At 36.3% G+C, this 72,089-nt stretch overlaps 1 protein-coding gene across 3 annotated transcripts; it reads left to right on the forward strand.

Moving 5' to 3' along the window:
• The first annotated feature begins 27,514 nt into the window (after positions 1-27,514).
• On the forward strand, positions 27,515-56,532 carry LOC114316938 (receptor-like protein EIX1). 3 transcript variants are annotated; one of them, XM_082882273.1, is made up of 2 exons: positions 27,515-28,250; positions 56,367-56,532. In XM_082882273.1, exons 1-2 carry the CDS (start codon positions 27,627-27,629, stop codon positions 56,445-56,447), a joined length of 705 nt encoding a protein of 234 aa, XP_082738399.1. In that variant the 5' UTR covers positions 27,515-27,626; the 3' UTR covers positions 56,448-56,532. The 3 variants fall into 3 exon arrangements, 2 of the variants coding, with proteins under 2 accessions (XP_082738399.1, XP_028119443.2); XR_014337472.1 differs by lacking the exon at positions 56,367-56,532 and adding an exon at positions 30,072-30,787 and having other exon boundaries at positions 27,543-28,250; XM_028263642.2 differs by lacking the exon at positions 56,367-56,532 and adding an exon at positions 30,111-30,787 and having other exon boundaries at positions 27,543-28,250.
• The last annotated feature ends 15,557 nt before the right edge of the window (positions 56,533-72,089 follow it).

Genomic DNA, 72,089 nt, shown 5'->3' on the forward strand with positions numbered 1-72,089 from the left:
GGTTAGTAGAGGCTGATCTTCAGATCGGGCGAGAGGGGGTGCTCATAGCTGACCTTCCCCAATCGTACCCTAGCTCCCGAGCCGAGGCAACTCTGGTGATGACGGACATGTGGCCTTCGGCACCGAGTCAAGGTTTCCTAAATTTCCCCATTTTAAAATATTTAGGTGGCGACTCTGTATCTGGCAAAGCAGTCCATGTTTGGCACTTCTTTTCAAAAAAATCTGTTTTTCTCAAAACGATTTGCCAGATTTGGACTCTTTGGTTCAAGATTAAGAACCGAAACCAAATCGAGTCCGAACTGTAGAGAGGGCCCACGCGGGTGCGTCTACACATTCACACTGCAACATGAAAACATGAAACAAAATTGAAAGAAAAAAAAAATCGAGTATTCTGATTGTTTAATTGTAACAAAAAAATGATTTTTCAAACAAGCATAGTAACAAATAATATACAAAAAATCATCAAACAATATATAAAAAAATATTAAATAGTTCATATATATTGACGTGCTTTTTTAGAAAAATCTATATATAATCAATGCTGGTATAAAGTAGGTGAATAAACTACACAATACCGGTGGCTACACAAATCGACAAAGAGACTACGGTTTATGTGTAACAATGGCAAAAAAATGATTATTCATCGTCAGTTTACCATCATCTCTATTGCGAGTTCATCATCATCTCTATTATCGGTCTACAACTAATCTTCTCTTCCAAATGTTCTTCCATGGTAGGACCTTAATGCAAAATAATAGTGAAGGAAGATCCTTAATTAAGTGAATCCCTCACTCTGAGGTAAAAAAAAATAAAAAAATAAAAAAATACTAAGAATAGTAATATTCCATGTTCTATATACAATGTTTCATATATACCACAAATAAAATATATTTAATAATTGATATTCTCCCTCCTAAATATATGGTATAATAAATATTATAATAAAAGTATATAAAAGTAAAACAGTCTACATAATAATTCTAATATCAAAAGAGGCCCTATTAGAATATAAGTCTCAATATATGAGATTTGATGGAACATTAGAAATTTTATGGACTTATTGGGCTAAGTCTACTAAGGGGTTGTTTAGCATGTGCTAAAGTAGCACATCTTTTTTATCTTTTTATTTTATTTGGGTCACATTATCTCTCTACCATATTATACATCTTTTTGTAAAAAATCAAAAAATATACTTATTTAAATTATTCCAAATTTTTCGATATGGGATTTATAAATAAATCCCCCTTTTTATTGTAATCCCATCAATAGAGGTTGGGGCTTAGTGGGTGTAACTTGAGGATTGGGATTGTACTCCTTCGAGATCTCAGATTCAACTCTCACTATATGCTAGGGGTGAACATTTGTCAGGTTGGGTTGGGCTAATATTACAGAATAAAAGACTTTGTGTTTATCTAAGTTTGGCTCAGCCCTAACATCGAGTGTTTACATTTACCCAAGCCTAACCCAAAAAATAATTATAAATTTCAAGTCCATCCATCGGGCTATATGTTTAAAAAAATATTAAAATATTTCACAATTAAATTCAATCACATATTATATTTTTTAAATAAATATACTAATATCATTATAAATTGAAAGATTTTGTGTATAAATTGAAAGATTTCTTAAATAAATTCAAGAGAAAATCACACTGGTGATCCTTATATTTTACCCCTTGTCTCATTTTGATCCTTACACTTTTTATTAACTCGATTTTGACCTTGAATTTTATATTTCAAGTTAATTTGGTCCAATTGAGAGCATCGTTAGTGTTTTTTAAGAAAAATTATCACTAAATTGGTTGAGGTTAACTCACTAAGTTTGGTAAGTTTATAATTTTGCCCTTAAAAATATGGCACATGACATTTATGTGCATATTTTTCATAAAAAAAAAAAACTCAAAATCGAATCAATTGAAATTATATGGATTAAAATGACACAAGGATCAAAATACAGAGATTACTGTCATAATTTGCCCTAAATTCAATCAAATATTTATAACAAATGTGAGTTTCAATAAAATCAATAAAGAAAAAGTCTACATCTAATATATTATGATTAATTAATTAATTTAATAGCAAGCCGAGCTGGACTGGGTTAAAAATAGAAATCCCAAGCCCATCCCATTGATATATCAAGCTGAAAATATTGGCCCAACCTAGCCCTATTAGCTAAAACAATCTGCTCAAACCCTACAAATTTGGGTCCGGTGGATCGGGCGGGCCGGCAGGCCGACGCCTATCCCTACTATGTGATATCAACTTCTTAGGACTACGTCGGCAGGATTAGTCGAGATGTTCGTAAGCTAGTCTGGACACTCGATCATCTAAAAAAAAAAAATCTATGCAAAATAATACGGTGGTGAATTCATATATTTCTTAATGGGTGAGATAATTGAACTATATCTTATACTTATATTTTTGTTCACGAAAATTTATTTAATTTTGAATAATTAAAATATTTTTATTAAAAAATTTAAAATAAATAAATCATTTATGAAATTCTTGGCTTACATTTCAATGCGAATGGTAAAATTGAAATAAAATATGCTATTTTGGAGAATTAAACTTTTGGGGAATAATATATAAAAAAAAAAAAAAATTTGATGTTTGATAAAGATGAAAATTAAAGACTAAAAATTAAGTATTAAGAACTAAATTATGAATTTTTCAAGTTAAAAAGTTGTTTAATGAAAATTAAAGTACTAAACAAAAAATAATTTGATTTATACGTATAAGATTAAATTTAAAATTTTTATTTTTAAATGGTATATTTCAATTTTATATTGTGATGGTGGTGGTGGTGTTGGTAGTAGCGTTGATAGTAGTAATAGTAGGGGTTGCAATACTGGTGGTAGTAAAATAATGATGGTACTTATGGCAACAACAACAATGGTGATAAAAGTGGTGACAGTAGTGGTGGTGACGGCATGATGGCGGTGGTGGTATGTAGTGGTGGTGGTGGCAAAATGATGATAGTGGTGGTGATGATAGCGATGGTGGTGGTGGTAGTGGTGACGGTGGCATGTGGTTGTAGTAGTGGTGTTGGTTGTAGTGGTGGTGCTGGTGGTGAGTTTATAATAGTATATATCTATATATATGTTTAGTAGTTAAAAATTCAGTCAGAATTAAGTAAGTTTCATATGACTTAAAATTTTCATAAATTTTAACTTACATTTTAAGAGGTGCTTAAATTTTTAAGTGATCTCAATTATGGTTATCAAACGGCTTAATTGATTATCACTTAATACATTTAGTTTTAAGCATTTAATCATGTTAATTGTCCATATTGAAACTTAATAGATTTCAATAGTAATTTTCAAAACAAAATAAGAATTACTGATAATTTTTCCTTCAATTTTTGCCATACATTTTATTCACTTCACATTTTTATGTTATGTTTCTATGTCAATTATGTCACTCTTTGTTTTATTTATTTAAATAAATAAATAAATAACATACACACAATCATGTAGCGAGGGACTTTGATAATTTTCCTATTATTTTCGCGTTATCTTAATTCTATACTTATAAATAGATGTGTTGGAAAATTTGAATTACAATTTACTCCAATGGTTGTGTCTCTTTAGATGAAATGGTGTGTCTTTTTGAAGGGTCACAACCTTTCCAAAGAGTTATGGAGGAATCTATATATTCTATCCCCCTCACTTCATTTTGAGATAGAAAAAATTGTAATTTTCTTCTTCACTTCTCATTTATTCTTCATATTTTTTTAGTCTAATTTTTCTATAAAGAGAGTACATGCACAACGAAATTCGCTAGGCTTGCAATAGTAGTGCTGCTAGTGTAAAATATTGATCGTTGTATCATGGGAGATAGACGTCCATTAAATCCTAAGCACCGATAGGAGGACGAATCTGTCTTAAGGAAAGAGTGTCACACACTTGACTCGATTAGGTTTTATCTTTTTATGTACTGTAAGTTTTGTTACATTATTTTCTCAATTTATTTCAGTTTTGGTTTTGTCAAAAACCATTTACATAATTTTAAATTATATTTTTCAGATAGTTTAGTACTATTTTTCTAACAAGATGAAGAGGCGCCTCTTTTGTGGAAGAGAATTGTATTGTTTTCTAATCATACTAAAAACTATAGTAGCCATGGATGTAACCTTATTCTAGACTAAATTACATAAATCTTTGTGTTCATGTGTGTTTTTTATTTGTTTAATTTGTTTAATTTTTTTTATTTATTATTTCATGTCTAACTGATCTTTATTAGAAAGAATCAATTCCTAATAAAACGATATGTCAAAGATATGATTTTTGCACAACTTGATGCACAATGAGGGGTGCATCCACAAAATTCCCTATGTATAATTTTTATAGAATTAAGAGAAAATTATTTGCTCTTTAATAATTTTAAATTTTGTTTACTGTTCGCATGCCCGTTGACCTGGAGGGGCACAATGGTCCATACATTAGTTCTCTTTCATCATTTCTTTCTTCTTTTTTTCTTTTTTTTTTTTCAATTGCCCACTGTCATCATTTTTTTCTTCTCGCATCTGATGATGTTGAGACAAGTTAACATATTGTCGAAAAATTCTATGATGATTTTGGAGTAAATTGACATGGTGCCATTACTTAATTTTTATTAGTTGAAGTTATAGGATCCATCACTTTTCGTTAGGATTATAGAAACTACTTAGTAAGTGTTAAGTGATAAATGATATAAAACAATACTCTAAAATTATTAAATAATCACTCACATATATCATCATTCATTATTGACATAAATGTGATTTGATTAAATGTCTATTGATATTCAATTAACGTAATCTTTTGTAGGGATATAAAGTACTGGGCCAGGCTTCTCTCTAGTCCGTGATCGGACTGGAGCATGCAGTTGGGCCGTGGAGGCCCACCGTTTAATATATAGAACTCGTCGAGTACTTTATCCTAGTAAAAAAAATATGTTGATCGGATATCGATAGGTACTTGATCAGATCAGATTTCTATCAATAGTAAATATAATTTTCAAATAAATTGTTGACAAAAATCTATTTGATCAAATATCTATTGATATCCCATCAACAATCTTTTACAAGGATAAAGTACTCGACGATTTCTACACATTGAGCGGTTCGGATTATCAAAACATGACTCGTAGTGGGCCCCACGGGCCCAACAGCATCGTCTAGGGCTCCTTAAAGTACTCAATGAGCTCCATATATTGAACAATTCGAATCATCGATGTGAGTTCCGTGGTGGACCCACGGAGACCCAACAACACCCTCTAGTCCAATATGGACTGGAGAGAAGCTTTTCCCATTTATTTTATGGAAAGGAAAATTGTTTTAAAAATGTTCTTTGATTTTTTTTATTATTATTAATTTTATTTTATTTTGGAGAACGAATTTGTTGTTTTTCAATTATTTCATTTCATTTTTTCATCATTTTAGAATTGGGTTAGTCTTTTCTCAAGTTCAAATATAAATTTGAAAGAATCTGAAGCACTCATGGAGTCTATCACGGGTTCCATTTTGATTACCATACTATTTATTTTGTAGAACCGTTATTGTATATCATTATAGAAAAAATTAGACCAATCCGATGTTCGTAACATTTTCATTTTATCATATTTGTATCTAAAAAAATAAACGACAAATATATTTATGAAAATAGACAATTCATTTTTTAGAGACAAACAAGATAAAATGAAAAATATTACGATTATCAAAATGACCTAATTTTTTTCACGGATGATCTACATGGAGAATCTTACAAAATGAACAGTTCGGATTATCAAAACGGGATATGTGGGGGGCACCATTGACCCCTCAAATTCTCTTAAGTTCAAATTTAAATTTAAGAGAAATCTAACAACTCTTTCGAATTTTCCTTCAATTGATTTTTAAAGAGGAAAGAAGGCAAAAAGACACAAAAGTCTATGTTCCAAAAAAACTCAACAAGAAAGAGAAAATGTTTGAGATCCCAAAAAATTCTTATATTTTGAATCATATAGTATGATGTTCACTTTTAATTTGTTACACATCTAATTATATAAGGCTTAAGCAAGAGGAAAAAAGCTAAGAAAGATAACTACATCATTATAAGTGAATGTATGAATTTAAGATTATGGATCTCTAACATTTCACAGAAGAAAGTATCCAAATTATTAGATCAATAATGTATAATCACCAAAAGAAAATGCACTTTTGGCGACTAAATTTTTAGTCGCCAAAAGTAAGGTTTTTAGTCGCCGAAATTCTTTCCCGACTAAAAATTTTGGTCGCTAGCTTTGTTGCAGTTAGATTGTCGGCGAAGGTATTGGCGACTAAAAAAAATTTAGTCACCAAAAGTCCTACAAAATGGCGACTAATGTTTTAGTAGGCAAAAGTAAAAAGTATTAGTGACAAAATAGGTTTAGTCACTGATGAGGCAAATTGGCGACATATATATATATTAGTCGCCCAAAGGATACTATTTTAATTTAACTCACATCTTCAGCTACTAAATCTTTTGTCGCGAAAACTTCAAATATCTACGGCAACCAAATTGTTAGTCGCCAATAGTGTTTTTTAGCTATTAAATGTTTAGTCGCGGAAAGGTCGATTCTTGTTTAGCTACTACACAGGTTAGTCTCCCAAAGTCTTTTTTTTTTTTTTTGCTACAAAATGTTTTGTCGCCTATGATATAATTATTATGTTTTGGTGACCAAAAGTGTTTTTCTTTTTAGCTTCCAAATAATTAGTCGCCAAAACTGTTTTCAATTCGTTTTGGCTACTAAATATTTAGTTACCAAAAGATTTATTTCTTTTTGGCTACCAATTGTTTTGTCGCCAAAAGCATCATTTTATGTTTTTGTTTTGTTTTTTTCATTTTAAATTTTTTTTTCACAACCTGTATGTATCCACCGCAACCTGTAATAGGTATACAAACAAATCAATATATATATACATATATATATATATATATATATTATCACCTATTCCATAATGCATATTTCACTTACAACCATCAAACAAAAAAGAACACCTTTTAATGTAAACTTATATACAAATCAACTGTATATATTCCAATTACAAATAATAATGTCATACATAACAAATACATTACCAAAACAATGTCCTCTATACATAAAATATTTTTACTATACTATGCATTGTAATGACCATTTGGCATGGTACAAATTACCATGGTAATATGTACCACGACAAAAAGTAATCTATATATACCACCAGAGCAATTAATACAAGTTCCAAAAGTATTATGTACCCCGCCAAAAATTATATGTACGATTCATCCAAATTCCACACAAAAAGTAGAGGACGACAAAAAACTTCCCAAATGTTCAAAACTGTGAATTATCCTCCATACAAAAAAATGGAAAATCCACATGTCAATGCCAAAAGCCATCTACACAACAAAAATTACACCCATTAGTTCCATTGTAAACAAAAAGTTACAGCCATATACAAAACACAAATTGCAAGGATGTCAATTGTAATTGAAATTGTATTTAAATATAGTTTGAATTAGGAAGTAATGATTAAAAATTTTTAACTGCTGAAACTAGGACACATAAAATGAATTTTCAAAAATGGGGAATTGGAAACGTAAAATGAGATAGAGAGAGCATTATAAAATTTTAATTATCACTTTACAACACTTCTCATTTCAGCTTTCTCAATCATATGTGCACACTCCTTTCACACTCCAACCCCAACATGGTGCTCACTTGGTCTTACAGAAAATCTAGGATCTAAATCCCCACAATCACAATATGTGAAAATGTTGAAAGGTATGTACTGTGTACAATATTGTACTAGAATAAAACTTAATATACTTCTAAGCACTTGGAAACTCAATGCAAAGGTATGTATTGTGTAACATTTACGTTGGCTTATAGAACAAAATCTACTTAAATGCTTTGGTATTGTCAAAGTCTTGGCAATCATGATCGAATGAGACTTCATTTCATACCAAAGCTCATATGATGTTCACAATCAACATTAGTTCGATTCTGGACATGAGTCATTTACACCCCTAAACATCCAATGCGGCAGGTGCCATAAGTATGATTTCTAATTTGGCAACAACTACAACCACTAACCACTAACCATCTACGAAGAAAAATGGTGTTCTTTAAATTCAACTCTAATATGGTGAGGTCCACATTTAAAATGAATATGAATCACATATTATTTTTTCTTTTCTTTTTTTGAATTCTTGATTTATGACATTATTGTAACATTTAATAAGCTTCTAAGCTTTTGGAATTCAATGCAAAGCTATATGTATAACATTTATATTGAATGGACTTACATAGAATAGAACATATAGACAGAAGTTTAGTTAAATGCATTGGTACGGTTTCTCACAATCAAATGATACTCAGTGAATAGATATATTATTTGAGTGTTTGCATTCACACCTCAGAAAAGTAATCTGACCAAAGCATATAGTTTAGCTATACCATTTAAATACTCATTTACTCCTTAAATTAATAAGTACTTAACACACAAAATTGGGTGCTACTTTTATCATTTTTTGTCAGTTAATCCACAATTTTAGTTATTCCATTGCTAAACTTTGGAAAGTCTCAAATAGGTTACAATTCAGATGGGTTCAAATGAGTTGAGAGTTTATTTAAATTTAGTTTAAAGTGTAAAGAAATTTCCCAAGTCAGGCATGAGCCCCAAGTCAAGTTTAGTCTAAAGTGTAAACATATATATACTTTATTCATAAAACTACATATATAGACATGCTTATAAAACATATATATTTATAAGCTTTATGGCGTTTTTCACGCCAACTCCCAACGTACGGGTGCTAATTACGTCCCGTCTGACCCTACAGGTTGTATTTGACATCAGGAAGCTACCCGTGGCATCCATAGAGTGCTTCGGGGGCTACTTTGAATTTTCGGCCCCAAAAGGCCTTTTTCGGCTAAGTTTATGGCGTTTTTCACGCCAACTCCCAACGTACACGCGCTAATTATGTCCCGTCTGTCCCCACAAGTCCTACTTGACACGAGGAAGCTACCCATGCCATCCATAGAGTGGTTCGGGGGCTGATTTGAATTTTCGGCCCTCAAAGGCCTTTTTCAGCTAAGTTTATGGCTTTTTTTCACACCAACTCCCAACATACGCGTGCTAATTATGTCTCGTCTGACCCAACAGGTCCGTTTTGACATGAGGAAGCTACCCGTGGCATCCATATAGTGGTTCGGGGGCTAATTTGAATTTTCGGCCCTCAAAGGCCTTTTTCGACTAAGTTTGTAGCGTTTTTCACGCCAACTCCCAACGTACACGTGCTATTTTCGTCGCGTCAGACCCCACAGGTCTTATTTGACACAAGGAAGCTACCCGTGCCATCCATACAGTGGTTCAGGGGCTGATTTGAATTTTCGGCCCTCAAAGGCCTTTTTCGACTAAGTTTATGGCGTTTTTCACACCAACTCCCAACGTATGCGTGCTAGTTTTGTCCCATCTGTCCCCATAGGTCCTATTTGACGCAAAGAAGCTACCCGTGCCATTTATACAGTGCTTCGGAGACTGCTTTGAATTTTTGGCCCTCAAAGGCCTTTTTCGGCTACATTTATGGCATTTTTTACACCAACTCCCAACCTACGCGTGCTAGTTACGTCCCGTCTACCCCCACAAGTCCTATTTGACATGAGGAAGCTACCTGTGGCATCCATAGAGTGGTTCGGGGGCTACTTTCAATTTTCGGCCCCTAAAAGGTCTTTTTCGGCTAAGTTTATGGCTTTTTCACTCCAACTCCCAACGTACGCATACTATTTTTGTCCCGTCTATCCCTAGAAGTCCTATTTGACACAAGGAAGCTACCCGTGCCATCCATACAATGGTTCGGGGGCTGATTTGAATTTTCGGCCCTCAAAGGCCTTTTTCAGCTAAGTTTATGGTGTTTTTCACGCCAACTCCCAACGTACACGTGCTAATTACGTCCCGTCTGACCCTACAGGTCGTATTTAACATGAGGAAGCTACCTGTGGCATCCATAGAGTGCTTCGGGGGCTGCTTTGAATTTTCGGCCCCAAAAGGCCTTTTTCGGCTAAGTTTATGGCGTTTTTCACGCCAACTCCCCACGTACACGTGCTAATTACGTCCCGTCTATCCCCACAAGTCATACTTCACACGAGGAAGCTACCCATGCCATCCATAGAGTGGTTTGGGGGCTGATTTGAATTTTAGGCCCTCAAAGGCCTTTTTCGGCTAAATTTATGGCGTTTTTCATGCCAACTCCCAACGTACGCGTGCTAATTACGTCCCATCTAACCCCACAGGTCGTATTTGACATGAGGAAGCTACCTGTGGCATCCATAGACTGCTTTGGGGGCTGCTTTGAATTTTCGGCCCCAAAAGGCTTTTTTCGGCTAAGTTTATGGCATTTTTCACGCCAACTCCCTACGTACACATGCTAATTACGTCCCGTCTGTCCCCACAAGTCTTACTTGACACAAGGAAGCTACCCGTGCCATCCATAGAGTGGTTTGGGGGCTAATTTGAATTTTCGACCCTCAAAGGCCTTTTTCAGCTAAATTTATGGCATTTTTCACGCCAACTCCCAACGTACGCGTGCTAATTACGTCCTGTCTGACCCCACAGGTCGTATTTGACATGAGGAAGCTACCCGTGGCATCCATAGAGTGCTTTGGGGGCTGCTTTGAATTTTCAGCCCCGAAAGGCCTTTTTCGACTAAGTTTATGGCGTTTTTCACGCCAACTCCCCATGTACACGTGCTAATTACGTCCCATCTATCCCCACAAGTTCTACTTGACACAAGGAAACTACCCGTGCCATCCATAGAGTGGTTTGGGGGCTGATTTGAATTTTCGGCCCTCAAAGGCCTTTTTCGACTAAGTTTATGGTGTTTTTCACGCCAACTCCCAACGTACGCGTGCTAATTACGTTCCATCTGACCCCACAAGTCATATTTGACATGAGGAAGCTACCTATGGCATCCATAGAGTGCTTCGTGGGCTGCTTTCAATTTCCGGCCCCGAAAGGCTTTTTTCGGCTAAGTTTATGGCGTTTTTCACGCCAACTCCAACGTACAAGTGCTAATTACGTCCTTTCTATCCCCACAGGTCCTCCTTGACACGAGGAAGCTACTCGTGCCATCCATAGAGTGGTTCAGGGGCTGATTTGAATTTTTGGCCCTCAAAGGCCTTTGTCGGCTAAGTTTATGGCGTTTTTCATGCCAACTCCCAACGTATGCATGATAATTACGTCCCATCTGACCCCACAGGTCCTATTTGACATTAGGAAGCTACCCGTGGCATCCATAGAGTGCTTCGGGGGCTACTTTCAATTTTCGACCCTGAAAGGCCTTTTTTCGACTAAAGTTATGGCGTTTTTCATGCCAACTCCCAACGTACGCGTGCTAATTACGTCCCATCTGACCCCACAGGTCATATTTGACATGAGGAAGCTACCTGTGCCATCCAAAGACTGCTTTGGGGGCTGCTTTGAATTTTCAGCCCCAAAAGGCCATTTTCGGCTAAGTTTATGGCGTTTTTCACGCCAACTCTCCACGTACACATGCTAATTACGTCTCGTCTGTCCCCACAAGTCCTACTTGACACAAGGAAGCTACTCGTGCCATTCATAGAGTGTTTTGGGGGCTGATTTGAATTTTCGGCCCTCAAAGGCCTTTTTCGGCTAAATTTATGGCGTTTTTCACGCCAACTCCCAATGTACGTCTGCTAATTACATCCTGTTTGACCCAATAGGTTGTATTTGACATAAGGAAGCTACCTGTGGCATCCATAGAGTGCTTCAGGGGCTGCTTTGAATTTTCAGTCCCGAAAGGCCTTTTTCAGCTAAGTTTATGGCGTTTTTCACGCCAACTCCCCGTGTACACGTGCTAATTACGTCCCATCTGTCCCCACAAGTCCTACGTGACACGAGGAAGCTACCTGTGCCATCCATAGAGTGGTTTGGGGGCTGATTTGAATTTTCGGCCCTCAAAGGCCTTTTTCGACTAAGTTTATGGTGTTTTTTACGCCAACTCCCAACGTACGCGTGCTAATTACATCCCGTCTGACCCCACAGGTCATATTTGACATAAGGAAGCTACCTGTGGCATCCATAGAGTGCTTCGGGGGCTTCTTTCAATTTCTGGCCCCGAAAGGCTTTTTTTGGCTAAGTTTATGGCGTTTTTCACGCCAACTCCCAACGTACAAGTGTTAATTACGTCCTTTCTGTCCCCACAGGTCCTCCTTGACACGAGGAAGCTACCCGTGCCATCCATAGAGTGGTTCAGGGGCTGATTTGAATTTTTGGCCCTCAAAGGCCTTTGTCGGCTAAGTTTATGGCGTTTTTCATGCCAACTCCCAACGTACGCATGATAATTACGTCCCATCTGACCCCACAGGTCCTATTTAACATTAGGAAGCTACCCATGGCATCCATAGCGTGCTTCGGGGGCTGCTTTCAATTTTCGGCCCCGAAAGGCCTTTTTCGGCTAAATTTATGGCGTTTTCACGCTAACTCCCAATGTACGCATGCTATTATCGTGTCTGTCCCCACAGTTACCTATGCCATCCATATAGTGGTTCGGAGGCTGCTTTGAATTTTTGGCCCTCAAAGGCCTTTTTCGGCTAAGTTTATAGCATTTTTTACGCCAACTCCCAACCTACGCGTGCTAATTATGTCCCGTCTGTCCCCACATGTCCTATTTGACATGAGAAAGCTACCTGTGGCATCCATAGAGTTGTTCGGGGGCTGTTTTTAATTTTTGACCCTCAATGGCCTTTTTCAGCTAAGTTTATGGCATTTTGGTGAGACCCTTTTGGTTCGGGGGTTGATAAGACCCTTTTGGTGGCTGAGTTACATTGTAGTAATTGTAACTTCACTATGAACCAATAATGGCTTGCATGCACGTTAGGTTAGTCCAGTTGTACTAGGTATATTGTAGTAATTGTTAATCCATTCCAAGTTCACTTGGTTTATTCAATTAGTCTGAAATCTCAAATGACATTCAATTGGATGGGGATCCTAATTTAGTAAATGCCCTCATTTTCATAGGCTCATCATACCCAATTTTGGGAAACTTAATATTATATTGAAATCATGTGGTTACCTTATGGAAATCAGATTACGGTCCCTTGCGTAATCTATCGAAACACCAGGTCGTCTGCTGCAAAGTCTACTCACATTATGCCTCAAAACCTATTCGGAAAAAAAATAAAAATCAATAAATAAATAGCACAATCCCCATTATCAACGTTCTAATAGGTTTGCATAGCAACTTTACAAAACAATTCTATGTCAATGTGATCCATATTTTTGTAGAACTTGCAATAGCTTATCAATAAAATTCTTCTTACCGAATAATAGAATGACCATCTGAACCCTGCAAGAGGGTTGTGAGCCGTGACACCACATTGTTCAAATGATTGAGTTGTACTTGTTATGCCTCCCGTGCTTTTTTTTCTTCTTCAACTTGTTTCATCAGCTCCTCTCTTTCCCTCATAATTTCCTTCCAATCTCTTTGGCGGTCCTCTTTCCCCTTAAGCAACTCCTCATGATCTCTTTGGAGCTCCTCTTTCTCCTTTAACAGCTCCTCGTGATCTCTTTGGCACTCCTCTTTCTCCTTCAGTAGCTCCTCGTGATCTCTTTGATGCTCCTCATGAAGAACCTCCGCTTCCGCTCTCATTGACTCGATATGTTTATCACGTGCTCGTACCGCACTACAAGCTGTGGAAGAGGGTTGTGGGCCTATCCCAAATCCACGCAAGTAATTTTTTTTTTTGCCTCGAGCACTTGCCTTGATAGTTCTTCGTAGGCCAATGGCAACCTCGCATCAGTGGCTACCACTTGTAGATTCACTATATCATCCTGTCATGGAAAAAAAACAATAAAGTATTTTCCAGAAGGAATTTAAAACAACTTTACTAATTGATATGCAACACAATTGGTTTCAACATTCAATACTCACATGTAGCTCAGCACATTTAGGGTCAATCCAGTCTCCCGTCTTCTTGGACTTGTGTGATTTCTTATAAAATTCAGGAAAATCTATATCTCCATCCTCATTTGCCTATTAGGTTTGAAAAAATTCCATTGACGAATTGGATAAAGTAATATTCAAAATCAAGAAGAATCAATAATCCATAACATTACTAAATTAACAACTTCTCACTATAAGTGACATTGCTATAGGAAATTAGCGCGATCCACTTGTATGATTATAAGGGAGCATACCCTTATTTTCTTTACCAGCTTTAGAGCATTTCTAAAAAATTTAAAAAAAAAAAAAAGAATTAGTGAAATTTTTTTACATATTAACGCATAAATTAATTTCAAGAATGGGGTTTCTAATTATTTTGTTACCAAGTGAGATTCATCTTTCCAAGCCACATCAATCAAATATTTCTAGTCCTCCAAGCTCACTCCATTAGGCGGATGACTATAGGGGTCATCAACACCCTTTTCCTCAAGTTCGAGGAACTCTTGCTTTAGATTGTACCTCCAATCCTTGTATAGCAAATATGCCTTTCTATCAAGGATTTATTGAGCTTGTTCATCATTATCAAAATCCTCGCCGATAACAAACTTGTCCTACAAACATAATAAGAGAATTAGTACATCAATTAATTTAAGCAATTACAAATAACATAATAAAGTCATTATTGCAAGATGAATCTCATACTAGCACTGCTTGGACGACCGCATCTTTGGTACTTTGATCGATTTTTCTCCATGACTTCACGCTCTGAAGAGGGCACAACCGTCTAATTTGCAATCCCAACTCATTCGTTGCTGGGGTGGCATTCCCTCTTGTGATTGCGTTCAATACCCAATTGACATAGACATGTAATTTCTCTCTTTTTTTCCTAGCTATTTTTTTCTGCACTCCTTTGCCTAATGTAGGTCCTCGTACAAGAGTTGACCTTGTTCGCCCTGGTACAAAAAGGGAAGCAAGTCACAAATTACAAACATTGCTAATGAAAGTGAAAAAAAATTGGTGTTGGTTGTGGGTCCTGTCACTTTTGTTGCTGCTTGCTGTTGCTGCCTGCTACTGTTTCGCTGTGTAAAGTGTTGGTAAATTTTGCTACAACTTGGATTTGGCTGCTATCGATGCAGCTGGGGCAACTGCCTGTTGGCTGTTGCTGCTGTTGTAGCTGGTGAAGCTTGTTTGTTTTTGTTTTTGTTTTTCTTTGTTGTGTAAGTTTCCTTGTTATGTGTAAAGTAATGTTTGTTTTTGTTTTTCTTTGTCTTTATGGGGTTTTCATTGTCTTACTTTATGAGGCAACACCAAAAAGTGGCCTCCTCGACCCCCGAATTTTGTGTAAAAATTAGGTCCCCAATGATTTAGGAAAAAACTATTGTTAAATTCCAATTTGGAGAATGTTGATCCATTTAGTTGTGTTTTTTTTTTTTAATGAACCATTTGGTCCTATTTAATTTTGATTTGGCATGTGTGGAGTTTACATATTTACCCTTTTGTGAAATTTGGTGTGATTTCTTTTTGTTGATGTTAAGGGTAATGTTTTACATTTCCATTTGTGTACGTGGGTTGTGTTGAGTGATCTACGGTGGGTTGTTTTGAAGTTGCTGATGTTGTTTTTCTTGTAACGTGGTAACTATATTTCTCGATTGTTGGAAGTTTGTCGGGTTGCCTGTTGTTTTCTAGTGCCGACAGCTGTTCTACAATTTTATGCGACGAGTTAAATGTTATTTAGGGGGCAGCTTTTTTATTTTTTTTTATTTTAGGGTGTGGGTTATTTTGATGTTTTTTTTTTTTTTGGAAGGGGGGGAGAGAGGCTGTATGCGGCAAGCTATTAACTATATCCATGCACTATCCACAAAATAGTGTTCATAACTATGTTCGCAAAAAACAAAATTATGATTAACCACCCAAACATTATGTGTCAACAAAATTATTCGTCTCTAAACTCGAGTAGCATTAAGCCAAAACCACCTAACAGTTCTAGTGTCATTCACAAAAAAGTAGAATAAGAACATCCCATAACAATAAGCGATAACATTGCTTGTCACTCAATTTCCATCGTCCAGATAGAACCAAAAAAATAAATAAATACATAGACACATTAAGATTGGGAGAGGGGGGTGTTGGCGTTGCACTATCATAGCGCCCAAGAAATCAGCCCTCTTTTCAGGTCATTTATGAATGCCTTCACCGTTGCCGCATATTAAACAGCTGGCGTCAGCCGGTCCATTGTTTCGTCAATGTCGACCATATGCACATATTGCCGCATGATGAAGCATACCAACATCGCACATTCAAACCTGTATTGCTATAGTAATGGGGTGTCAAAGGTGAAAGTTTCACAAAACATAAATCACAGTTAAGTGCGGGGGGAGGGGGGAACGGATGGAGAGGTGAAATTTCAGTGTAATTCATAAACACTTACGTGTCGAGTTCTTGTTGAGGGCAATCCATCACTGACCCTAAAGAGCCATTGATGTCTTCCATCGACATGTTGTCAACGTGGACATCTTTACACCAGAACCACGTGTCCTCATAGCAGACATTTTCTGAGGTATCTGACATGGATCGTTACCTGCAACAAATTTTAAGAACTGGCCATTAGATTGGGTACGCAGTTCGTTATGTCAAAACCTTACGAGCATCATCATCAATAAACATGATAATAGCGAATGTTGAATGAAGTGGACCAAAGTGGACAATACCTAATCAAATAATGTCACACTCACTAAATCACAAACACAACACCGACCCAAACGACAACAACCTCCTACGATGTGAGGCATCAAAAAAATTAACATGTCAAAAGGAAAAATATAATTACGTTCACTGTTATTGTTCTCGTATCACTTACATTTCACATTTGACGTAACGCAAACCACCAACTCAAACGGCTAAACAAATATGCTAATTTTCTTTTTTCATTAATAAAATTAAAAAAAAAAAAAAAAAAAAACCAAGACTACATGCATGCATCAACGCTTGTCTTTATTGGGCACTAAATGAATAAACAACATCAGCATTCCACAAATGATATGATGGATTGTGCACATACTATCTACAACATTACAACTTCAAGCTCACAAACATTTACAACCACACAAATAGAACCATAGCAACCAATTTCATCAGATGCCCAACCAGAATCACATAATTCTTTATTCCCTTTTTCAATTGTTCTACTTTTAATATAGCCAAACAATGACAAACATCCTAACAACCACAACATAGCAAGCGATTACATTTTAGTTCTCCTAAGATGGAACCATACGAGCATCTATTTCCCTAACTGTATTCGACACAACGTTGACTATGCAACTTTCAATTCATATCATAACCTTAACGCAACGTCTACTATAGATCATATGTCCATTATCGTAACGCAAATGCATGACTGTTGCGCCTGCATGGTCATATTGTACTCCACACATTATAGTCAAACCATAACACTTACGCATCGTGCAATGAGACATTAAACACATACCAATGGGGGGAATGGCCAAAGTGCCACAGATTGGCCGTCATAATCCAAACACATTACTAATGTAACGTCCAACTCCATCAAACTGACACACCCATGATTATATTGAGCTGAACGACAACAACATCAATATCATTCACGCAGTACGGCGCCAGACATTAACATCACACTATCTCGTGGCCTCCCAAACACATTTTCGAAATAATGCAACAAGAGAACACCATACTACCATAGACACACTTCAATTTTCACCCAACATAATTCCACATTAAACCAGAATTAACAATCACCGGAAAATATTGTAGCGCATTTGCCGGCGTAGCAGCGAAATTAACATACACGAACATTTACCAACTAAATGAATACCATACCTCCAACCCGGGCATTTTTCCAATTACAAATCAACAACATAACATCCTCATCCATGATTCATTCCTAAAATAATAACCACAACTCATACCAACAAAATTCCAGTTATTGTGATTTTCAATTATTACACACGTCACCATACTAACCAGAAACAACAGAATACCCAACATAATCTTACACATACAGTGTGACTCCAATGTAACGTTGAATCTTCACAACATAATTTTACCTAAATATAGCATTGCACATTACATTTAACAACATAGGGCATGCAATGACGAAAAAACCCCAAAATCAATAACCTATACAACAACAGTGCGGAATTCAATGAAACAAATTGGAACAAACATCATCATTTACATTGTCAAACAACACACACCTTCACCTTTCATTGTATTTGTCTGAAATTGCTACAACGTCATGGTCGGCGTATCTAAAACATATCACTTCCACTATGACTGTACTTAACTATACGGATAAGAAGCTGCCAAACCCTCACTGGCTACAGTAATCAGCTAGTATTGAAGGTGGTTCGTCAATGAAAAGGCTACTGTAATTAGGGTTCTAGCTGAGAAATCAAATGTGGAATTTGATGGAACAAGTTTTCCGAGAACACTCAATAACATCTAGGGTTTCAATCAACTAACATGGGAATGTCTCTAACGTGGGAACATTTCTTGTTAACGTGGGAATACCTCATCTACGCTCGTAACATTCAATCAAAGACGAGGGAAATCAAAAAATACTTATAGTGCTTTATGTCCACAAGTGTAATTTCACACACAGTAAAAAGCTACAAGCGCCCCTATTGCACACATCAACACGAGCGTAGATGAGGCAGATCTGTCAATCCGTGTGTTTTAGGACTTTTCGGTTCAACAAAAAATTTGCAGGACTAACTAGTGCAGAAGTTCACAAAATGAGATTTATTGGTGCTTTGGTTTATTGAAATGAATTGAAAAGAAATAATTATTTTATTATAATATTTATTTTCACGTTTTGTTCATTAAAAGAATGATAAAAATATATTATAATTAGAATAATTATTTATCATTGAGAGAATGTACTATAGAGATGATGAGAAATAACCATTTCATTCTATTTAATTTCTTTTCAGTAAACCAAACAATACATTATTGTATTAGTAGTTTAAAAAAAAAGAGTAATGTTAGGATACAACCACCTAATACATAATGAGACACATAAGTCTCACATGTGGTGATATCCACATGGTATGTGGCCTACATGTGGGACCCACCTTATGTGAGACATATGTGTCTCATTCTGTGTTTGGTGGTTATGTTCTTAGACTTATTGTAAAAATAAAGTTTCACTAATTTTTTTTTAAATAATTGAAGTGGTGAATTATTTACTAGTAATGGATGATTATTTGCTAAATGTATGGATTATTTATAGAATATTATCAACTATACTAGTTACAATTGCCTCGTGAGAAATAATTTTTTTTAAACTGAAGTTGATCAAATTTTACATTCAATCAATTATGTCATAAAAAAAATTAAATAAATTAATAGCATTACTCATCGAAAATGTTGAAAATCTATTTCAATAATTATGATTTATCAATTATAAAAATCTTATGAAATTGACTAAGAAAATACAGTATTATAATTATTGTCAAAAATTATAATTGAATTAGGGAGCCACTATTACAACTCTAATTTACTCCAAATACAATCTATTTTTTGTCCTTCTTATACGTAGAAATGAGTGCATTTACAGCAAAGTGGAGTGAAAATAGTAACTATGTATATTAAGGACAAATGAAGAAGTGTATTTGGATCAAAGTAAAGTGGAAATAACAGTTCTCTTAAATTATTCACTAATATAATATTTTAAAGTTTGATTTATTACTTAATATTTTAAATAATTTTCATATATAGAATAGGTAAAAAAAACTAGTAATTTTAGTTTTATATATATATGTAAGTAAATTTTGCGTTAGTACTAGTTAAAAAAAAAAAAAAAAAAAGTCTCATTTTTTAAATAAAAAAAACGATATATATTTTTTAATTATGTGTAAAAGTCTCATTTTTTTAAAAGTCTCAAGGCCGCCTGAATCTGGGGTTGGTATGTACCTTCTAAGTCGATGGTGGTTGTCTTCAATTGTCAACATTTTGAATAAAAGTATCTTTAATTTAGCAACATTTAAAAAAAATTACTTAAAAATTTATCTAGAATCAAAATGTATGGACAAAATTGATTTTCACTATGACTGATAAAATATTAACTTTAAATTTATGCTCTATAATCTACTTTTCGGATTAAATTTTGCAGATAACTAAAATTATTCAACCAATTTGTCATGTTTTTTAAAGAGTGAATTATATTAGTGGTTCTTACGTTTTGCTATTTGTTATAGTATTTTTTCAATCCCATCTCTAAATTCTCTTTTTGAAAATTTTATTTTTTTAATAATGAAGTTTAGAACTAATTTCTTATCAAATTTGTTTTCTGGGTTGTTTGCGGTAGCCTAAATGTTAGGTTTTTATTCTGGGCAATCCCATTTGACAAAACTCCTTTCAGTTGTACTTATTTTCGCACTTTTTATTTCAGTGAGGCTATGAGTTTTTAGATGCGAATCCAACTCGAATTGTGCCTTGCAGAGAAGTTTGTGGTGTTAATACTTTCAATATTGTCACTTCACTGATTATGACGGGGATCAAGCTGCCCGGTCAGCTCGCGGGGGTTCAGGGGGCAGCGCCCCCGAAGCAAAATGCAAAAATGAATTCAAAGTTGCCTCCCCGCTCGAGCGAAGAATGCAGTTTTCCAGATGTTTGGTGACTCTGCAAAAATACTGTGATCCGTGTTTTCACGCTCGAGCATCGAAATCCCCGCTCGAGCGTACATCCTGTTTGGAGCATTTCATATAATGTCCCTGCTCGAGCGTCAATTCCCACGCTCGAGCGAACCTCGCGATTTCAGATTCTACAAATTCGCAAGTTGCTCCAAATCTAGGATTACTCCTCCAGATCTTCTTTTTGGGTTCTAAGGTTTATATTTGGGAATATTTTGCTAGTTTTCTTTAATGTTTTCATTGAGTATTCAACTCATGGTTTAAGAAGCATACATCAAGGGTTTGTTTGTTTATTCTACACAAAAGAGAGAGTTGTTCTTTGGTGGATTCTGAAAAATTCGAGCCTGAAGCTTTGGTAGATTCCGGAGTGGCTCATCGTCAAGATAATTCCGAGGTGAAGACGGAGTTGGAAGAGACACATAGAGGTTGGTTCAATTCGGGCGTGGATTCGCTAGGTAATTGAGAGTATACCTATGTAATTCCTTTATATCTTCTTAGTAGATTGTTTTGTGGCTGTTGCCCGTGATTTTTTTTTTATCACAATTGGAGGTGTCCAATTGTGGTTTTTCCACGTAAAATCATTGTGTCAATTTGTCGTGATTGGGATTGTTATATGTTGCTTAAAATTGATACATAATCACAAATCAACGTCAAGGGGATTTCTAGATTTTTCACTAAATAAGTGCACTTTTTGTCTTTTTGAACTAAAAAGTTGAGAAAAAAAATGGATGTTTGGGTTAACTTTGTTTTTGGGAAAATTAGTCTAGGGTCCGTCCCCCACTTTTCGTAATGAAAGAGATCCACAAAATTATTTTTTGATATCTAAGGTCCCTAAACATATATCAAAGAAATTTGAGACTTTGCCCACGATTCCTCTCTCTCTCTGCTACAACCAATGAACAAAAGCTTCAAGATTTTCCCCTACCCCTAAATCCCACCCTTCGCCATCGTCCTCCTCCCAGTCTCCGTTGATCGAGATGTCACTATAGTAAGAATAAAAGAGCTCAAGTAGCTTCCCATAGAAGTCGTCAAAAGGGACAATGCAGCAAACAAGCTACGCATGCTGTCCGGTGACTGCTCGTAAAAGAACTCAAGCTGCCCGATGAATGTAAATACTTCTGCAGCACCAAACAAAAAATATTGGGGTATTTGCCACTGATACTAAGCGGTATTGGAACATTTTCATCAACCAAACCAAGGGCTTGTGCAAGTGTCAATCTCTTCATCTCCACCAAAGCAGCAGATACCATACATAGTACTGAAATAAAGAGGCCGATTCCCATACGTTGCAACTCTGTAAAGCCTTTCTCTCTGCCAGTAAACTTCCTCGCAATAGGGACGATGACCCTATCGTAAACAGGGACCCAGAAAATAACGCTTATGATGTCACATGCTGAAAGAGAGGCTGCAGGAATGGAGAAGGAACCAATGGTCCTGTCCATCATCATCCCTTGCTCAACAAACAATGTACCCAATTGTGCATAAACAACACATATGATGATTCCAGTAGCCCAAATTGGAAACATGCGAATCAATATTTTTAGTCCAAACCAGAGAATTTCTCTGGACCAACCTAGAGAAAATTCAAATAAACCCAAAGAAAATTCAAATAAACCTAGAGAAAATTTAGTTCAAACTAGAAAATTTCTCTGGACCATCCCAGAGAAAATTCAGTTCAAACCAAAGAAAATTCAGTATAAACCAAAGAATTTCTTTGGACTAACCCAGAGAAAATTCAGTTCAAACTAGAGAATTTCTCTAGTCCAAACCAGAGAAATTCATTCCAATACACGAAGCAGAAGCAGCGATGTTATGCTTGATGAGCTCTTGATTCGTACTTTAGAGTCGTTTTCTAGGTTGTTTTTATAAGTCCCCATTTTTGTTCTCAATGTTTGTAATTACCGTAGCTTTGTCAAGGCACCTACAGAAGGGATAATAGTTTTACTGAAGTTATGACAGAATTTGTTGTGAATAATCTGGGAAACAAATGGGTGAGAATTAATCAAGTATACAAACTATCATAAAGTAAAAGTATTGTAGAAGTCTAAAAAAAAAGATGAAAGTACAAGAGATAATTATAAGTATTCAGATAGTTCATAATTTCATACATAACAAGTCATTTTTTGCCAAGAGAAAACATATCATACAAAGCATGATTAGAAATAAAATAAAAATAAGACAAATGCAGTGGTGAACTCTCATTTTATTGTGTTGAGGAGTCCAAGTACCAACCTCTCCCCAAACCCAACAGAAGGATCAAATTCTCATTTTGGGGTGTGGTTTTGGTCTACTAGGAAATGGAAATGGACATGCCTGGGCTGAATTTATCTGGAGCAAAATTTCTCTAGAGAGAAATTTCGAAGTGCAGAGAAAATTGGTCAAAACACAAAGAATCTCTGAGAAATTTCGAAGTCCAGAGAAATTTGGTTAAAACACAAAGAATCTAGAATTTCTTTGGAGAGAAATTCTGAATGAAAATTTCTCTTGAGAGAAATTTCTTTGGTGGGTATAACGTAGTGAACCTCGCAGCTTTGATTTTTCTCAAGGGACGGTGGGTCAACAAAGCATCAATGATCCAATTTTACTTACCATTTGTCATCATATTTGGTCTAGGAATCACCTTCGGATGATGGACTTTCATAACGTTCTTGGCCTTCTTCACCTTCCTTCTAGTAGGTTGGTTTCTTCTTGGTACTTACTTCTTCAGGAATTTGATCCACTTGTAGCCTTATGGTGTGTACCAACTTTAGTTTAACAATTGCTTGTGGATTTCATGTATGATGTACCTAAAATCACCAAAACATACTCTGATTTGCACCATTTTGGGAATTGGATGAGACATTTTCAAAACATAGAAAATAAAAAAAAAAAATTGAACAAACCAGAGAAATTCTCTGGTTTGAAATTTCTCTAGATGGAAATTTCTCTAGATTGAAATTTCTCTGGATCAGAATTTCTCTGGATCAGAATTTCTCTAGATTAAATTAAGGAACCTTAGACATTATGAAAATATTAGATGTCCTTTATACTATAAAGTCTTAATACCATGGACTCTAAAAAAAAAAACCCTTTGTTTTTTTACGAAAAAATGTGTAATAAAAATTGTATAAATAAAGTGTATATAGGAAGAAAGTTGAGTAAGTTGTACGGCTGCCCTGCTGGGGCAGCGTGTCTTACACAGCAAATTATTGCCCCTTTCGGGGCAAAATGTTTGGACAACGATGGTCAGTCCGTGAGGGCCACCACGGGTCTCATTTTAATAATCTGAACCGTTCAATATGTACAACTCGTTGAGTATTATATGCTTGTAAAAAATCATGTTGATCGGATATCGATAGCTATATGATTGGATTAGTTTTTTTTCAACAATTAACTATCACACCATCCGTTTTGTTTATATAAAACTGATTTGATCATATAGTTAATGATATCCGATCAACGTGATTTTTTACAAGCATATAATAATTGACGATTTCTATATATTCAACGATTCAAATTATCAAAATAGAATCCTTAGTGGGCCCCCAAGGGCCCAACATTACCATCAAATTTTGTGGCTTTACATATGGAATTTTTTTTTTTTTTTTTTTGCCCAAAAAGTGTATGACCTGCCTTCCTGCTAGGGCAGTACGACTGATAGTGTAATTCAAGCTTTTGTATTACAAAAATGTATAAAATATTTTTTTAATATTTTTTATTTGTAAATAGTAATGACTTTTTGGCTTTTTGTGTAACTTTTTGACTTTTTTGAATTTTTTGGAACTTGCCAAACCTGGCCTTAGTGCTTAATTTATTGAAAGATTGAGACGAGTAAAACTTTCATATGATATATGAAACTAATAAACATAATACAAAGATGATAGGGAAATACTACATATTTGTTGACATCTTCCTGTTATTATTAGTTGATTTGTTAAATTATATTATTAATTTAGAATCCAAATGATTTAATTCAATATTCATAACTTTAGTTATATTCGATCATTTTTTCATTGAGAAACCTATATAATTTTTTTGTTGGTATATAATGATTAAAGCTATCCTTTGTTATATTTCTTCAAGTACAATTCAAATAATTTGTCATCAATTTTTTTTTTTATAAATAAAATGGATTAAACTAATTTCATATAGAATTTTTATAATCCTTTTTTATCTTGATTTTTTTTTTTTTTTGGTTAAATATTGTAGGAACCATGCAAGTATTATTCAAGTTATAAATAAGGATTTATGCTTTGATATGTAGTGTCATTGATAGAGGAGATCAAAGGTAGAAAGTTGCTAACATGGTTAATTAATGATCTGTTTGAGAAGTTCTTTTTATGAGTAGGGTAACAAACTTATATTAAATTTTTTTTAAAATTACTTAGAAATTATAATTATAATTAAAAGGTGAGATTTATTCATAATTTGGTCCTACAATAATAATATAAATCACTGATTTAAAAGTCTAAGTAAATTATTGATAACTTATAAAATTTCTCTCTTTTAATGCTTTGTTTTTGCTTTTGCTTTTTTTTTTTTTTCTGCATGACACTATAGACTGATACAATTTATTTATGTTATCAAGTGATTGTGATACTATTATCCCTAACAATCTTTATAATTAACAATGTTTTATGCATATCAAATTTTATTGTGAAATTTTATAGATTAATTATTGTTAACATCTACTAAGATGGCCTAACATCATAGTTTGCCGCTATTAAAAAATAATTCAAGATTAGAATAATTTATTTATCACATAAAATATATACAGTTTGTTTTTCCATGCATCGCACGGGTTGCCATTAGTTAAGGACAAATCAATGAGTGTATTTGGAGCGGGTAAATTACAAATACACCTCCTGAGGTTTGCTTAAAATACAGATTGCTTCCACTGATTTAAAAAGTTACAAATACCCCCTTATTAGAATTTTTTATTTCACAGAATTAACTAAAAAAATAAAATTCATAATTGCTCTCATATACAATAATAAAATTACGTAAATTATTAATTGAAACATATTTTTAACATCATTAAAAACGGTTAATTGACTTGATGATTTATTAATAAAATGAGTTATTTGTTATGAAATTATAAATCTCAGAGGGTGTAATGTAATTTTCAAAACCACAGAGAGCAATTCATATTTTAATCAAATCTCAGATGGTATATTTGTAATTTACCCTATTACTTAATATTTTAAATAATTTTCATAGGTTAAAAAACTAGTCACTCTGTTTTTCTACTGGGTCCCACTTATTTCCTCATGTGCTAAAAAAAATAAAAATAAACTAGTCACTCCGTTTGTTTTCAGTTTTTAAAATTCACTTTTCACAAAATTTTACTTTCTTGTTTTCTATTTTTTTATTTTTACTGAATTTTTTTTAATATTTTAAGCAATTTTTTTTTAATTTTTAGACACACCTAACATAAATACACTTAAAAAGTATAATTTTTGTGAAAAATATTTAAAAAAATTCACTAAATACCAAAAATACAAAAAAAAATTACAAAATTCAGTATATTTTTTGTATTTTTGTATATTTATTAATTTTTTAAAATATTTTTTCATAAATATTTTACTTTTTAGATACATCTAAGTAAGATGCATCTAAAAAAGTAAAAAAAAATTAAATTTTTTAAAATATTCATTAAAAATAAAAAAATATATATATATATATGAAAAATAAAAAATTCAATTTTTAGAAAATTGAAACCAAACATTCTGAGTAACTTTAGTTTTACATATATGTAAGTAAATTTTGTGTTAGTACTAGTTTTTTCAAATAAAAAAATTAAAAAATTAAAAAAAAAATCATTTTTTAATTAAAAAAACGATATATATTTTATAATTATGTATAAAAGTCTCATTTTTTAAAAGCCTCAAGGCCACCTGAATGTGGGGTTGGTATGTCCTGACTTGATGAGGTTGATGTTTATGGATGGATTAGTTGACTGACTTGTCTCAGGTAATTTCAAAGTCGCGAAAATTATTCTAAGTCGGTGGTGGTTGTCTTCAATCGTCGAAATTTTGAATAAAAATATCTTTAATTTAGTAAGAATATATTAGTGAACTCTGTAAGAGACGCTGTTGTGGATTTGTGGGAGAATAAAAGAATTTTTCTGTAACTAAAAAAATATATATTTAAAAAAATTATTCAAAAATTTATCTGGAATCAAAATGTATGGACAAAATTTATTTTCACTATGACTGATAAATATTAACTTTAAATTTATGCTCTATAATCTACCTTTCGGATTAAATTTTGCGAGTAACTAAAATTATTCCTTTTAGAGAGTGAATTATACTAGTGGTTCTTATATTTTGCTACTTGTATTATTTTGATTTTTATATTTTCAGTTGGTTCAATTTTGAATTTTAATTTTAAATTTTGTATCAATTTAATTCAATTGATAATATCGTTAGTGCTTTTAATAGAAATAATCGTTGAATTAGTTGAGATTAATCAACTGAATTGAGTAAATTTATAGTTTTGTCCTCAAAAATATGACACATGTCACTTATCTACGAATTTTTTTATAAAAAATATTGAGAGTTATAATCAATTCAATCAAATTAAAAGAAATTGTAAATTTAAAATAAAGTCAAGCCAATTAAAATTAGGAGTACTTACATATAGGTCCTAATAAGTGGATTTATTATCTAATAAGTCTTATAAGAAAAATTTGTTATAAAAAAAATCACTAATTATAAATTTTAGCGATAATTTACAAAAATCATAATAAAAAAAAGTCATTAATTGTCAATTTTTAGTGACATATATAAAAAATTATCACAAAAAAATTATTTTTAGCGATGATTTTATCAATACTTATTTTAAATAAGACTTAATGAGAATTAAGTCTAATTATCAGGACCATAGTAACCAAAATGACACTGTAGTTTGTCCCCTTCTATATTGCAACTGGAACTTGCATTTTCTGAATGGAGTTTTATACTGCTACAAGATCCACCATCTTGTGTGATCCTCTTTCCAGTTACATTGTCTTGTGTGCCTTTGAGAACTAGATGAAGTTCAATATGAGGAAATTCTCCACTATTGGACTCCTTTTAGTTGTTTTGCTTTTCAATGAAACAACATTGTCCTGTTTGTGTAATGCTTCAACCATTGGTCGCATAGAAGAAGAGAGACAAGCTCTTCTAAAGTTCAAAGATAGTTTCACAGACCATACAGGTCGACTATCATCATGGCATAGCAAAGATTGTTGCAGTTGGAAAGGAGTACAATGTGGTGAAATTACTGGCCACGTTGTTGGGCTTGATCTCTGTGTAAACTTCTACGCACCCGGGTACAACTCTTCTATTCCGTTAGTGGCTAATGAAGTGCACTCTTGTTTGCTTCAATTGAAATATCTGAATCACTTGGACTTGGCCGGAAACGTTTTAACAATAGCCCAATCCCAAAAGTTCTTTGGATCGGTGGCACGACTAAGGTATCTCAATCTGTCTGGTGCAGCGTTCAGAGGAATAGCTCCCCATCATCTCGGAAATCTTTCTAGCTTGCGTGTTCTTGATCTTAATTTTAATTCTGAAGTAACCATAGATGATTTCACATGGGTTTCTCGTCTTTCATCACTGCAATACCTCGACTTGAGTCACATGAAGCTTATTCAAACGCAAAATTTACACAAGGTACTAAACATGATTCCTTGTTTACTAGAGTTGCGTTTATCAAATTGCGGGTAGCATTCATTTATCTCATATGCATGTGAATTCTACTATCTCTAATGTTCAATACTTAGACCTTAGTTCTAATTCATTTGAAGGAGAACTTCCGAGTCTCCTTAGGAACATGACTTCTTTAAGAGTCCTTGATCTTTATGATAATCAGTTTAATTTTTCTATTCCTCTCCATCTGGAAAAGCTTAAGAGCCTTGAACATCTCAATCTTGGCTACAATGCATTTCATGATGTTGGGGGGATGTTGAGTCTACTGTCAAATCAATGTAGTTTGAGATCATTTGATATGAGTGACAACAGATTTGACAAAAAGATGTTAATTTCTTATGGAAATTTGTCCAGTTGCACCATGTACAATTTAGAGACATTGTGTTCGAGTGGTAATGGTTTCATTGGTCATTTACCAAATTGGTGGGGACAACTTAAGAATTTGAAACACCTTGATCTTTCAAGTAACTTCATTAACAGTTCGATTCCAACATGGTTGGGAAGATTGTCACATTTGCATAATTTAATCCTCTTTTATAATCAGTTTATTGGGGTTATCCCACCGTCGCTAGGGAACCTATCAGCCTTGAGAATACTAGATCTTTCTTACAATAAGTTAAATGGTACCATTCCTGTTTCTATTGGACAATTATCAAATCTCAAGATCTTAGATCTCTCTTTTAATTCCCTGGAAGGCGTAGTACTTTCTGAAACTCATTTTGCCAACCTCTCAATGTTGGACAAATTGAGAACAAGTTCTGCCTTTTTGACATTGAAGGTGAGATCTGATTGGATACCTCCTTTTCAATTGAAATCCATTCTAATGGGGTCCTGCGAAGTAGGGATTCAATTTCCTCAATGGCTTCAAACACAAAGGAAAGTTGTTGAATTGGATCTTTCCAATACTAGCATATCAGGAACCCTCCCTGAATGGCTTCATGACATGCCTCTCTTGAAATTATCTCTCTCTCATAACCATATCAGTGGACCCATTCTGAAATTGCCTTCCACTTTGAACAGAGTTGATCTCTCCTATAACTATATCTCAGGACCCCTTCCACAAAATATTGGCGATATGGTGCCTACTTTAGAGAGTTTGTTACTAGCTAACAATTTAATAAATGGTTTGATACCCAATTCATTGTGCAAAATTGTGGCTTTGAATGAACTAGATCTCTCTAAGAATATGTTATTTGGAAATCTTCCTCAGTGTTGGGAGGATTCAGGGGAAATCCCAATGCTACAGGTTATGAAATTTTCATCTAACCAACTTTCGGGGGTTATTCCAAGCTCTATTGGACATTTGTCTAGACTGGCAGTGGCATGGTTACATTTGAATAACAATAGTCTTTATGGAGAGATTCCTTTGGCTTTGAAAAAGTGCACAGCTTTAATAGCTTTGGATCTTGGTGAGAATGGATTGTCTGGAAACATTCCTGAATGGATTGGAGAACTAAAATTCTAGGGAATTCTGAGATTGCACAAGAATATGTTCAATGGCAAAATTCCCTTACAGTTATGCCAACTGTCAAATCTCCAAATCATAGACCTTGCAAACAATAATTTAGAAAAAAACCATCCCTCGTTGTTTTGGCAATCTCACTAGTATGGTCTATAATGAATCTCCAACATTAGTGCCAGGGCAATGGTTATCTGAGAACATGGTACAGGTCATGAAAGGAATTGAACTCGAATACAGCACTACACTAGTATATCTAGTGAACATGGATCTTTCGAGGAATAATTTGAGCGGAAGGATCCCTGAAGAGCTCTCACTTCTTTCAGGTTTGCTTGGGCTTAATTTATCGCATAATAATTTGACAGGAAGCATCCCTAAGAAGATCGGTGGCTTAAAGTCATTGGAATCTCTTGATTTCCATAACAATCAACTTTCAGGCACAATTCCAGAGAGCATGTCAAATTTGAGTTTTATGAGCCACTTGAACTTATCATACAATAACTTGTCAGGACATATTCCAGCGGGTAATCAGCTCCAAACTCTTGATGGCCCTTCTATTTATGTCGGCAATAGTGAACTTTGTGTAGCTTTTGTACCAAAGAAATGCTCTGGTGACGAACATTCTCAACCTCCTCCGACATCCACAAGTCATGAAGAAACATATGAAGGAGACAAGGCTGAAAAGGTATGGTTTTACTTGGTCATAATGAGTGGCTATGCCACAGGGTTATGGGGAGTTATTGGGGTTTTGTTGTTCAAGAAGAACTGGAGACATGCTCATTTTTGATTCGTTAACATGACTAAAGAGAATGTACTAGTAGCTATAGCAGTGAGAGTGGCGCAATTTAATAAGTAGAATGGCAAGTGATGTCACAATGATTTGCTTTTTTCCCTTGTGTGTCTTTATAGTATTTGTGTGGATGGATGGATGGATAGATGAGTGGGTGGGTGGGTGGTTGTAGTTGTTTAAGTGCACTTTTTTCTATTTTTTCCCCAGAAAGTTAATAAATTTCCATGGTACTATATGTAGTCTTAAAGATTATTTTGTTGTTGGATTGACTCTAAATAGTTGTTTTAATCTATTGTACGGGGAGGAAATAATTCTCCTCGTATAATCCTGTTGACCAAGTCCACGCTCCTCCGTACGACGTCGCTTTGTCACCTGAAAACACAAACGTGAGCTAGCCGGCGGGTGTGTGCCGGAAACCTCTCCGATGCCTAAGTCAGAAAACTTGACAAATAGACAAAGCTCTAAGTTCTTAGAAAGATTGTGTTCAATTACCTCCTCCAAGGTGTTGCTTGTGAGCTTTTATAAGTTTCATATGGCACAATCCTAGTAGGACTCGTATTTCTCCATGCAGAGTCCTCCTAGGATTCAATCTCCTAAGGATAATGCTTATCCTTTTACACCCTCCCCCACTGCTTAAACCAAGTGGGATGGTTTCCTCCACGGCCGAACTTCCATGTAGCCGAAGTAAATTGGCTATACCGAGCCACAGAGGGCCGAACCGTCCATAGCTCGGTCTTCTCCTCTAATTCCTTACTTCGGCTGTCCCTGCTCAACCTTGGCGAGCTCAAACTTCCAAGTAGCAAGGTCTGACCGACCTAATCCATAGTACGTCACGACCGGACTAATTCCAAAACCGGCCTTCCCAGAACATACTGCGGCCGGACTAACTCTGAGACCGGCCTAATTCCGAGTTGCCTACGGACCGGAGTAGCTTTACTTCTCCTTGGACCAAAACATCTATCTCTTCATGAGCCGGAGTAACCTCACCTCCTTGGGCCGAAGTAACTTTGTCTCCTCAAGACCGGAGTAACCTTGCCCCCTAGGCCGAAGTATCCATTACGGCCTTTTTACTTAATCCTTCGTGTTTTGGGCCTTAAAGCCCAACTCGAAGCTCGGCCCAATTTCTCCCAAAAATTACCCTCTCATCTATATATGTGAAACTTGATTACTTCATTATTTTATGTTCTAGAGTTTTATGATTTATTCATTGTATGTCGCGATGAATTTAGAAACCATGTAGTTCGACACAGTAAAAACCAAAAAAATAGTTCTTCGTCTAAATTTACTCTAAATTTTAGCTTTACTATGTAAGAGTTAAAATTTGAATTACAAATTATTTTTTTTGTATTTTTTTTGTGTATGAGTTCTTAATTTCTAACGTTATTGATCTACCATAATACAAATTTACTATAAGTAGTTGTTTAAATCTATATATGTAAAACTTGGTTACTTCATTATTCTATGTTCTGGAGTTTTATGGCTTGTTCATTGTATGTCGTGATAAATTTAGGATATGTCGCGATGAATTAAGAACCAAGTAGTGAGACACAGAAAAGACCAAAAAAATAGTTCTTTGTCTAAATTTACTCTAAATGTGAGCTTGACTATGTAAGAGTATTTTTTTTTTTTTTTGTTTATGAATTCTTAATTTCTAACATTATTGATCTACCATAATACAAATGAGAGAAGATATGATCCACAACAACTTACCACCACAACCATCCCACTACCGCTGCCTATCACCTCTGTTAGTTGACGTTTATATTTTTCAAATGAAAGTTGTGACATAGCACCCAAATTTGATTTGAAATTTTAATTTTTTCCCAAATTATTTTTAAAATATCAATTAGACCTCCAAATTTTATTTCATTTAGGGGTCTAATTGATATTTTAAAAATAGTTTGAGAGGTAAAATGAAACTTCAAATGAAGTGTGCGTGTCATATCAACAACTTCCATTTAACGATAGACAATAATTGATGATAGGAGTAAAATTCACGTAAAAACGAATAATTTAAATATAAAATTAATTTTATTGAAAGAACATAAATTAAATTAATTTTTGAGAGATAATTTAGAGGTGAAAATGATATTTTCTCATAGAATTATATCTAGCTAGTTGTTGAATGACCATACCTTGTTGTATGGTTACGATTGGTATGTGTTTTACTGTGAAGGTATTTGCACAAAAGCAAAATAAAAAAACAAAAATATGCATAGAAAATTTAAAGTGTAATTTTAATTCATTTTAAATATGGCAAGGATTATTCAAAATAAATTTTTGCACATATATATATATATATATATATATTTAATATAAATTCTTTTAAGTTCAAAATCTAAATTTGAGCATCATGTTAAGGAGTGTGGAATCCACCAAAAGTTAATTTTATAGGGTTCTCTATGTGGAATCCATCAAATTTTATTTCTAAAAAATTGAATAATCTATTTTCAAGAATATATTTGTCGTTTATTTTTTCAAAAATAAATGTGATAAAACAAAAGGTTACGATTTATCAAATAAACATAATTTTTCTATAAATAATATACACACAAGGCTCTACAAAATAAATAGTTCAAATTATCGAAACAGAACTCATAATGAACCCAATAAATCATAACATGATGATTAAGTACAGATTTTAAGCTTGAGAAAAATTTAATTTCTTTTTCTCTACACATTTTTGTATTATATTTTTGTACAAGTACCTTTACTCTTTCTTTTATGATGTTAGGGGCAGTGTTATCTCTAGTCATCTGTTACCACTAACTAATAAGAAGACTACATATTATTTAAGATGGCTGTTAAATGTCCTTACTTTTTTACTTTAGACCCAACACTTCTTTGGCCCCCCATAACTAAAATTACTTCCCTCTTTATTTTTCTTTGGACCCCAATCATAATGACAAATATACCCTTTGAACCCTACCCTTATACCTTCCACCTTCAACTCCTTATTCCTTCCTCCAGCAATCCCCCTCCCACTCTGGCGACCCTTTCTCTCTGACAACCTGCTCAAACAAAAAACAGTAACAACGGAGCAACCGTCTATTTCCTCAGAATATCAGATAGATGCAAACTATGTTTCAAGGAATGTAACAACATTAGAAATGTAATGGGTCCAAGTTTGAATGATGATTCCTCCATTGTAAAGAATCACATTGATGTTGTTGATAATGAATGATAGATAACCAGATCGAAAAACCCATCTTTTTGCCTCGCCACCGTTTGAAAAACTATTTCCAAACAAAAGCCTAATGTTTAGTACTATGTAGCCGAACAAAAGGCATATGTTCAATTGTGAAGCACTGAACATATTCAACAACTTCAATTTAGTATAACCGAACGAAGAGAAATCAACCAACCTGTCGATGGGAAGAGAGGGAGTTGCACACAAAAGAGAGAAAAGAGAATAGGTTCTGAAGGATGAAGATGAAGATTACGAAAGAGAATTTGCAAATCAGTCGCTCATTCTCTACGACTGTAGCCAAAACCCTAACCTTTGTTGCCATTGATAGTTCTGTAAACAATAGGTGGTGGCGAGAGGCTCACCGAAGGAGGAAAATAACAGAGGTGGATTGGTTGCCAGAGGCCGCCGGCAGGAGTGGAAGTGGTGGTGGGATTAGGATTAGGGTTAGACTTGGGAGGATAGAATGAGCATAAAATTGGAATTTGATGTTAGGAAAAAATTGTTCTAAAATAAAATATAAAAAATTAGGGATCCAAAGTAAAAAGGTAGAGGCATTTAGCAGCCCTCATTATTTAAATGCAAAGGTAAATTACACTTACATCTTCTTAAATTTAATAAAATTATAATAATTTTGGTCTAGAGAGAGGCTCTCTCTTTAGGTGATTTTCAACAGTGTTCTGGCGGTGCTCCGACGACATTCCAGCGACTCATTTTACACTTCTAAAGTGTAGATCTACACTCCTAGAGTATAGATCTACAGTTTTAGAGTGTAGATCTGGACTTTTTATGTCCGAAATAGGAGTTTTGAGAGTTTTCTCCTCTGATTTCGGCATAAATTTTTGGATTTTCAACACTAAAGCTTTCCTCCTCTTTCAAGCCTTCTCCCATATCATTGTGGGTGCACTTCCTTCTCCGGCGATAGCAGCAGTGAAGTTGCACAGCAACGACGGGGACAGCGTCAACGGGGACGACGTGCTTTTAAGCAAATATTACTTTCCAAACCACATCTTTGAGCAGATTGGTGGTTTTTCCCAAATCATAGCTGTTTTTTTAGCAGATTTGTTTTATTATTATTATTATTATTAGAATGGTTAAAAGAAATATGGAAAATATGTATCTGTATTATATGGAATAAATTGAATACAATATGAGAGCCTGTATTTATAGGCTGAACACAAACCTAGATAAGTATAGAAGGAGATAGAGATAGGGAGAGATAGAGATATAAGGAGATAGAGAGATAAAGATAAGTATATCTACAATACAAGGAGATAAGTATAAATCTAAATCTAATATATACTAAAGCTAATATATACATAAACAACCCCCCTTAAACTCAAGGTGGGTAAGCATCAACCAACCTGAGTTTGGAAACTAGATTACTGAAATGACTAGGAAAATGAGCCTTGGTGAAAATACCAGTAGGTTAATCAGCAGAAGAAATATGAAGAAGATAAATAGTGCCACGTGTAACATGCTGTCGAATGAAATGACAAACAATCTCAATATGTTTGGTGCGATCAAGGAAGATATCATTGTGAGCAATCTGAATGGCACTCTGATTGTCACAATAGAGAGAGGTGGCACCAGGGAAAGAAACACCCATATCAACAAGGAGTCAGCGAAGCCATAAAAGTTCTTGAGTAGTGTCAACAAGAGCGCTATATTCAGCTTCAGTACTAGGGCGAACATTGAGTGACTGTTTTTTGCTGCGCCAAGTAAGAAGAGAATCTCTTAAGAAGAAATAAAAACCTGTGGTGGAGCGTCGATCAATAGGATTCCTTGCCTAATCAGTATTAGAAAAGGCACGAAGCTCAAGAGAAGAGTGAGTAGAGTAATGGAGTCCATGGAACATAGTGCCTTTAAGGTAACAAAATATGCGAAGTAGAGTAGTCTAATGCGGGGTGTGGGGAGCTGACATGTACTGACTAACAAGATGGACAGCATAGGCAATGTCAGGACAAGTTACAGTGAGATAGACAAGACTACTAACCAACTAGCGATAAAGAGTAGCATCAGAGAGAAGATCATCGTCTAGAGAAGTGAGACGAGTCTGAGGATCAATGGGAGTAGAGGTAGTTTTACAATCGGTAAGACCAAGACGTGCCAGAAGATCAAATGCATATTTGTCTTGTGACAAATAATAACCAGTGGAATCATAAGAGATTTCATGCCCTAAGAAATAATTAAGAGTACTAAGGTTCTTCATCTCAAACTGATGATTGAGAAATTGTTTAAGGCTAAGAATACCAGCCACATCATCATCGGTGATAATCATAACATCCACGTAAAGAAGAAGAAGAGTAGTACCATGAAGAGTGGTCCGAGCAAATAGAGCGGAGTCATATGAGCTGGAGGTTGTAGACACCTCATTTTTGACCGTCCTCAAGACTTGGATGTCACCGTTTGAACACTCGGTGATCATCCATGTTCATGTTCGTCTTGAGTTCTCAGAGGTTTCGGTCGCGCGCCTTGCCTCAAGACCTCTCGACTTGTTTGTTTTGTGCTTGGTTGTGCGCCAAACACTAGTGTTTTTGCTTCTGAGGGCAGGGAATGGCTTGTTGGCCATCCCCACACCTCACCGGCCTTGGCTTGAGGCCACTGGCCCTGTTTTCTTGCTACCGGCCAAATATTTTGGTCGGTCGGCCGGCCATTTTTGTTGGTCAATCGGCCATATTTTCTAGCCGACCCCTTTCCATCTGCTTTTGGCAGATATTTTATGCCAGTTGTCATCCACATTTCCCCCCCTCTATACACGTGTATGGAGGGATTTGCCTCTTGTTTAGCTTCTCTTGGATGCTTAAGGATTTGAACCTCTATAAAGAGGGAGCCCCTCTTCCCTCCTCCAGGTTTAGAGAATTAGGGTTAGGAAGTTTGTATCTATCTATCTCTATAATTCCCTCTCTTTGCCTTTGTGTGTGTGTTTTGTGCTCTAAAGTGACTTTTGTTCACACTATTGCACACAAACACCTAGTGTTACACCATCCTTGGTTGCTAAGGCTCTAAGGAGTTGTTGTTAGGGTTCTTGGGTTGGTTTTGATCCAAAGAAGGTGCTGGGGTGGTGTTCTTGAAGAGGTTCTTCAAAGATGAGAACATACTTTTTTATTCCCTATTTTTGCACAAGCTTTTAGCCCATCTTGCATATTGTTTTAAGCTTCGACTATAACTGATAAAAGTTCTGATTTTGTGTGTTTTAGAACTTTGTTTAAGGTCACTTTGAGGTTTGGGGTTGTCTCCCCCTTCCAAGGCCTTGTTAGGCCTTGTCTTAGGCCATACCTTTTGGCCATTGTTTTGGTCTTTGCATGACCTCTCTACCACTGAAATCCAGAGGACTTTCAGTGGTAGAGAGGTGGTTTTGAGGTCCTAAAAAGGAGAGGGTCATCCCCTTTCCTTGTTGTCTTTAAAGCTTGCATAAATGGCTTATGTTGTAACATGTTTACCTAGCTTGTTTTAGCTCCATTTCAGCATTTATTAGGCTTTGTTTTGCCATGATACACCTCTGTTTTGAGTTGGTTTAGACATGCCATGTATGCTTCATACACTTGTCTTGTAATCCCATGATTTGGCCTTAATATGCATCATGTTGTAACATGTGCTTTTATCATGATTTTGGCCCAACTCCATGAAGCTTTTAGGCTTGTTGTAGTATGCTTAAGTTCTGTTTTTCGTTGATTTGGCCATGCTTGCATTGTTTTGCATAGCTACCATGTAATCTAGCTTGTTAGCTTTGAGTGTCCAAGTTGCTAGCATGCTCTATGTAGATCATTTCAGTGGTTTGGCATCACTTAGAATGTTATTTCAGTCCATATTTCATGCTTATGAACTTACATTTATCACTCATTTAATGTCTTAAAGAGTTTGTGTTCTATGCCTCATGAATGTGTCATTGTGTATGGCATCATGCTCAAGTCATCGGGATGCCATCTATGTGGGTTTTTGGGCTCATTTTGACATATCATAGCTCTGTTTTGGGTTGCTTAAATCATGCAATGTTTGGTTGTATTAGGTGTAGTGTAACACCTCTTTGATGGCCTTGCATGCCTCATGATTTTGCCCCTTCGTTTTGGCTTATTTTGGCTTTGGTCATTGCATGTTTTAGGCTCACTTTAGCTTGATTTGGGACTGTTTTAGGTCCCCTTGTCCCTTTGGGCCTTGCTTCATGTAGCCATGGTTTGAGCCCTTTGGTTAGCCTTAGGCCTTGGACCTTCTTGCATGCTTTGCTTGCTTTATTTGGTTGATTTGGCATCATTCCTCACATATTTTCAGAGCTTAATACATTGTCATATTCTCATATTTATCACATCTTGCTCATGCTTGAGGATTGTGCATTGTTGCCTAAGTGTTGGACCACTCACATGTGCATGATTGTTTTGCATTTTCATGGCTTCAATTCTTGACTTTGGCCGCTGATTTGGGCTTATTCGAGAGCTGCCCATTTTGGTTTAAGACCATCCCCGCATGTTGTTGCATGCTTGCCTCGTATGTTGTCACATACTTGTTGCATATTCGGTAAATTGCATGTTGTAGCATGCTAGTTCAATTGTGCCTTGTTGTGTACTTAATCCATGACATGTTGTTGCATGCTTAAGTTGTAATGCATTTGGCGTGCATTCTCCTTTTTAGTTACTTAACATGTTGTCATATGCTTGTCTCACATGTTGTTGCATGTTCATCATTGGCATTGTTGTTACATGCTTTGCATGCTTGTTTGTTTAGGTTGTATGCCTATGGCACATTGCTTGTTTGCATGCTCATGTTGCATTAGCTTGCTTGCATGTCTAGGTTGCATAGCTTTAAGCATGCATCCCTTGCCTCTTGATCAATCATGATAGAGGTTGGGGTCCCTTATGTGTCATATGCATTTCATTCCATATTGAAATGAACACTTGGCACCTTGGGCCATCATGCATCGAAATGCGTGATTGATGGCCCGAGGGTCGAGAACCATGCTCCTCTAAGTCTCAAACATGTTGAGGAGGGTGGTGGTGCATAAATTGCTTTGAAAATGCATCGCCATGTTCTGTCTGTCCTCTGTTGCAGCAAAACCAGTGTTCTGCAGGAGGAAATGGTCGGTCGGCAACTTTCAGTGCCGGCCGACTACCAAAATAGCGCCGGTGATCCCATTTTCGGTCGATGACCATACTTCCATGGCCGGTGTTGTTTTATCTTGGCCGGTGACATCCCACAATGCTCAAGGAGTGATTCTGAAGCTTCACTGGGACTTGTGAAGTTTTTAGAAGTACAGATCAGTGTAAACAGAGGCAACATGAGTATGGCGATGGATTTCCGAGCGGAGCCAAGCGTGCACGCATTCATCCCTCTCCCCGAGGCCTCTTTACTGCTTTCTTAGCTTAATTAATTTGTTTAATTAGTTAAGTGTTGTGTAATATTTAGTTAGCTTGTCAGTTAATTAATTTGTATTATTCTTTCGGTCCCTCCCTCGAGAGGGCGCAATTGTGTAATAAGCGTGCATGTGTGTGATGCATGTCTTACAACCCCCACTTCTTTCTCCCTTTTATTTAACCGCTTATGATGGTTAGTTTTAGGGCACATTTGATTTAGCATACCTTATGCTGTGCATGTTTGCATTCATTCATTTGTATTGCATGCACCGGGCTCGGCGTATCATACTAACTGCATAGTATTTCAATTCCAACTTGAATACGTGTATCAAATCGCCGCATATCATATGCCATCTTAGATTAGTCGAGCCTATTCTAATCGCATTTCGTATGTGTTGCATTAGCCATCTTAATATGGACTTGGATCATACATTTGATTACTAACATGTTCCTTGTTTTGGCTCGGAGTACACTATGAGTGTTTATGCTTTAGCATCTTGCATGTATGTGAGTGTTAACATAAAAGCATGCTTGCCATGAGGCTAACTGCTTATGTGATATAACTGCCTAAATGCCTGTGGGTGAAGGTTGGGTTGTTTGAATTGGAATAATTCATCGAAACCCGTGTTTTAGCCTACTTACGAGTAGCAAACTTCAAACCATTTTCCAAGACAAAACGGATATGCGATGCTTTGTTCCAAATTAGGCGATCTAGTCTATACTGGTGTGTTGTGCGCATCACATAGTAAGATTAGCTAATTAACCGGAATAAGAACACATATGTTTTTAAAACTCGATATCATGCTTAGTACAGGCCGATCTTCGGATCGGGCGAGCGGGGGTGCTCATAGATGACCTTCCCCAATCGTACCCAAGTTCCCGAGCCGAGACAGCTTTGGTGATGACGGACATGTGGCCTTAGGCATGAGTCAAGATTTCCTAAATTCCCCCAAAACAAAATATTTAGGTGGCGACTCTGTATCTAGCAAAGCAGTCCATGTTTGGCACTTCTTTCTTAAAAATCAGTCTTCCAAAACAATTTGCCGGATTTGGACTATTTGGTGATTTATCAATCTCACACCGCACATTGTGAGATCAGATTAAGAACCGTGACATATTGAGTCCGAACTGTGGAAAAGCATAAAGCCCTCGGGATGCGTCCACAGAGGTGAAGCCGAAATCATGGATGGTGGAACTAAGTTTTGCAAACCAAGCTCATGGGCCTTACTTGAGACCATAGAGAGCATACTGTAGTTTGCAAACCTCATGAGCCGAACAAGCAGACCCAAGGGGAGGTTGCACGTGTAGACGCGCCCATGGGCCTCACTACAGTTCGGACTCAATTTATGTCACGGTTCTTAATCTGAACCAAAGAGTCCAAATCCGGCAAATCGTTTTGAGAAACAGATTTTTGAAAAGAAGTGCCAAACATGGACTGCTTTGCCAGATACAGAGTCGCCACCTAAATATTTTAAAATGGGAGAATTTAGGAAACCCTGACTCGGTGCCAAAGGCCACGTGTCCGTCATCACCAAAGTTGCCTCGGCTCGGGAACTTGGGTACGATGGGGGAAGGTCAGCTATGAGCACCCTCTCTCGCCCGATCCGAAGATCGGCCTCTACTAACCGTGATATTCATTTTTGAAAACGTTATGTGTTCTTATCCCGATTATTAGCCTAGAATTACTATGTTATGTGCACAGCAAACAAGTATAGACTAGATTGCCTAATTTGGGAATAAGCATTGCATATCCGTTTGTTTTGAAAAATGTTTTGGAATTTGCTACTCGCAAGTAGGCTAAAACACAGATTTCAATGAGCTATTCCAACTCAGACAATCCAACCTTTACCCACAGGCATTCAAACAGTTTATCACATAAGCATCTAGCCACATGGTAAGCATGCTGTCATGATAGCATTCACACGCATGCGATATGCTAAAACATGAAAATACTTACATCGTACTCCGTGCCAAAACAATAAACTAGTTAGCCAACATGCATGGTCCTAATTCATGTCAAATTGACTAATGCAGCACATACAGGATGCAATTAGAGTAGGCTCGGCTAACCTAAACATGGGATGTGAAATGCAATCCATTGATGCATGTATTCAATTTGGAATTGAAGTACAAATGCAGTTAGCATGATGTACTGAGCCTGGTGCATGCAAGACAAATATATGGATGCACGCATGCATAACATAAGGTATGCTAATTTAAACATGTCCTATTACTAACCATCAAAGCAGGTAACTAAAAGGGAGAAAGAAGTGGGGGTTGGAAGACATGCACACACTCACCCACACTTATTACAAATTCACCCTCGCTCGGAAGGACCAAAAGAATAATACAATTCGAATAATGAATTAACTATCCTAGCTAATTAATTATTACAATTACCTAATTAATTAACAAATTAACTAAGCATAAGAAAAGCAATAAAAGGGACCTCGGGAAGAGGGTTCGATGCGCGCGTGCTCGGGTCTTGCTCGGAAGTGCACTGTCATGCATAGGCTGCCTCTGCTTTCCCTGCTATACTCCTCTGGAGACTGCCAAAGTCTCAGGATTGCTTCCCTGGGCATTGGGAGACACCACCGGCTGAGTAGAATGGCCACCGGCATTAAGATGTGATCATCGGCTGTTGATGAAGCTATCGGCCCAGTAAGGATTGCCGGTCGGCACTAAACACTGCCGGTCGGCAGAAAGTTCCTGCAAATCTGCAATTGACAGCAACAGAGGGCAAGGCAGAACATGGCAATGCAATTTAAGCAATGTATGCACCAATCACACCCCTTATCATGTTTATGACTCAAAGGGCCATGATCCTTGGTTCTCGGACCATCAATCGCGCATTTCAATGCGTGATGGCCCAAAGAATCAAGTGTGCACTTTGATTTCAAATGTAATGCATGCAAACACATAAGGGCCCAATCTCTATCACCAAATTAAGGGACAAGGCATGCATGTTCGATGCAACTTAAGCATGTTAACTAACATGCAACATGGTATAAAAGGGAGCATGCAAACATGAAATGCACATTAGGTAGACAACCTAAGAAACAAGGCAAACAAGCATGCCACAACTATGCAAACTACTTAGAGCATGCAAGATGCAATCTAACCATGCGACATGCTAGCAACTTGACAAAGGGAATGCATGCCAAATGCAAATGATTTCAAGCATGCAACACATGCAACCAAAGCATGCAAACATGAGTTAATGTAATAGCACTTGAATGGCATGCAAGGGATGGACTTACACTAATTGGACAGCTCTAAGTTAGGTCCAAAACAGTGGCCAAAGCTTAAGAAGATGGGACCAAACACACATACACACATGCACATGTTAAGGCCTAAACACTTAAGCATCAAAGGGTATCTTTTAAGCACACTTAAAAGGGAATAATCATGGACATGGGGCATGCATTAAGCTTTGAAAATCACGCAAGAACATGGTGCCAAACCAAGCAAACAAGATAGGCTAAACATGCAACAAATGGCCCAAGCATTCAAGGCAAGCTAATAGAGTATTGAACTACACTTGATATGACCACACATGGCAAGACTTAAATGACTAAAAACAGAGTTTTAGCACATAAAACAAAGCCCAAAAGACCACTTAGATGGCATCTAAATGGCTTGAATTCAAAAGCATGCACAATGACCAAAACATGGAGCATACAACACAAGCTTTCAAAGCATTAAAGGGGTGTCCAAGGCAAGCATACAAGCATGTCAAAGGGACTGAAATGATGCTACAAATGGTGCCAAACCACTGAAATAAAGCAAGTAATGCATGCTACACATTCACACACTTAAGGCCAACAAACCAAAAATGCAAAGGGGGTATATAATGCATGTCATGGCCGACCAAAATGACTAAGGACAGACCTCAAACATGGCAAAATAAGCACAAAAGCTTCACAAAGCTAGGCCTAAAACATGCTAGAACCATGGTTTACAACCTAAGGCATGTTAAGGCCTAAACATGGCATTACAAGGTAGGTATGCTAAGCATGCATGGTGTACCAAAACCAACTAAAAACAGAGGCATATTATGACATAATAAGCACAAAAATCAGTGAAGGCATGGTCAACAAGAGCCTAAGCTAGGTGCTCCCTCAAGAGGCCAAAAATGGTCCTTTTCAAGGACAACAAGGAGAGGGGGTGGCCCTTTCCTTCTTGGGACCTCAAGGCACCATCCTCACCTTTGAAATTCCTCAAGATTTCAGTGGTGAGGAGGCCCAAACACCAAGGTCTTGGAGCTCACTCAAAATGGCACAAAATGGAGCCTTACAAGGCTTAAGAGGGGTCAAACACTTCCAAACCAAAAAACACTCTAAACAAACTATTTAGAGGGCCCAAAAAGAGAACTTTTTTATATTATACACTAAGCTCAAAAACAGTTCTAAGATAGGCAAAAATAGTATGCAAGAATGGGGTAAAAAGGAGTAAGATTGTTACCCTTGTTGACCTTCTTCACAAATGGTGGACCAGCCCCTTCCTTGAGCTCAAAACAGCTCCAAATCTTCAAGAACAAACCTCTGGCCCTTCAAGAACCAAAAAAAGGTGTAACACTATGTGTTTGTGTGCAATAGTAAGACACAAACACACTTATACACACACAAGAGAGAGATATAGAGATAGGATATGTATAAAACCCTAAACCTAGAACTCAAACCCTAAAATGGCTGTCTAAAAATGTCTAACCCTAAAGCCAAGAGAGGAGGGCTCCTCTTATAGAGCTTTTTGTCTTGTAAAGCTTACAAGAAAAGCTTTTAAAGAGAGAGATCCCTCCATACACGTGTATAGAAGGGAGCCAAATGCAAGACAGCTGTGTCAAAATATCTGCAAAAGCAGATGCACAGTAGTCGGCCGGCCAAAGATGCAATTGACCAAAAAAAGATAGCCGACCGGCCATCTATAGTGCCGGCCGGCCAAATATTTGGCCGGTGGCCACAAAACACAACCGATGGCCTCAAGCCACGGCCGGTGATGGGTGGGGATGGTCTACAAGCCCTACCCTGCCTCTCAAAGGCAAAACACAAGTGTTTGGTGTCAAACCAAGCACAAAACAGTCGAGTCGAGAGGTCCTGTGACGAGGCGCGCTGCCAAGGCTTCCGGGAACTCAAGACGAACACAAACATGGATAATCACCAAGTGTTCCAATGGTGACGTCCAAGTCTTGAGGAGGGTCAAAAATGGGGTGTCTACAGCATGTAGACTTCCTCAAGAAGATCACCACTGAGGAAGGCATTTTTGACATCCATCTGAAAGAGATCCTAGTGGCGAGCAGCAGCAACAATAAGTAAGCTACGTATAGAGGTAAGCCTAACAACCGGAGCGAAAGTCTCCTCATAATCAATGCCATATTCTTGGGTGAAGCCCTTTGCAACATGACGGGCTTTGTAGCGCTCAATAGACCCATCAAAATGGGTCTTGATTTTGTAAACCCATCTGTAGACAATCGCAGTCTTTCCAGGAGGAAGATCAATAACATCCCAGGTATGAGTTTTGTCTAAAGCCTATAATTCATCAGTCATAGCTTGCTGCCAAAGAGGATTAGTACAAGCCTCACGATATGAGGTAGGAAAGTAGAAAAGGTAGGAGACCCGACAATATAATCACGAAGATGAACAGGTAGTTGAGTTACCCGATGTGGACGACTGGTGTGAGGAGGATCTGGTAGGGTGATAGAAGACTCAACAGGACCATCAGAGGGAGCAGTCGGGACAGGATCAAGTGTAGGCAAATGTGTCTCTAAAGAAGAGGAACCTGCATCAAAGGCATTAGAGAAGAGATCGATAGAAGGATTAGTAAATAGAATGGAAGTAGAAGATGATGATAAGTGGAACGAGGATAAGGATGAAAACATTTTATGCTCCCAGAAAACCATATGACGAGAGACACGAAGACGTTTAGTGATAGGATCCTAGCAACAATAACCTTTATGTTTAATTCCATACCCAAGAAAGCAACAAAGACGAGAACAAGGTTCAAGTTTGGTGTGTTCATGAGGTTGGAGGAGAACAAAGCATGCAGACCCAAAAACCCGAAGATTTGTGTACGGAGGACTAGTGCCATGTAAACGTACATAAGAAGTTTGGCTATGGATAGTAGAAGTGGGAACACAATTGATAGTAGACAGCGGTAAGAGCAGTTTCCCATAAAAATATTCAGGACACGAGAAAAAGATAAGAAGGGCTCGAGTAGTGTCAAGAATATGCCTATGCTTCCGTTCAGCATGGCTATTTTGTTAGGATGTGCCAGCACAGGAACGATAAGGCTGAGTACCGTGACGCTGAAGAAATGAGAGAAAGTCAAAATCCCTATATTCCATAGCATTATCAGATAGAAAAATTTTAATGATTTTAGAAAATTGGGTTTGGACCATGCTTGCAAAATTGTAATAAAGTTGTTTGAGTTTTGATCGACTTTTCATGAGAAACAACCATGTAAAACGTAAAAAATCATCAACAAAGACAATAAAGTAACGTGATCCCCCGATAGTGGTAGTGGATGATGGTCTCCAAATATCAAAATATATAAGATCAAATGGTGCATGAGAAACAGTAGTACTTGTATTAAAGGATAAAGTAAGTTGTTTTGCAAGTTGACGAGATAAACAATCCAAAGTATCGAGAATGACATAACCTAACTGACCAGTAGAAACTAAAGATTTTAATCGACTAACAGAAATATGTCCTAAACGACAATGCCAAATATTAAAAGGAGACATGCTAGAAGCAGATGTAAGAGCAGCTATTAGGGTGGAGTCTGGAATATGAAGATGAACGAACTCATAGAGACGTCTATGCTTACGGCCAATCCCAAGAGTCTATCCCGTCTAAGAGTCCTATACCAAACAACCATCAGTAGAAAATGTGATTATTAGACCAAGCTCACATAATTGGCTAATAGAAATAAGATTTAGAGTAAGAGCAAGAATAAGATAACATTTGATAAAGAGAGATAAGAGGTGGAAACAGAACCAATATGACTTACAAACATAAGAGAACCATCAGCAGAATGAATATAAGGAGAGGAAGAAATAGAAGAAAATAGGGTAGAACTAGAAATCAAATGATTGCAACATGCTGAGTCAAAATACTAGGGAGATGTACCTGAAGTCATATATAGAGCAGTAGAATAAGGTGTACTAGAGGTGGTGAGAAACTATTTGAACATGGCTTCAACATCAGTTTGGGAAAAGACATGAGCAGCTGGATCTAAAGGCTTAGAAAATTCCTCAGAGGCAGCAGCAGCAGTGCGATGAACAAGCAAAGATCTAGACTGATTCTCGGCACATTGTGAACGACCTCGTGATAAAGCCCCACGAGTAGTAGATGAGCGGTTTGGATTGTGAAAACAATCTTGCTACAGATGACCAGGACTAATCTTGTTACAGTACAGACAGGATCTGACTGGGCAATAAAGTAGAAAATGAGTAAAAGGAAGGCCCCGATTCTGACAATAATTGCAAGTAGTGGGCCGCTAGGTGATTGGTGTAAAGGAACTCAGTGATTGGAGAGTGACAAGAACTGTATCCACATGATGAGTCTTCAGAGGGCCAAGACGAGTCTCCTCAGATAATAACTCAGAAATAGCCTGCTCAAGAGTGGGCAATGGAGTGCGGTGAAGTAGAGATGTATGCACAGGCTCAAACTGAGTAGTAAGAGCCATGAGAAACTGAACCAATCGTTAGTGATTACGATACTGAGTGAATAAAGTAGCATCTTCAACATGAGACCAGACAAGTTCAGAGAGAACGAGTTGGTCCCAGACAGAATATATCTGAGAGAGGAAATCATTAACAAACTGACCAGGCTCTTGACGCAGGCGATAAAGTTGACTTTGAAGCTAATACTGATGAGCAAGACCGGTAGATTGGTGTCACGACCCAAACCCGCCCCTATTGGTTTAGCACCGTAACCAGCCAGTAATCTGTGATTACCAAAAGGCCTGCTTAACAGTAGAGACAGTAATACAGAGTATGGGGCTGGCAGAAGCCAAAACAGTAAATAAAAGGTGTCCAATGAGCTGTGACATTCTGAATGCAAAAAGACTTTCCTGAACATATTCACATTCAAAACCAAAATAGTATATACATACGTCATATATACAAACATTTAGGTTAGGGACCAAATCCCTACCACAACAGTATAGTGCAAGTCTTAACATTTATTACAGAGCAAAGGCAAAAGGGGAAATCTAAAACACCCCAAACCAGCCTTGGCTTGAAACGACTTGGAACCTCGCAGTGAGACACAACGGTTGGCTTGACAAAACGAGAGCTAACCCGATGCTCCTAGCTTCGGTCCGGTGCCTGGACACCTACATATATATAAACAGTGAGCTAAAGCCCAGTGAATAACAGTTGTGTAAAGAGGTTAAGAATGAATGTCCTTTCAGTAATTAAACAGTCATATCAGTCGATTAGAAACCATAGCAATCATATGTGGTACATTCCATAGCAAAACAGTACAGTAGGTCTTAACAGACCGAACAGTCAGTTGATGGCCATCATAACAGTAACAGTAGTGGTTCCAAACCTGGGAACCGACAGAGATCTCTATGACAGTAGCAGTGACAGTACAGTAACAGTAAGTTGCTAAGGATGCCACGAATACAGTGTACAAATAGGACAAACATTCGTTCATTAAATAGTAACGTTTCAGTAAACAGAACAGTTAATCATTCAGAAAATATTCATAATTGAACATATCTTTACAATATTGTTACTCACAGAGCACTGGGCTATAAGCAGCTAATGAGCGTCCTCATATGCCAACCCTACACAGTTACAGAACAAACACACTAAGTTACACACTTGGGAATCAACAACTTAGTCCCTATCTTGACTCGGTGTGGTTCTACATCAATAACCTCATTAAGATGCCTTAAACTAGGCCTAGGAATGCCTAGGATGAAATGAGGATGCAAAAATGTACTTTAAAACACTTTTCAAAATTTTCAGAAAACAGGGGTCTCGCTCGAGCGTGGCTTTCTACGCTCGAGCGGACATGCTGACAAAGGATCTCCACTCGAGCGTGACTTCCTTCACTCGAGCGGACTGTAAACTTCATGAAAAGTACTGGATGCTTTCACGCTCGATGGATGCTCGACCTCGCTCGAGCGTGAACTCTCTCGCTCGAGAGGACTGTAAAACACAAGAACTTCTGGGTACATGCATTTCACGCTCGAGTGCAACTTTCTACGCTCGAGTGGAAGTGCACGACTCAGAGGGTACGCTCAAGCGTGAAGTCCTACGCTCGAGCGTGGGTCCAAAATCTGGAATTTCCAGATTCATCCCCAAGCACAAAATGCAAGCATTTAAGCCTCAAACTCGATCCTTTTGGGCTAATTTTCTGAAAAAAACACTTTAAACCCATAATATAACATGTTTCAAAGATCAATTTAAGAAATCAAAGCCCAAGGATGAGTCAATTGAACACCATTTCAAAGAAACTCTCATGAACTATGTAAAAACATAACATGCAAGAACTCTTATGAATTAAGTGCTCTAAAACTTGGCCAAATGCAAGATTAAGCTTAAGAACATGGTGAATTCATGGACTACATTCAAAATATACACATGCATGGAAGGAATTCATGCAAAACAACCTCAAAATGCAAGAATATGAACATGCATGCATGAGTTAGCTCATAATTCAACTCTTCAAATTAATCATTGACTTTAAACTCTAAATTACCATGAACCTTGCAAGATACAACTCAAATTCACAATGAGAAAGTTGAAATCTCTACCTTAGGTCTTCAATTTTAGGTATAGAAGCTCAATTATGCAATCAACCTTCAAATCTTCTAAGTTTCCAAGCAAAACTCTTGATGAAACCAATTTTCCTCTACTCTCCCTCTCTCTCACGGTTTGGCCTAAGGAAGTGGCTGAAAAATGATGTATGAAGGTGCCAAACAAAGTTTGTAGGAAATGGCCACTCAATGGCAATTTGGTAAAAAGTGCAAACTAATGTAATACAACTTTATTTAATCTAATTTAGTCATTCCCAATCAAATTTAAATTAAACCTACCACAAAATCACATAAATTGTAACTAACATATAATACAAATCAATTTCAGATTCGGTCGCCGATAAGGCCTTTAATTTGCAGTTCGAACTTAAAACATGAACAGATCAATTAACAGTCAAACAGATAGAAAATGCAATCAAGCAACATGCTCATGCGTTCAGTTCAGAATTTCAGTTTGTTCAATTACTTATCATGCCTAATCATGGATTAGCACTAAACAGAGGCGAGGGTTGTCACAGTTTTCCCCCCTTAAAAGAGTTTAGTCCCCAAACTTGAGTTACCTTCATTTTGGTAGAATACTAGATTCAGGGAGAACAGTTCAGGATATCTCTTCAACATATCATCTTCTTTTTCTCAAGTGGCATAAGTGCCACCGTGGTTTTGCCAATCCAGTTTCACTAATGAAATTTCTTTGTTTCTCAACTTCTTGATTCGTCGGTTTACAACCTGAATAGGCTGTTCTTCATAAGTGTAATCATCACTTAGCACTACATGAGTAGGCTCGATAACATGAAAGGGATCCCGTAGATAGTCCCTCAACATTGAAATATGGAAGACATTATACATATGCTCCATTTCAGGAGGAAGCGCTACTTGATACGCCACCGAATTAATTTTCTCAATGATTTCATACGGTCCGACATATCTCAACGCTAGCTTACCCTTGACTCCAAAACGAGTCTGGCCTTTCCTCGGTGTCACTTTAACGAAAACATGATCACCCACTTCATATTCCCTATCTCGCCTTCGGACATCCGCATAACTTTTCTGTCGACTTTGTGCGGTTTTCAATCTCTGTTGAATCAGTTTCACTTTTTCAGTGGTCTCGTGTACAATTTTCGGGCCCAAGCAAAGGCCCATCTCCAACTTCTGCCCAACAAATAGGAGATCGACATTTTCTACCATATAAAGCCTTGAAAGGCGTCATACCAATACTCGAGTGAAGGCTGTTGTTGTAGGCAAATTCAACTAAAGGTAGATGACTTTCCCAATTTCCCTGGAAATCAAGAACACACATCCGCATTAAATCTTCCAGAGTCTGGATGGTTCTTTCTGACTGGCCATCTGTCTGAGGATGGTATGCACTACTCAGTCTCAGTTCAGTACCCAATGTTGTCTGTAGGCTTTGCCAAAATCTCGATGTAAACTTCGAGTCCTTATCAGAAACAATAGATATAGGCACCCCATGCAATCTAATAATCTCATCAATAAAAATTATGGCCAATATGTCCGCATTATAAATTGTTTTGACAGGTAAGAAGTGAGCAGATTTAGTCAGTCTATCAACAATAATCCAAATTGAGTCCATACCTTTACTGGAGCGAGGTAAACCGATAATGAAATCCATAGTAACATGTTCTCATTTCCACTCCGGTATTGGTAAGGGCTGCAGTAAACTTGCGGGTCGTTGATGTTCGGCTTTAACTTATTGGCAATGAAGACATTTCGATACAAAGTCAGCAATCTCTTTCTTCATTCCCGGCCACCAGAAATTCAATTTCAAGTCTTGGTACATTTTCGTATTTCCCGGATGGATGGAAAGTTTCGAATTGTGGCCTTCCTGCAAAACTCGTCTTTTCAGTTCAAAATCATTCAGTACACACAATCTTCCCTGAAATTTCAACACATTGTTCTCAAACTTAAAGTCTGGCCTCGGTTTGGACTCTCGTTCATCAATAACCTTTTTCAAAAAGTCATCATGTTGCTGTTTCTCTTTAATCTCCTCAATCAGTGCCGGTTGAGTAGAAATAGCGGCTAAGGTTCCACCTTGTTCACGCAAAACAACCTCAACTTCAAATTTTTCAAGGTCACAAAGCAATTCTTTCTACCTGGTGAGTAAGCAGGCTAAATTTTCAACTGATTTCCAACTCAATGCATCGGCAACGGTGTTGGCTTTCCTCGGATGGTACAAAATTTGCAAGTCATAATCTTTTATCAGTTCTAACCATCTCCGCTGTCTCATGTTCAGTTCTTTATGTGTGAAGAAGTACTTCAAACTCTTGTGGTCTGTGTACACCTCACATGTTGCCCCATAAAAATAGTGACACCAAATTTTCAATGTAAACACTACTGCAACAAGTTCTAAGTCATGGATCGGATAATTTTTCTCATGCGGTCTCAGTTGTCGGGAAGCATATGTGATAACTTTACCATTCTGCATTAAGACACATCCCAAATCCTTATAAGAAGCATCACTAAATATGGTAAATCCATCCGTACCTAAGGGTAGGGTAAGAATCGGTGCAGTCACAAGTCGAGTCTTTAACTCTTGAAAAGCTAATTCTCTCTAGTCAGTCCAGTCACATGATATCCCTTTTTGAGTCGACTGAGTCAACGGTAGGGCAATTTTGGAGAAGTCCTTCACAAATCTTCTGTAGTATCCAGCTAAGCCTAAGAAACTTCAGACTTCAGTAACATTAGACGGTCTGGGCCAATTCACTACTGCTTCAATCTTCTGTGGGTCAACTGAAATGCCATCCTTACTGATCACATGTCCCAAAAACATTACATTGTCTAGCCAAAATTCACACTTCGTTAGTTTTGCATATAGTTTATGTTCTCTTAAGGTCTGTAAGGCAATGTTCAAATGATGTTCATGTTCTTCCGTGCTTTTGGAATAAATCAAAATGTCATCTATGAACACAACTACAAATTCATTGAGGAACGGTTTAAAAATTCTGTTCATAAGGTCTATAAATACGGCAGGTGCATTAGTAACTCTGAAAGGCATAACAAGGAATTCGTAATGTCCATACCTCGTTCGAAAAGCAATCTTTTCAATGTCCTCTGGTTTGACTTTTAACTGGTGGTATCCGGATCTAAGGTCAATTTTAGAAAAAACTTGAGCACCCTGTAACTGGTCAAATAAATCATCAATTTGAGGCAATGGATATTTGTTTTTCACTGTTACCTTGTTCAATTCACGGTAGTCAATGCAGAGTCTCAAGGAGCCGTCTTTCTTTTTCACAAACAAAACTGGAGCGCCCCACGGTGAAGTACTGGGCCTGATGAACTTCTTATCTAACAGTTCCTGTAGCTGAACTTTCAGTTCTTTCAGTTCGGTAGGTGCCATTCTGTACGGAGCCTTGGAAACTGGCTGTGTACCCGAAATCACATCAATGGTGAATTCAATGTCCCTGTCAATCAAATCCCCTGGCAAATCATCTGGAAAAATATCTGGGAATTCTCTAACTATAGGAATACTGTCCACATTAGCTTTAGTATCAGTAGGTACAGTCAAATACAACATAGATACCCCTTACATCCCTTCTTAATCAGTTTAAAAGCTTTCATAGACGAAATCAGATATGGGGGAGGTACTACTCCAACTCCGCTAAACACAAATTCAGGTAAACCAGGTGGACAAAAAATAACTTGTTTTGTTACACAATCTATGGTAGCGTGATATTTTGTTAACCAGTCCATTCCCAATATCACATCGAAATGATCGATATTCAAAGACAGTAAATCAATATATAAATGCACATCCCCAACAATAATTTCACATGCACGGTACACATAAGCACAAGTCATGGATCCCCCAACGGGTGAAGATAAAGCTAACAAATATTTCATGGGTTCCAATGGTCTATTCAATTTTCGTGAAAAAGCATGCGAGACATATGAATATGTAGACCCCGAATCAATCAAAACATAAGTATTTTGAGCACAGGTTGAGAGTATACCTAACACAACGGTCTCGGTATTTTGCACATCTCCCCGTACGAGTGCAAATACCCGGCCTTGCCTTACAGGCTCCTTTCCAGTAGCTCTGGGGTTGGGTTTCGGTGGAGCAGTTGATGCTACGACGCTAGCTGTAGCTTTACTATTACCTTGAGAAGTGGAAGGGCAATCTTTGACCATGTGGCCTACCTTGCCACACTTGTAACAGGCACCAGAAATTTTATAACATACCCCTTTATGCCTTTTTCCACATTCGGAGTAGGGTGGTATGGAACCACTTCCCTGGCTAGAACTGGTCGTTGACCCTGTATTTTGTTTTTTGTTCAGTGAGTTATTTCGGTCTTTCTTAAACTTAAAACCCCATCTCTTACCACGCCATTCAGTTGCTGGTGTTTCAATCTGTTTCAATGCTTCAATATTCGACTCGGCCATTATTGCTCGGTCAAGAACATCCACATACTTAAGTAACTTCAGGACGTTGATTCGGTCAAGTATCTCTACATTAAGGTCGTTTTCAAACTTTCTGGCCTTTTTGTAATTAGTGTCCACCATGTGTGGCACATATCTGGCGAGTTCAGTAAACTTTGATTCATACTCTACTACTGACATGGTCCCCTGCTTTAACTGTTCAAATTCAATGACTTTGCGATCCCTGACATACTGAGGAAAATATTTCTCAAAGAAGGCTCCCTTAAACTGAGCCCAAGTCATAACATTGTTGGTGTCACGGATAAGCATCCACCACCGCCTGGCCTCTTCTTGCAAAGTGAAGGTAGCCAGTAACACTTTGTGTGCCTCAGAACACGGAAACACTTCAAACAACTTCTCTGTTTCGAGCACCCATGCTTCGGCCTTTAGTGGTTCAAGGCCTTCTTGAAAGGATGGTGGTTTCATTTTGCTGAACTTTTGTGTCAGAGCAATTACATCCTCATTAACATTCTATTCGGGTTGTACTGGAGGAGGTGGGGGCTGTTGGTTCTGTTGTAGCCTCAAGGCCTCAGTCAACAGTTCAACTGTTCTTTCTAATCTTGTCATTCTGGCATCAGATGATTCTGTTTCATCGGCATTCCTTGCATTGTCCATTTCACTATATGCAATACAGTAATAATAAACATAGGAATTGCTTACTTAAACACATTAGCACATTCGTACATATATTCATGTCATGGCCACACACACTTTTTCAATGCTCATGCAATGCCCAAATCACTTTTCTAGGACATCTTATAGCTCATTTGGACACGTGTGTGCGGTATAACTCGTGATTTGATATCGCTCTGATACCACTCCGTTACGACCCAAACCCGCCCCTATGGGTTTAGCACCGTAACTATAATAACCCCGACCCGTAATTAGCTACTAATCAGTAATTAAGGATGCTAATTAAGTGAATAGAATAGATTATGAGTTTATCATGTAATTCTTCATGATTTTGCTTTCTATCTGTTATTCATAGAATTATCTGTTATGGTTTCTACTTAGAATCTAAAATTGTTAGCCTAAATACTATTAGAAACCGAATTTGAGTTCATGGTTTGACTGACTAGAATACTTGGAACTAATTTTGATTAATTGAATTGTGGGCTAACCTTGACTGATTAAGGTTACTTGTGTCTAACTAAGATGATGCATGATTTATCCCTAATCTACTCCTATTTGTGATCCTAGATGTGATTAAGTGGGTAGTGTGTGGAGGCATTTTGTGAAGCGAAGTGTAGAGGATTGAAACCCTTAAGTGAGTGTGTACAGAGGATCTGTGTGGGGGTATTGAGAAGTTTGAGTTGGGCATTTGGTTATATTGAATGTAGGGAATTGCAACTCTTGAGGATGTGTTGGGTTGATGCATGTGTATGCACGTGCAGTGTATTCAAAGTGTGAGAGTGTGTGTTGTGGTTGTTTAGCTGAGAGTGAGAGTGTTTGTAGCATTCTTTTCTGCATTTCCTTATTGAGAGAATTCAGCTAGAGAGAGGGGATTTGGCCTTAGAGTGAGAAAGCTCAAAAGTTTGAAGATTAGAAGAGGAATAGGAAGATTCACCTCTCATGTTTTGGGAACAAGCTCTAGGTAAGGATTCTATGTCTGAATTTTGTAGCTAATCCTCCATGCATCACGATTTCCTGAGTCTTAAGCTACTTTCTTGAGAGTGCTAGAAAATGGGTCTTTGAGCACATAAATAGCTTTCATGAGTATCCGTGGTAGAATCATCTTTGATTTGATCATTTTGGGTCTGAGTTTTAAAAAGTCCTTGCATGTATGTGAACTTTAATCATGTCCATGGTTTCAGAATGCATAGGGTTGTTGGTCACCATTTGCATGTTTTGAAGAAAGCAAGAAAACGATTTGAAAATCTTTCATGCATGAGCTTTTGAGTTCAAACTTGCTAAATCCATGAGTTTTGAGCTAAACAGTTGAAAATTATCATGTATTTGTGTTTTAGGAAGCTTTCCAAGTGTTTGAACAAGCCACGTTCGAATTTGCCATTCCGAAGCTCAAACTCTGTTTTTGGAAAAACCAAGGATTTTACAGTCCGCTCGAGCGAGGAAACCTGCGCTCGAGCAGAGAATGCGAGCTCTCAGTATTTTTTTTCAGACATGAGCTCTCCGCTCGAGCGACCACTTTGACGCTCGAGCGAACCCTTTGCATGTTGTTGATCCGCTCGAGTGTGGGAGTTGTAGCTCGAGCGTGGATTGTGACCAACCAGTACTTTTTCCCAAGTTTACAGGTCGCTCGAGCGAAGAAAGTCACGCTCGAGCGACCACTCTCATTTTGCATGTCCGCTCGAGCAAGGAAGTCTACGCTCGAGCGGGGACCTTATTTTCAAAAAATTTGCCTAAGTGTTCCAACTCATGTTTTGACATCCTCATTGCATCCTAGGTATTCCTAAGCCTTAATTAAGCCATAGTAATGAGGTTATGGATTAGGAACACACTAAGGAAAGAATGTACTAAGTTCCGAGACTGCAAGTGTGTGTGTGTTAGGCAATGTGATAAGAAAGAATAAGAACCAATGTAGTGAAAGCTAAGCCTTAATGGCCACTTGAATGTGTAATGATAAGACATGCTTGTGTTATGTATTTTGTGATTGTAGGTCAAGACTCGAGGATTGATTGACCGCTTACTGAAACCACTGTGAGTAACGTTATCGTAAAGATACGTTTATATGAAATTATGTTCCAAATGAAATGTGATAAACTATGATTTCTAAAATGATATCTGTTTTCGTGAACGAATATTCCATGTTTGAAATCTATTATGACATCCATAGATAGTCCCAAGTCGTGGGGGACGGCATGAAAATATGGGTCCATGACATACAAGTAATTACAAGATCTCGTTAACCACTTCATTGTGGTGATATGTGTTTAGTCGGTATTCGGAACCGATTACTCTAGTCGGAAGACGTTCTGTGATGTGTTCTATGGGATGTACCATTATTATGTTCTGATATGAGAATGATTATGCTCTGATCTGTTTTCTGCTTATGATATATTCGGATGTCGTTCACTAAACCATTTACCTTAATGTTATTCATTGGGCTTTAGCTCATTGTGTGTATGTATATGTATAGGTGAGCATTCTGGAGCCCGAGCCTAAAGGCTTTTTCCTGGATCTGTGTTCTGTTGTCAGCCAACCATTGTGCCTCACGTAGAGATTCCCGAAGTATCCTGTGTTCAAGTTCGTTGTTTCTGTATATATGTATGACTCGATTTAATTCTGTTGGCTGGACTTAAGATATTCTATTGTGTGTGGGTATAATGTGTGAGTGACTTATGATTATGTATAAAAGGTTTTTAAATATTCCGTTTTATATAAGTCAGCACAGCTCATTGGACAATTATATTTATGTATTTGCTTCCGCTAGCCCCTTAATCTTGTTAATCTGTTCAGAGGCCTTCGGTAGTCCAAGGATTACTGGCCGGTTACGATGCTAAACCTATAGGGGCGGGTTTGGGTCGTGACAGAGTGGTATCAGAGCATGAGTTATACCGCACACACGAGTCCATATGAGCTATAGGATGTCCTAGAAATGAAAATAGGGGCATTGCATCATCATGTTTAAGTGTGTGAACTACTATGAGCACATCCTTATTGAAAATGAATTGAAATGAAACCTTTGTGCATGATCAAAGAAGTTAAGTAGAATAACATGTAATGTTAATTTCAATACCGAATGTGGAATCTAAGTGAACATGAACGTATGAAAGTAAAGGATCATGTGACTGTATCTGAATTGAAATGAAAGTATAAGCGCGTCTGATATGAAATGAAATGTGAGAACAGTGAGAACTTTCCTTATATTAATAAGTAACTTGTTTGTGTATAGCCAATGAAAAGGACAAGGAATGTAGACGAATCTGAATCTTCTGACGCTAGAATTAGCCAGTTAGAAAGAATGGTTGAAGCCTTAACTGAAAATCTAAAACAACAGCAACAAAGGCAAATACATGTACCTGAACCAGCTTATTATGATATGGTAACACTAACACAGAAATACAATAAGATGAAACCATCGGAATTTCAGGGGGGCATTGAACCATTAAAAGCCGAGGCTTGGGTTTTAGAAACTGAGAAAATATTTAAGGTATTTCCGGGTACTGAGGCACAGAAAGTTTTGTTGGCAACATTCACACTTAAAGAAGAGGCTAGGAGATCGTGGATGTTAGTACGAAATGATAATGAGGGTGTGACAAGGGATAGATTTAAAGAAATCTTCTTCGAAAAATATTTTCCCCAATGCATCTGGGATAGGAAGGTATCCGAGTTTGAACAATTAAAACAAGGCAAAATGACTGTGGCGGAATGTGAAACAAAATTTACTAAGTTAGCCCGTTATGCACCCCACATGATAGACACTGACTACAAAAAGGCTAGAAAATTTGAAGGTGGGCTTGACTTAGATGTGTTTGATCGAGTTGGCGTCTTAAAATTGCCAAAATACGTGGATGTTCTTGATAGGGCCTTAATGTCCGAGGTAAACATAGCAGCCTTGAAAATATCAAAATCAACATCATCAACTGAATCAGAAAGAGCGAAACAAAAGATACAGAAGGTTGAAATGACTAGTAATTCGATAACTTCTGCGAATGAAAAATCTAGGGCGAAAACTGTGAACAAAGAAAGTCGGGGAAGCAATGTGAACAATGGTATACCTATTTGTAAAGAATGTGAGAAACAACATTGGGACATTTGTCGCCGCTTGTCAGGGGTCTGTTTTAGATGTGGTTAGAGAGGGAACTTGGCTAAATCTTGCCCGCGAACTCATCCGAACAACGCTAGGCCTAATGCTAGTACGACTGGTTCTGTTCCTACACCCTAGTTCCAGAAAATGCTCGGGACACTGAAACAACTGACGCAGGTATTACCTTAATTATGTGTAAATTGTGTGTATGAAAAGTGATTTGGGAAAATCTGTATGACCTTAACTTGAACTGAACCGTTATGTATTGACTGACATCATTGAATGATTAGACCCATGGACCCAAATTATATACATGAATTAGTCATGTATGGAACTTCTAAAATTGAAAGCCTATGTCAGTTTGGAAGAATGAACTCTTGCTTAAGAAACTGCAAATGAATGCCTAATGATAATGGATCCTAGACTCGTATCTGTATATATATATGTCCTCGCTTGTAATACTATTAGAAGTGATGGGGTTGAACCGTGGTTAATGAACACTTTGAGACCTACTGTTTGATATGAACTATTGTGACCGACTTTGTGAGCTATGCTCGAACTGTTAAACATGGGGGCACACTATGATTGACTGTATATGGAACTTGTTTGGACTTATATATATATCTATACCTTTGCTTGGGATGTTGATTGATTCAAACTTGACACGCTCTTGGTATCTAGACTGAGTGGACTTATGACTTGTTGCATTAACTATCGTATTTGGAGAAACTGTTTTGTGTTCATCTGTATATTGAACTCGTGAATCCGTATTGGAAATGTTATTAGATTCTGAACATGTACATATATGACTACACCTTTGCTCAGAATGATTGTTATGCTACTTGTTTTGATAACTTGACTGTTAGGACTATGGCTTCGGGATTGAATGACTAAGTAAGGACCCCATGTGATAACCTCTAAACTGTGAACTGTGATTGTTAAAAAAATTTGACAGGACTGTTTGACTCTACTAGTGAGCCTATACTTTGGCGACTATATGACTGATTTGAAACTTCTGTATAACAATCTGCTATTGTATACCACTGAGAAACTTTATGTGATATGTTGTTGTGTACCTTATGCTTACATGAAAGACTCATTTGGGAAATTGCTATATTGACTATGATGCTTACCTCTCGATATGAACAACTGTATGCCTATGCACCCACATATAAACTTACTTGGAGAATGTAACATTGTATATGACCTGAACTCTTCGATATGAACTATGGTGACACCTAACTCTAATGTGATTTGAGAACCGAGGAACTTAGAACAACTGTAGAACTACTGACTATGCACCTAAGCGAATGAAGTATGAAACCTTTACCTGATCTAATCTGATAGAACTATGGTTTGATGAGACCTCTGTTTACCTGAGAGAACTTCTGTTTGATGACTCACCCTTGAATTATCTAATATGACCTGGTTAAACTTTTATTGATTTGATCTGAGGAGACCTTATTGAGAGCTATTATCTAATTTGGTTACATTATGGGGGAATGTGAATTGTTTATGATTGAATGACAGGGCTGTGTTGCTAAGGGAACTAACCGAATGAAAAATTTGAATCGATCTCAAACGCTTAGGAAGAATGTGAACCGTTAACAGCAAACTATGTGATTAATTACCTAGTATTACCGTTATGACTATGAACTGGTCTTATTAGACAATGATGGCTTTGGTGCTACTGTACTTCAAAACTGATGGAATTTGTTGACAACAGACTGGTTTGATTATAAACTCTAACTATCTGGAAGTATATGTAATCAGTATGACTGCTTCTGTATTGACACATAGTACGATTGAATCTGTGGAAACTGAGGCTGATGAATAGTATATGAATGATTACTTCGGAATTCTGTTTACTGCCCTAGGGTTAATGTACGAAATTGCCTCGTATTTCTAATAACTTTGGAATGACCTGGACTAACTGTGATGGATTACCGAATTGAGAACCAAATTGAGAACCAAATTGAACAAAGACCGGATGAATAACTTGGACATGAATAAATCGAATCTCTGTAACTTAGCGGGGGAAATTACTTACAAAAAGAGAACAGTGTGAATCTATGACGTCCCATAAGTACTTGATATAAGTGATGAGAGTAATAACTTAATAAAGTTATATCCAACTGTGTGTTATATGTTGTATGCTAAATGATTGTCCAATTTGTGATATGTATTCGTGACGTCCTTAGCATGATATAACATGCATCCCTTTATGGGTCATCAGGTCCCTTTATGGATCATCGAATTTGTTAGTGCTAATGTATGCACCACGTATGCTTAAGTAAGACTTGTGACATCTGTGTATGATCTAGACAAGAATGTAAATATGAACATGTATACGAATCTGTTTCTGATTAAAATCTGAATGTGTATAAGACCCTGTGTTGATACGGACCCTAATCTCTGTATATGGTTTATGATTCTGTTTCTGGTACTGAGAAAACGTTGAGATTGGGTCAGGAACATGTCTATGTTACGCTTCTGTTTTATAAAGAGTTAAAGTTACATTTATGATGGGCATCATTTCTGTTGGCATATTTTAACTCAAGTTTGGAGGACCAAACTTTTTAAGGTGGGGAGACTGTAATAACCCTGACCCGTAATTAGCTACTAATCAGTAATTAAGGATACTAATTAAGTGAATAGAATAGATTATGAGTTTATCATGTAATTCTTCATGATTTGGCTTTCTATCTGTTATTCATAGAATTATCTGTTATGGTTTCTACTTAGAATCTGAAGTTGTTAGCCTAAATACTATTAGAAACCGAATTTTAGTTCATGGTTTGACTGACTAGAATACTTGGAACTAATTTTGATTAATTGAATTGTGGGCTAACCTTGACTGATTAAGGTTACTTGTGTCTAACTAAGATGATGCATGATTTATCTCTAATCTACTCATATTCGTGATCCTAGATATGATTAAGTGGGTAGTGTGTGGAGGCATTTTGTGAAGCGAAGTGTAGAGGATTGAAACCCTTAAGTGAGTGTGTACAGAGGATTTGTGTGGGGGTATTGAGAAGTTTGAGTTAGGCATTTGGTGATATTGAATGTAGGGAATTGCAACTCTTGAAGATGTGTTGGGTTGATGCATGGATATGCACGTGTAGTGTATTCAAAGTGTGAGAGTGTGTGTTGTGGTTGTTTAGCTGAGAGTGAGAGTGTTTGTAGCATTCTTTTCTGCATTTCCTTATTGAGAGAATTCAGCTAGAGAGAGAGGATTTGGCCTTAGAGTGAGAAAGCTCAAAAGTTTGAAGATTAGAAGAGGAATAGGAAGATTCACCTCTCATGTTTTGGGAACAAGCTCTAGGTAAGGATTCTATGTCTGAATTTTGTAGCTAATCCTCCATGCATCACGATTTCCTGAGTCTTAAGCTACCTTCTTGAGAGTGCTAGAAAATGGGTCTTTGAGCACATCAATAGCTTTCATGAGTATCCATGGTAGAATCATCTTTGATTTGATCATTTTGGGTTTGAGTTTTAAAAAGTCCTTGCATGTATGTGAACTTTAATCATGTCCATGGTTTCAGAATGCATAGGGTTGTTGATCACCATTTGCATGTTTTGAAGAAAGCAAGAAAACGATTTGAAAATCTTTCATGCATGAGCTTTTGAGTTCAAACTTGCTAAATCCATGAGTTTTGAGCTAAACATTTGAAAATGATCATATATTTGTGTTTTAGGAAGCTTTCCAAGTGTTTGAACAAGCCACGTTCGAATTTGCTATTCCGAAGCTCAAACTCTGTTTTTGGAAAAACCAAGGATTTTACAGTCCGCTCGAGCGAGGAAACCTGCGCTCGAGCGGAGAATGCGAGCTCTCAATATTTTTTTTCAGAAATGAGCTCTCCGCTCGAGCGACCACTTTGACGCTCGAGCGAACCCTTTGCATGTTATTGATCCGCTCGAGTGTGGGAGTTGTAGCTCGAGCGTGGATTGTGACCAACCAGTACTTTTTTCCAAGTTTACAGGTCGCTCGAGCGAAGGAAGTCACGCTCGAGCGACCCCTCTCATTTTGCATGTCCGCTCGAGCAAGGAAGTCTACGCTCGAGCGGGGACCTTATTTTCAGAAAATTTGCCTAAGTGTTCCAACTCATATTTTGACATCCTCATTGCATCCTAAGCATTCCTAAGTCTTAATTAACCATAGTAATGAGGTTCTGGATTAGGAACACACTAAGAAAAGAATGTACTAAGTTCCGAGACTGCAAGTGTGTGTGTGTTAGGCAATGTGATAAGAAAGAATAAGAACCAATGTAGTGAAAGCTAAGCCTTAATGGCCACTTAAATGTGTAATGATAAGACATGCTTGTGTTATGTATTTTGTGATTGTAGGTCAAGACTCGAGGATTGATTGACCGCTTACTGAAACCACTGTGAGTAACGTTATCGTAAAGATACGTTTATATGAAATTATGTTCCAAATGAAATGTGATAAACTATGATTTCTGAAATGATATCTGTTTTCGTGAACGAATATTCCATGTTTGAAATCTATTATGGCATCCATAGATAGTCCCAAGTTATGGGGGACGGCATGAAAATGTGGGTCCATGACATACAAGTAATTACAAGATCTCGTTAGCCACTTCATTGTGATGATATATGTTTAGGCGGTATCCGGAACCGATTACTCTAGTCGGAAGACGTTCTGTGATGTGTTCTATGGGATATACCATTATTATGTTCTGATATGAGAATGATTATGCTCTGATCTGTTTTCTGCTTATGATATATTCAAATGTCGTTCACTAAACCATTTACCTTAATGTTATTCATTGGGCTTTAGCTCATTGTGTGTATATATATGTATATGTGAGCATTTTGGAGCCCGAGCTTGAAGGCTTTTGCCTGGTTCTGTGTTCTGTTGTCAGCCAACCATTGTGTCTCACGTGGAGGTTCCCGAAGTGTCCTGTGTTCAAGTTCTATTGTTTCCGTATATATGTATGACTCGATTTAATTCTGTTGGCTGGACTTAAGATATTCTATTGTGTGTGGGTATAATGTGTGAGTGACTTATGATTATGTATAAAAAGTTTTTAAATATTCCGTTTCATATAAGTCAGCACAGCTCATTGGACAATTATATTTATGTATTTGCTTCCGCTAGCCCCTTAATCTTGTTAATCTGTTCAGAGGCCATCGGTAGTCCAAGGATTACTGGCCGATTACGATGCTAAACCTATAGGGGCGGGTTTGGGTCATGACAGTAACCGGCCAGTAATCCGTGATTACCAAAGGCCTGCATAACAGTAGAGACAGTAATACAGAATAAGGGGCTGGCGAAAGCCAAAACAGTAAATAAAAGGTGTCCAATGAGCTGTGACATTCTAAATGCAAAAAGACTTTCCTGAACATATTCACATTCAAAACCAAAACAGTATATACATACGTCATATATACAAACATTCAAGTTAGAGACCAAATCCCTACCACAACAGTACAGTGCAAGTCTTAACATTTATTACAGAGCAAAGGCAAAAGAGAAAATCTAAAACACCCCAAACCAGCCTTGGCTTGAAACGATTTGGAACCTCACAATGAGGCACAACGGTTAGCTTGACAAAACGAGAGCTAACCCGACGCTCCTAGCTCCGATCCGGTGCCTGGACACCTACATATATATATAGATATATATAAACAGTGAGCTAAAGCCCAGTGAATAACAGTTATGTAAAGAGGTTAAGAATGAATGTCCTTTCAGTAATTAAACAGTCATATCAATCGATTAGAAACCATAGCAGTCATATGTGGTACATCCCATAGCAAAGCAATACAGTGGGTCTTAACAGACCGAACAATCAGTTGATGGCCATCATAACAGTAACAGTAGTGGTTCCAAACCTGGGAACCGACAGAGATCTCTGTGACAGTAGCAGTGACAGTACAGTAACAGTAAGTTGCTAAGGATGCCACGAATACAGTTTACAAATAGGACAAACATTCATTCATTAAACAGTAACATTTCAGTAAACAGAACAATTGATCATTCAGAAAATATTCATAATTGAACATATCTTTACAACATTGTTACTCACAGAGCACTGGGCTATAAGCAGCTAATGAGCATCCTCGGATGCCAACGCTACACAGTTACGGAATGAACACACACTAAGTTACACACTTGGGAATCAACAACTTAGTCCCTATCTTGACCCGGTGTGGTTCTACATCAATAACCTCATTAAGATGCCTTAAACTAGGCCTAGGAATGCCTAGGATGAAATGAGGATGCAAAGATGTACTTTAAAACACTTTTCAAAATTTTTAGAAAATAGGGGTCTCGCTCGAGTGTGGCTTTCTACGCTCGAGCGAACATGCTGACAAAGGATCTCCGCTCAAGTGTGACTTCCTTCACTCAAGCGGACTGTAAACTTCATAAAAAGTACTGGATGCATGCAATTCACGCTCGACGGACGCTCGACCTCTGCTCGAGCGTGAGACTCAGGTCCTCGCTCGAGCGTGAACTCTCTCGCTCGAGCAGACTATAAAACACAAGAACTTCTGGGTACATGCATTTCACGCTCGAGCGCAACTTTCCACGGTCGAGCGGAAGTGCACGACTCAGAGGGTACGCTTGAGGGTGAAGTCCTACGCTCGAGCGTAGGTCCAAAATCTGGAATTTTCAAATTCATCCCCAAGCACAAAACTCAAGCATTTAAGCCTCAAACTTGATCCTTTTGGGCTAATTTTCTGGAAAAACACTTTAAACCCATAATATAATATGTTTCAAAGATCAATTTGAGAAATCAAAGCCCAAAGATGAGTCAATTGAACACCATTTCAAAGAAACTCTCATGAACTATGTAAAAACATAACATGCAAGAACTCTTATGAATTAAGTGCTCTAAAACTTGGCCAAATGCAAGATTAAGCTTAAGAACATGGTGAATTCATGGACTACATTCAAAATATACACATGCATGGAAGGAATTCATGCAAAACAACCTCAAAATGCAAGAACATGAACATGCATGCATGAATTAGCTCATAATTCAACTCTTCAAATTAATCATTGACTTTAAACTCTAAATTACCATGAACCTTGCAAGATACAACTCAAATTCACAATGAGGAAGGTGAAATCTCTACCTTAGGTCTTCAATTTTAGGTATAGAAGCTCAATTATGCAATCAACCTTCAAATCTTCTAAGTTTCCAAGCAAAACTCTTGATGAAACCAATTTTCCTCTACTCTCCCTCTCTCTCACGGTTTGGCCTAAGGAGGTGGCTAAAAAATGATGTATGAAGGTGCCAAACAAAGTTTGTAGGAAATGGCCACTCAATGGCAATTTGGTAAAAAGTTCAAACTAATGTGATACAACTTTATTTAATCTAATTTAGTCATTCCCAATCAAATTTAAATTAAACCTACCACAAAATCACATAAATTCTAACTAATATATAATACAAATCAATTTCAGATTCGGTCGCCGATAAGGCCGTCAATTTGCAATTCGAACTTAAAACATGAACAGATCAATTAACAGTCAAACAGATAGAAAATGCAATCAAGCAACATACTCATGCGTTCAATTCAGAATTTCAGTCTATTCAATTACTTATCATGCTTAATCATGGATTAGCACTAAACAGAGGCAACGGTTGTCACATCTGGTATCATTCTTTCAAAAAATCCCAAAAGTCTTTAGCAGGAGTGGTAGCAAAGTCAAGTTGAAGACTAATAGAGATAACAGAGGTATTTCGAAGCCAAGTAATGATCTGGTAGTTCTTACTGTCCCAATCTTCTAATCGATCTTCATACTTAGCAGTAGTTTCAGCAATCTCTTGTACCAGTTTGGTCACATCCTCGGTGATAATACACCTAAGTTTCCTACCTTTCAAAAAAAAAGACATGGCTTGGCCCACAGAACATAATTGGAGCCATCAAGAATAAAAAAATTGGATGGGAGACATCATGGCGATCGATAATAATATTGTGGTAGGACTAAATAAATAAAAACAGAACTACAAAACCAAAATTAGGTAAAACAAATAGTACCAGTGAGTCTGGAAGGCCAAAAATAGTGGAGAAAGGGCTGAATGGTACAGAGATGACGTCAGCAGGAGGCTAGATAATGTCAGCAGAGGTACGGCGCACAATAGCAGAAGGATGCGCGACTCACAATAACAGCAAGAGGCACACAACACACATCAGCAGAAATGGCGCACGCGAGTGCACAGTAGCTGAAATAGCGCACACAGGTGCACGATAGTAGAAGCGGTGCACGCGGGTGCATGGTAGCAAGAGTGGCGCAAGCGAGTGCACAGTATCAGCAGCGGCGCACGCGGGTGCACGGTATCAGCAGCGGCGCATGCGGGTGCACGGTAGCAGGAACAGCGCATACAAGTACACGGTAGCAAGAACGGTGCACACTAGTGCACGGTTATAGAGCGTGTATGGGCGTGAGAGAGTGGAAGCGGAAGGCTATAGTGGCGCGTGAGGGTGCGTGCGGAGGTTTCCAATGACAATCCTGGTGGCATAGAAACCAGGGCACAATTTCGAGCACTGTGGGGAAAAATTTTTAAAACTTTGGTCAATGATGATGACGGAACAGTGACGAAGCAATGTTGTGAAACAAAGAATGGTGTATTGATGAAAAAAAAGAGAGATGCTATAATGCCACTGTGTACGACCAATAAGCAAAAGAAAAGAGGACCTAGGATTCATGACCTATGCTCTGATACCATGTTAGAATGGTTGAAAGAAATATGAAAAATGTGTATCTATATTATATGGAATAAATTGAATATAATAGGAGAGCCTATATTTATAGGCTGAACACAAACTTAAATAAGTATAGAAGGAGATAGAGATACAAAGAGATAGAGAGATAGAGATAAGTTATATCTATAATACAAGGAGATAAGTATAGATCTAAATCTAATATATACTAATCTAATATATACATTAACATTTTTGTTGTTTTGTTGTTTGGTTGGAATTACCCGTTGGGATCTTGTTTATGTGCTATTATTGTTCTATTACATGTTCTCAAAAAAATAAAATTATAATAAATATCAGAAATTCGACATAATTAACTTAACCTCTTTTTAAGTAATGTTAAAGCAACTTAAACTAGTGTAAGTGATTAATAGACTTTAAAATAAAATATTAAATTCCACATAAAATGAAACCCACACATTTAATACGTTTCTCGCTAGATGTGAAATTTTTGTATTTCAAATTGTGATCAAATAATGTGCACTTAAAATTTTAGGAGAAATTACAAATTAGGTAACTTTTAAAAAAATAATTAAAAGCACTTGGAAAAAAATTTGAATTTAATAATTAAATTTTTTAAACTTTAACATTAATTTGATTTTTTTTTTTTTCTCCAACTTTCAATTGATTTGTTAATTCCCCCAAATTATCTATTATTGTTTGGGAGAAAAAAAAGAAAAAGAAAAAGAAAAAAAAGAGAGGCTATCTTGCTATAAGAATCTATCCCGAGAGGGGGAAAGGACGAAGAAGCAAATAGAAAGTGGGTTGGCCATATTCTAATTTAGAAGTTGCTTAAAAGTTAATTTTTAAATTTTTTTTGACTTTGTTTGGAAAAATATATAAAAAAGTAGAAATGTGATGTGATTTAAAAAAATGAAAGAAACTAAAAAACTAGCTTTTAACCAAATTGGTGAGGTTGACTTTGATCAATCCAAGGTTTTAAAAATCGGATCGGATCGGCTGGTTCAACCGGTTGAACTGTCAACCGGTCAGGGTTCCGGTCCGAATACACCCACTAAATCATTTGATGTAAAAAACTAGCCTATTTTGAGAGAACCGGGAAAATGAAATTTTTGTTTTTTTTTTCTTTTTTTTATTCTTTCTCTCTTTCTTATTTTATATATATTATATATAAAAAAATTTTAATTGGAAACTTTCTTTTAATGGTCTCCTTTTGTGAGGAATCCCATTGAAAGTTTAAAATTATTGTGAAAGCCTCTACCTATTTATAAGAAAAAATTTCTTCCAAAAAAAACTCAAGAAATCTATGTATGATTCAATCAAATTTATTGGAGGGAAACTTAAAATTTTGATATCCCTCCAAAATTTTTGCCTTTCTTTCAATCAAATTATTTGAATTAAAATCATATTGAGGGAATATTGAATATTTAATTTTTTCTTCCAAAATTAAAATTAATAATATTTTAAAATATATTTTTATGTTTTTTAGTAAAAAAAGTATTAGGAGAAATATTTAAGATTATTTAATTTTTTTAATTTATAATTTTATTACTTATATTTTTATTTAAATATAATTTTAATATATTTATGACATCACAGTTCGATTCTGATTTAACCAAACGGTTGAACCAGTGACAGGTTCACCCGATCTTTTTTTCAATTCACTCACCGATCCGATTTTTAAAACATTGGATCAATCCATTCCTCCATGGGTTGATCATAGCTTTAAACCATCCCCTACAACCAAAGACATAGGATTATATCAAAAATTAACTCGGAGACTTATTAAACTCAATAATTTGATCCTTACATTTTAAATTTAAGTTTAATTTAATTATTTCATTTTAGTTAAAAGTTTAATTTAAAATTTAAGTTTAACCAGACGGTTGAACTAGTGACCGGTCCACCCGATTTTTTTTTCGATTCACTCACCGATCCGATTTTTAAAACATTGGATCAATCCATTCCTCCATGGGTTGATCATAGCTTTAAACCATCCTCTACAACCAAAGACATAGGATTATATCAAAAATTAACTCAGAGACTTATTAAACTCAATATCCTTACATTTTAAATTTAAATTTAATTTAATTATTTCATTTTAGTTAAAAGTTAAAGTTAACAATTTTAATAACACTTATCATCTTACTAAGATGTACACATAAAAAAATTAGTAAATAACAAAATTTTAGATGGAAAAACTAAATTAAGAAACTAAATTTAAAGTGTAGGCATTAAATTATTCAATTTAAAACTACAATAGCAAAAGTAAAAACTTTTCATAAGTACAAGTTGGACAAGATAACTACGACACATACAAAATGCTCATTTATTTTATGGAATAAAAAATGTTATTTTGTCTTTCGCGTAATTACTTAAAATTCAATTTAATTTAGATTTTCTTAATAATATTAATTTTATATTTAAATTATTTGATTTTAATCAATTTTATTCCGTTGTCAATATAATCAAACAAATATTACCAACATGACATGACAACTTCATTTTAAATTTCATTTTATCCCTAAATAATTTCTAAAATATTAATTAGACTTCTAATTATACATAATAAAAACGATTGTACTTTCATATTTTTAGTTAATAGAATTAATGCCTATACTTTCATCTAAAACCACATAAGGGTTTTTTTAATTGTTTTTGAATCACAGATGGGTAAAGTGCACTAACTTCAAATCACAAGAAAGTAAAATAAATTCTATCCTTATTTTTATCAAAAGTGAATCTCATCACGTTAATATATTGATAATTTTTATTTTTATTTCTTTTGCAATTTAATTATAAACCTTTTTTTTTTTTTTTTTTTTTTTTTGAGAAAGAGTGAATGGAACTTTTGAAATTAAAATGTGGCACATTGACAATTATGTTTCCAAAGGCATCATGTTAGTTCTATGATTATGCTCCAAGTGAGAGTCCTTTGATATTATGAGAATATTTTCTTTTTGCTCATACTGAAGGGACAGATGAGAATGATACTCTCTCTCTCATTTTGCTTTGCCTTTATGTCCCTCTTCCTATTTTTTTGCAGCCTTCCAACAGAATATCTATGATCATTTGGTCTATTCATAGTAGGGAGAGTTTGCGCAGGTGCAACTAATTCAGGAACATGGAAAAAGCTCTATGGTGTCCATTGCCTTTGGGATGCATATGGTATGCACCTTATTATATATTAGAGTAATTTTATCATAAAATTTTATAATATTAATAATAAAATACATAATTTTATCAAAAATTAACATAATAAAAAATGTCATAAACAAATCATAAACTTTTATTACATAAATCACAAAATTTTAGACATTTTATTGCGTTAATTTATAACGAAGTTATGTATTTTATAATTGATATTATAAAATTTTGTAATAACGTTACACCAATGTGTGATAGCGTAAATGTTTTCCCCATGAACATCTACAGCCTCATTGATCCCAAACATCAAAAAATGATCAGGCGGTCACTATTAACTCCACACCATTGACCAATCTAGGAAAACATTGTTGATATATAAAAGACTTATGTGGGTTTGGTTTGGTCTTTTAGGATTTACATTTCAAAAAATTAAAATTTTTTATTTTTCAAATTTTTTTGATTTTATTGAATTTTTTTAATATTCTAAGTAATTTTTTTAATTTTTAGATATACCTAATATAAATACACTTAAAAAGTATAATATTTGTGAAAAATTTTTAGAAAATTCACTTATTCTAAAAATAAAAATAAAAATACGAGAATTCAATGACTAAGTTGAGTGAGTAAAAAGTAGGACCACAATGACTATACAGCTTTAAGGCATGTTTCAACAATTTATTTCATTTTGCATGGGTTTTGTTTAGAAATGTACGTATTTCAAACTATATATTTATAAAATTGTGCAAAATTTTGAATCTACATTCTAAATTTAAAGTTTGTGGTGTAAGTTATATTCAAAATAAATTTAATTTTTATATTTTAAATTATGAATACGAGTAATTTTTGGAGTCAATTTAAAATACCAGTTGATACAATGTGTTTCAATTAAGATCAAGAGTAATAATAAAAATAAAATAAATCAAACCTAAAACATTGAAATTTACATTTCATCCCAAAAGCCTTGTGCAGATTTATTTGAAGCTTTTTTTCTTAACAAATTATAATCGTAGTATGTATAATTTACTTCTTTTTTCATTTTAATCTTTGTAAATTTTGATTACACCAATTTTATTTTTGAATTTCTTTAAATTGTATTAATCTAGTCTAATTGATAATACTCTTTTAGAAATTGGACTGAAGAGACAATGATTCATTCATACATCTAATTTAAAATGGTCTACTCCTTTTGAAATAAATTATTTTGGCCTTTATTTATGTCCAATTTCTTAACAAATATTTTTAATTAAACTAAATTGACATAATATAAAAAATTTAATGCCATGAAAACTACAAAAATTAAATTAACACAAAGTCTAAAATACAAAAAGCATGGGTACAATTTGCTTTTTAGTTACAATAGGAAGAAGGGAGTTAACAAGAAAGGAAGTTGCATAGTACAATAATATGACTCGTACAAAGACATTAGATTCCTTGAAACGTGGATTGTTTCGATACGAGAATATGATATATCATATATTTTAAAATGTGATATGATAAGAGTAGATATATATATAGTATATTTAAGAATTTAAGATATTTATAGAATAATCCTTAGTAAAATTATTAGACATCTAATAAAATATAATATTTTCTATGAGTATTATGATCTATTTTTTAATATTTTTGTCTTATCAAAACTTAACTCACCTTACATTTTAATTCATTATGTTTGATTTTTTTTCCTCCTAAGATAACATTTAAGAACATATTTGAAAAATCTAAAAATCTCCTAAATATTGATTTGTGATTATGTATCAATTTTAACGAGTAAATAGCAATCTCAATCAAATAATTAAAGACAAATCAATACAACGACTTAACGTGGAAAAATCACAATTGGAGTGCCTCCAATTGTGATAAAAAAAACTACAGGCAAAAGCCACAAAACAATCCACTAAGAAGACATAAAGAAATTACATAAGTGTACTATCAATTACCTAGCGAATCTACGCTCGAATCGAACTGACCCCTATGTGCCTCTTCCAGCCCCGTCTTCACCTCGAAATTGTCTTGCTTAAAGTTGAATCCACAACGCTGATGTCAAATCACGATGATAAGCCACTCTGGAATCCACCAAAACTTCCAGTCTGAATTCCACAGAATTCACCGAAAAACAACACTCTTTTGTATTGAACGAAACAAATAACCTTTTGATGTATACTTTTCAAACCAGATTTAAACTCAAACAAATATCAAAGAAACTAACAAAGAAGCTCCAAATATAAACCCCTAATATTCAAGAAGAAGATTTAGAAGTTGTAATTCTAA

The sequence above is a fragment of the Camellia sinensis genome, chromosome 8 (assembly GCF_055761805.1).
Source record: "Camellia sinensis isolate YWXY chromosome 8, ASM5576180v1, whole genome shotgun sequence".
Classification (NCBI taxonomy): domain Eukaryota; kingdom Viridiplantae; phylum Streptophyta; class Magnoliopsida; order Ericales; family Theaceae; genus Camellia; species Camellia sinensis.

Coding starts and splice junctions, on each gene's coding strand:
- LOC114316938 (XM_082882273.1), top strand. CDS start 27,627: ATGAAGTTCAATATGAGGAAATTCTCCACTATTGGACTCCTTTTAGTT. Junction 28,251..56,366: donor AAACGCAAAATTTACACAAG/GTACTAAACATG, acceptor GTATATGTATAG/GTGAGCATTCTGGAGCCCGA.